The 72089-nt window shown below is 38.4% G+C and overlaps 1 protein-coding gene across 2 annotated transcripts; it reads left to right on the top strand.

Annotated features, from left to right (window-relative positions):
- The first annotated feature begins 13335 nt into the window (after positions 1 to 13335).
- On the top strand, positions 13336 to 37786 carry TMEM64 (transmembrane protein 64). 2 transcript variants are annotated; one of them, XM_024929862.5, is made up of 3 exons: positions 13336 to 14307; positions 28088 to 28243; positions 33922 to 37786. In XM_024929862.5, the coding sequence occupies exons 1-3, from the start codon at positions 13513 to 13515 to the stop codon at positions 34111 to 34113; spliced, it is 1143 nt and encodes a 380-aa protein (XP_024785630.2). In that variant the 5' UTR covers positions 13336 to 13512; the 3' UTR covers positions 34114 to 37786. The 2 variants fall into 2 exon arrangements, with proteins under 2 accessions (XP_024785630.2, XP_024785631.2); XM_024929863.3 differs by lacking the exon at positions 28088 to 28243 and having other exon boundaries at positions 13363 to 14307.
- The last annotated feature ends 34303 nt before the right edge of the window (positions 37787 to 72089 follow it).

The raw sequence follows: 72089 nt of genomic DNA, 5'->3' as shown, positions 1-72089 counted from the left end.
CTAGCTGCGAGTAAAACTAGACAGTTGTATTTCTAGCTGGGTGGCCATGGATCCAGCTTTAACTCTACCACTATGCAAACTGGAGGAACAGATGGAAGAAGAACTAGTGTGTGACGTTAGAAAATCTTAACTCTCCTAATTGTACCTTTTAAAAAATTAAACAGGCCTTTAGTGGAGTCAACACAAGATATGCATGTAGTTAATCATCATCTTCATTCATAGATTGAAAATAAATATTAACTTTCTTGAATTTTTAAAATTCCTTATTGTGTTTGACATTTATTACCTTTGAGGGAAGAAACTATTTTTCTATAGTTTAGAAGTCATTTTTAGACATGGTTAGCATTAGTCATTGTTATTTTCTTTTTTGAAAATGTATTTTGCAGAGATGGGGTCTCACTATGTTGTCCAGGGTGGTCTCAAATTCCAGGTCTCAAGCGATCCTCCTGCCTTAGCTGCCCAAAGTTCTGGGATTACAGGTGTTAGCCACTGCGCCTGGCCATTTTTTTTATTACTATCTTTAAAACTCTCTTATAAAATATACGTCTTACATAACTTATCCTTTGCTTTCCATGAGGAAGTATTTCTCGTGGCTTCTTGCTCTCTGTGGTGGTTGAATTAATTACCTGGTAAGTGGGTGACAGTGATTGGCCTAGGTTAGTCTGTCTGCTCTACACTCAAATCTTCCAGCTACTGGGCTATTCCAAGGTTCCTGCTGGCAGTAGAGAGCTATTATTTGGCTCTCACTCTAAGGTCCATTCTCCATCAACTCTATCAGGAATATTGTTAAAGTTTTGACCTTCAGTTGACTGACCTACATCTCTCTCAACAGTTCAAAACTTAGGTGGTGAGGAGGTCTAATTTATTAACCCCCCCTTACCCCAATACTGAGGAAATGTATTATGCAAGTTTTTGTTTCCCATATGATTTGTGAGCACAAAATGATGAATCAGAGAAGTTCCTGAAAGACTGCAGCCAAAGACTGTGTTTAATATTGCTATAAAGAAAGGGTAAAATTTCTGTCCAAGGGAGGAATTTTTTTTCAATTTATTTATTGTTGTGGGAAGTCAGGGACCCTGAATGGAGGGACTGGCTGGAGCCGAGGCAGAAGAACATAAATTGTGAAGATTTCATTTTAATATGGACATATATTAGTTCCCAAAGTTAATACTTTTATAATTTCTTATGCCTGTCTTTACTGAAATCTCTGAACATAAATTGTGAAGATTTCATTTTAATATGGACATTTATTACTTTCCCAATAATACTCTTATAATTTCTTATGCCTGTCTTACTTTAATCTCTTAATCCTAGTATCTTCATAAGCTGAGGATGTACGTCACCTCAGGACCACTATTGTGTTATCTGTACAAATTGATTGTGAAACATGTGTGTTTGAACAATATGAAATTAGTGCATCTAGAAAAAGAACAAAATAACAGTGATTTTCATGGAACAAGGGAAGACAAACATAAGGTCTGACTGCCTGCAGTGTGGGGCAGAATAGAGCCATATTTTTCTTCTTGCAGAGAGCCTATAAATGGATGTGCAAGTAGGGAAGATATCGCTGAATTCTTTTCCTAGCAAGGAATATTAATAATTAAGACGGTGGGAAAGGAATGCATTCCTGGGGGGAGGTCTATAAACGGCTGCTCTGGGAGTGTCTGTCATATGTGGTTGAGATAAGGACTGAAATACGCCCTGGTCTCCTGCAGTACCCTCAGGCTTATTAGGGTGGGGAAAACAACCCACCCTGGTGAATTTGAGGTCAGACTGGTTCTCTGCTCTCGAACCCTGTTTTCTGTTAAGATGTTTATCAAGAAATATGTGCACAGCTGAACATAGACCTTTATTGGGAGTTTTTTATTTCGCCCTTTGCCTTGTGATCTTTGCTTTGCCCTTTGCCTTGTGATCTTTATTGGCCCCAGAAGCATGTGATCTTTGTTCTCCTTTTTGCCTTTTGATGCATGTGATCTTTGTGACCTACTCCCTGTTCGTACACCCCCTCCCCTTTTAAAGTCCGTAATAAAAACCTGCTGGTTTTGTGGCTCAGGTGGGCATCATGGTCCTACCAATATGTGATGTCACCCCTGGAGGCCCAGCTGTAAAATTCCTCCCTTTGTACTCTTTCTCTTTATTTCTCAGCCGGCTGACACTTAGGGAAAATAGAAAGAACCTACATTGAAATATTGGGGGCGGGTTCTCCCAATAATTTATTATTATTATTTTTAGATGGAGTCTCACGCTGTCACCCAGGCTGGAGTGCAGTGGCGTGATCTTGGCTCACTGCAACCTCCACCTCCTGGGTTCAAGCAATTCTCCCTACCTCAGCCTCCCAAGTAGCTGGATTACAGGGCCCCCCCCCACTACACCTGGCTAATTTTTGTATTTTTAGTAGAGACTGGGTTTTGCCATGTTGGCCAGGCTGGTCTTGAACTCCTGACCTCAAGTGATCCACCCACCTCAGCCTCCCAAAGTGCTGGGATTACAGGCATGACCCACTGCGCCAGTCTTTTCTTCAGTTTAAACCCCATATGAAAGTTATCCTTCCAGTCAAAAGGAGCAAAATGTAACTCCTATCTTACTCCCACCCCACTCCATACTTTCCTTCCACCCCCTGTGTAGTCCTAACCAAGGACACACCACAAAGGCTGTAGTCCAATCCAAGAGACACAGAGGGTTCATGGGCTGCAAAAACAGAAAGGCTAATGAGTTATAAATATTTAGCAATGAGGATTAAGGAAAGCAACTACTTTGGATATACTACTGACAGAAATTATATTGATGGGAAAATTCAAAATCTGCAAAAAGATAAATAAGTGTTTGTACAAAGATTTGATTATTTCAACAGCCCCGCAAGAGATAAGAACGTCGTATAACTCAAGAAGAGTGTCATCAGAACCAAGGCACCTGAAAAAGAAAAACATTCAAAGGAGGATAGATCAGAATAGAGACTATTCCTTAAATATTCTTGGCTAAGGGCTCCATAGTTGCTAGACAGAGAAGCTGGAAGTTAATTTCAAAACTTCCCTCTAAGTGTTTAATATAATTGGTATCAACTTACTCAAATATATTAATGTTTCCATTTTGTGGCTTCCACCAGTCTCAATTTATCAATTTCTTATAGTTTTCATGAAGTCTCTTATGTACTGGGGGTCAGGGGACAGGGCTCCTACACTTGTTGAAGTATATTCAGGCTGGAAACACCACAATTTTATTTTAACTTTTATTTTAGGTTCAAGGGTACATGTGCAGATTTGTTATATGGGTAAACTGTGTGTCATGGGAGTTTGGTGTACAGATTATTTAGTCACCCAGATAATAATCATAGTACCCAACAGGTATTTTTTCTGAACCTCCCTCCTCCAACCCTCTACCATCAAGTAGGTACTAGTGTCTGCTTTCCCTTCTTTGTGTCCATGTGTTCTTATTGTTTAGCTCTCACTTATAAGTGAGAACATGAGATATTTTGGTTTTCTGTTCCTGCATTAGTTCCCTCAGGATAATGGCCTCCAGCTCCATCCATGTTCCTGCAAAGAACATCATCTCATTCTTTTTCATGGCTGTATAGTATTTCATGGTGCATATACACCACATTTATCAAGTCTACCATTGATGGGCATTCAGATTTATTTCCTGTCTTTGCTATTTGTGAATAGTGCTGCAATGAATATATGCATGCATGTGTCTTTATGGTAGAACAATTTATATTCCTTTGGATATATACTCAATAATGAGATTGCCAGGTTGAATGGTAATTCTGTTTTGAGTTCTTTGAAGAATTGCAACACTTATTTCTACAATGGCTGAACTAATTTATACTCCTCCCTCTCTTTTCTCCACAACCTTGCCAGTATCTGTTATTTTTTGACTTTTTAATAACAGCCACTCTAATTGATGTGAGATGGTATCCCATTGTGGTTTTGATTAGCATTTCTCTAGTGATTAATAATGTTGAGCATTTCTTCATATGCTTTTTGGCCACATGTATGTCTTTTTTGGAGAACTGTTCATGGCCTTTGCCTATTGTTTAATGGTGTTGTTTACTTTTTGCTCAAAAATTTGTTTAAGTTTCGTATAGATCCTGGATATTAGACATTTGTCAGATGCATAGTTTGCAAATATTTTCTCCTATTTTGTAGGTTGTCTGTCTACTCTGTTGAGTTTCTTTTGCTGAAACACCACGACTGATTTACAGCCAAGGTTCTGATACTAAGAGCGGGTGCAATGAGTTCTGCAACCACTAGAAGTGGGTTCAGCACCCCTAGAAGATTCCTTAGGAAGTTTTGCTCCTATCTGAGTGGGCTTCGGGTTACTCATTTTTGAGATATGACTGCTGAATGACCATGACTGGGCCATCTCTTTGTCTAGCTGTAAAGGCCCAGCTCATGATACTGGCAAGAACATGATCTAAAACTTTGTATGGTTTGTTGGTGGAATAAGATTCTTTGAATTCATAAACACTATAGAATTTCATTTATATTGTGGAACATAATTGTAACATCCTGGACTCCTTCCCTTTCTCTTATTCCCCATATTCCATCATTCCAAGTAATCTTGTTATGCTTTAGACATTCTCACGTTTATTTCATCTTTCCATAAATGGGTTGCAGTCTATTTACTCTGTCTCTTGGACATGTGACATAATCTACCAAGTGGTTTCCTTCCCTGGTTCTCCTCATAGCTTTTAGTAAATTTTCTATATCCAAATATGTTTATTTCTTTCTAAAGCTCTAACAATTCCAGGGACTCCCACTTGATTATAGGAAGAAGTCCAGAAAACCAGAAATGGTTCTTAAAGTATGGTCCCAAGACCAGCTGCACCAGTATCACCCGGGAATTTGTGAGAAATGCAAATTCTTGCTTTCCAAGGCCACACACCAGCAGAATTAAAAACTCTGGGGATGAGGCCCAGTAAACAGTTCTTTGAAAAGCTCTCCTGGGAATTCTGATGCATGCTCAAGTCTGCAAACCACTGTTAGAGGATGGCATATTTGTTGATATTATTTGCCTGGCTTCCCCCAGAGTACATAGAGGTGCATTCTATGCCTGTGTCCTCAGAACAGCTTGCCACTTCCCAAGCACATTGTACCTTTTCATACTTCTGTGCTTTGGCACTTTCTGTGCCTGAAAGGCTATTCTACTCTCCCACTGTCTGCTCAAATCCCAGAGACAGCTTAAATCCTTTTGAAATGAGTAAGATGTAAATAACTGTATACTTATACTTCAACACCCAGCTCAAATATCATTATGGCTGCAAAACTTTCTCTGACTCCCAGGCAGATTTAGTTATTCCTTCTGACAGTGCTGTCACTGTATTTAACACTTTGTGGTGCAGTTGTTTAGGCCGTCTCACACTGAAAGATGGATTCTTGAGGGCACACCTCCAATGTATCCTTTAAAATGCTGGGATCACAGTAGATGCCCAACAAGACATTTTTGAGTAAGATCTTATTTGGTGGCTTAGCAGGCAAGCCCCTCACTTCCTGTGCTTTGTTTTTCACTCCTTTCTTTTAACTGAAGATGAAGTTTCCCCTCTTCTTCCTCTTCAACTGAGAGCACAGGTTTGGGAGAGAAGGTTGTAAAGAGATGAGGTCAGTCACGTTAAGCCTAGAGTTCCACAGAGTATAGATCTTTCCTCCCTAATTCATATCTTATAAATGAAACAAATAATATTGATGCAAATCCAGATTCAAGTTCAAATTCTTAAAATTTTCTCCAATCATAGATTTTATTTAAGTCTTGATTAATGAGAAGAGTTAAAAAACCATAGTATTTAATAAATCTTGAAAGACATTATTCTGGGTGACTAAAAAGACATTATTAGTGTGACTAAAAAGTAATGAATTTATTCTGTGAAAGTAATCAATATAAGTTTCTAATCATATTTTCTATACTAGTAAACAAAGGTTCATTGGCAGTAGAATATTCTGAATTTTCCTTTTACTTACATTTTTAAACAAAAATTTAAGGTGGATAGTTTATATTACTTTTTCTCCTTAATATGCTATACGGTGTTAATTAGCGTAGTGGCTAGACTGAGAAGTACTTTGTGTGTATATCAACTTGTATGGTAACGTAAGTATAATAACAGTAAGATCTGGCATTTTTGCTCACCTTTATAAATGAACAACAGTTTTCTTTTTGGAATCCTGAAATACTATTTCCCATGAAATTGAAATTAATGGAAACTGGAAACACCAAATCTTCTGAGTCTTCTGGACTGGAAGTCACATCTGCAGAGTCAACCTATAATTTTTCATTTTCTGACTGGGAGTGGTAATTAGCTAAACAGTTACTTAGCTAATACGAGTTGGTGATTCCCCTTTCTCTGCTAATCCTTACATGTTGCCTCCACCAAGACTCATTTCTTTGGGTCAAATATGTAGTGAGGAGCAGTGTGAGAGGGAGACTGGAGAGACTCCTCAGGGCGGTGCGTACTTGGTGAAGCATGGGCGGGTGTGTAAACATGAGGATGGCAGATCAAGCATGGATGAGATTGCAGCATTTCCCACTACAACTGTAACCTTGCATGGGAGAGTTGTCCAAGATTGGTTATTTTCACCATTAGCTCAGAGTATCAAGGACACCTTCAGTTTCAAGTGTCTAGTTAACACATCCAAGGAACAGAACTAGGAGCACTATTTGGAAACGGCCACCCCATCTGGAGTCATTGTGCTTTCCCTTGCCATCCTAAACCTTTCAACACCACTCTGATGCACGCACCACACAGGCTTTGTAATGGAGTTATTGTTCTTTTCTTCACAATTGGATTGTACTCCCTGAAGGTAGGAAATGCCTTTAATTCATCTTTATATTCTCAAAAGAGTCTAGCAAAGTATATACCCTCAATATACTCTTCTTGAACAAATAAGCTGAATACTCCTCATTCAGGAAGAATTAGTTGTTAACAGTAAAGAGCAATTTCATACAGGGTCCAAATGTACTTATTTAAATTACAGATCTTAAGCAAGTCTGAAAAAAAGGCACTTGTCTTCTGTAAAATGCACCAAAAACGATCTACAAACTATTTGCCTTGCTAGCTGAGGAGCCTGTTGAAGAACAGCATTGTTCTCCTGAGGCCACCATTTGATGCAATGCACTTATAATTTCATTTCCTTTTGCTGAAGGAGTTATTCACTGAGGGATGCCTGGCTTATGTGTTTATGTGGTTCAGAATTTCATGAAGAATTCAAAGCTTCTGGTTAGCCACAGTTGCTCACACCTGTAAACTCAGCACTTTGGGAGGTCAAGGCAGGTGTATCACTTGAGCCCAGGAGTTCTAAAGAAGCCTGGGCAACATGGCAAAACACCATCTGTATAAAAAATACAAAGATTAGCCAGGCGGGGTGGCATATGCCTGTAGTCCCAGCCACTCAGGAGGCTGAGGTGGGAGGATAACTTAAGCCAGGAGGTGGAGGCTGCAGTGAGCCATGCACACTCCACTGCATTCCAGCCAGGATGACAGAGCAAGACCCTGTCTCAAAAATAAAAAATAAAATAAAATAAATAATTCAAGCCTTCTGGAGCCCTGTTATAAAATAAACCAAATTCTAATTTTGAGCCCAGAACTCTAAAATCTCCCTTAATTAAAGATTTTAATGGGAGTCAGAGAAAGGCAAAAACACAGCAGGCCACCGAACCCAGAAGAAAAGGGGACTCCAATTGCATTTGATAAACCATTTGTATGAATAACAATAAATCACAGCAAACTAATTTTAACAGTTAGCTTCAACAACCACATATCAAAACACATTTAATATTATGGGTGCACTTAAAATTAACTGAAGCTAATATTGTACAATACACAGAAATTCATAATTATAAAATAGCAAATTTAGAGTTTAGAGAGTGATGTACCATTGAATTCATTAATAGTATCTTCCCATTTTCCATTTAAATATGATTACTTAATGCTTGATTGGATTTTTCTCTTTGATCTCATTTTCAGTCCTCAACAGATACTAACAAAATACCACATCTCAGTCAGAAGTGTAGTGGCAAGTATGTAACAGGGAGCCTGGAAAAATTTGCTTATTGTATAATTGACACCTGAAGAGCTGAGAAGATAGATTGGTTCTCATTTTTGATCAGGAAAAGTCATAGAAATGAAGCCCCAGGCTATCAAAGGGGAGAGAAAAACTACCTGCCACTCCCCAACTACATTAAAATAAATCCTGAAATGACAGAATCTATTACGATTAGAAATAGGCAGTGGCAAATTTGCATTCATCTCTACATCTTTCCTTTGAATCTCAAAGGAAGCACTGTCTCCCCTGCATCTAATCCTTCCCCTAATATCTTAACCACATTCTCTTTCATCTCCTTTACAACCTGGCTTCATTATATTTCCTCTCTTCTGTGCCTTAATGCCCTCTTCTCTCCAGCCTTCTTTACCTCAATCTATAAACACACTGGAATCCTTCAGTTAGAATGTCCCCATCTTCCTCACCCTGTATTACCTTCTAGCTATCCCCTTTTTCTTCCTTTCCATCCAAAATTATTAAAAGTGCTATCTAAACTCACTCTTTCATAGTTACCTTTCATTCACTCTCAAACTGGTGCAATTTGTCTGTTCCTGAAAGTACTTTCCCTAAGGACCTAGTGGCTACCTTTAAAAGAAATATCTAAGGGACACTCACTGGTCCTTCTCTCATCTTGGGTCTTTATCTAGGTCAGTAGTGCCCAATCTTTTTCTTTTAGAAATAAATAGAGAATTAAAGGCTTCTGGAGCCGTATTACAAAATAAACCAAATTTTAATTTTGAGCCTAGGACTCTAAAATCTCCCTTATTTAACAATTTTAATGAGAGTCAGAGAAAGGCAAAGGTGCAGGAGGCCACCAAACCCAGAAGAAAAAGGGACTCCAACTGCACTTGACAAACCACCTTAACATTCCATCTTTCCATCTTAACATCTTAACATTCTCTCTTCCTTGGACTTCTAATATAACAGTTTCTGCAGATCTCCTCACACTCCCTGAGTTTAAATTTGAAATCTGCTTCCACCACTTTCTCTGTGTGGCTATGGGTGAGTTATATGAACTCAAGTGTTAGTTGTACCGAGCTTGTCAGCCTCTGACCTGCCCCTGCTGTGTCAGTGAGAGTTCCTGCAGGCAACAAAAGCAACTGTAAATAGCGTCTAATCAAGGAAGTATTAAAAAGGATGACAAAGCATCAGAAAATCATTACTAGAGCTGGGAAAGAGTTGGAAACTTGGTAAATAAGAACTTTGTTCACAAAATTCAACCACTGCCAAAACCATAGTGAAACTCAACCGGGAAGAGATAAATACCCTGACCACTTCTTACCTGTACTATCCTCCAATATTCTGCTGGTGCCTCTCACTGGTCAAGCCTAACTGGAAATCCAGAGCCCAGTGGAGGCTGAGTGACACCGTCTCTAGAGGCCAACCTCCTGAGACACACAGCAAGCCAGGGAAGGGTAGACACTGAACCTGGATAGAGGACACCAGAGAACAACCAGCACATGAGCACACTGCCCACCATCCCTTTCCTTCACTTAAAAAATATTTAGTGTGACAGGGACTATTCTAGGGAATCAGAGTACAGGGGTTCACAAGACAGGAAAGATACTCACTCTCATGGTATTTCATTCTGCTTATGGAAGACAGAAAGTAAAGGAATAAACAAGGCAATTTCAGGTGATGATAAGTGCTATGAAGAAAATAAGGGGTAGCAGTAACCCGATGTAGAGAGGGCAGTCCTTTAGATGAGGGTAATCAGGAAAGTCATCTCTGAGGAGATGACAGGAGAGCTTAAAATGAATAAGAATGAAGAAACCAGGCTTTCTCAGAGCCAAGGGCAGCGTGTTCAAACAAGAAAGATTAGCAAGGGCAGAATGCAAATGTCCTGAGGAGGAAACCAGCTTGACTCATCCAAGCGAGACACAGGAGGCCTGGGTGGCTGGAACGTGTGAGACGGAGGGTGGCAGGAGGTGAGGTAGGAATGTCAGGCAGAGGCTAGATCATAAAGGGCTTTGTAGGCCAGGCAGGGAGTTGGGTCTTTCCCTAATGCAATATAAGGGTTTTAGGCTGGTTGTGGTGGGCTGGTAGATATGGATTAAGACACATCTGATGTCCAATTGTAAAATATAATTTTCACAATTCTGTGAAAAATAAATTGTAGTGGGATGAGAATAGAAATATCCCACTACTGCTTGCATTGCTGTACCAGAGGTCCCATGCCCAGGAAAGTTAAATGATGTTTCAGGTAGGAGTGACACTGTTTAGAGCAGGATGGGCACCTGACCCAAGAGTAGCTCATTTCCAGGTTGGCTGGCAGCCCATGAAGCTACTTAGAGCTAAGAGCTCTGGAACTGGCTTATATTCTTCCGAAATGCAGACTAAAGGATAAGAAGTGGATTAATTAGCCAGTTGGTAGTGTGAGAATAGATTAAAGAGATAGAGAAGAGCAGAGACACAATGAGAAAGAAATAAGAGAGTAGCTTATGCCTGGGCTCCTAATAGCTACTCATATACCCATATAAACACTTGTTCCTTCTTTTCATTAGTCTCTTGAGTTTCTCTTTCTTACAAGCAAAGGAGTCTAACAAGCACATTGGTGTTCACAAGTTTTCTTCCTTAAACCTCTTCTTCTCAGGCACATTAGCCAGGATGACAAAGATCTGCTCTGGTAACAAAACTCAAATCTCAATGGCTTAAAACAACCAAGGTTTACTTCTCACTTTACATGTCCTTCATGATGTGACTGGGACTCTGTTCCGCATCATCTTCTCACCACTACCAAGGCTGATAGTGCATATGCTCTCTGGAACACTGATGATTGCCATGGCAAAGAGAAAAAGAGTTCTGGAAGGTCTTGCATCAACAATTAAATGCTATGCTCACAATTAATTCGGAGAACATGTCATGTAGTTCAACCCCATCACAGGGAGGCCAGGGCATACAATCCTCCTATATTCCTGTAAGAGAACAGGAAATATTTGGCACACCTATCACCACGCACTCATTCATAACCATGGTCTTAATTGCTGCCCATATACCAATGTCAAAATTTCTAGGAGAGATGCCCCACTTAATTCCATATCTATATTTTCAACCACCTACTGGAATACCACGTTTGGATGTTATCATAGGCACCTCAAGTCTCATGCATCAAGAGTGAAGGCTATCTTTCTTACAGACTTGCTGTAGTCGCTTTCTTGGTCAATGGTCCCATTATCTATTACTTTAAATAAGAAATCCAGGTGTTATCCTTGACCTCTCCCTCTCTTCTGAAAACAAATCAGTTGCCCAGCTCCTCTTTAAACTTAACCCCATTCAACTAACACCAGGACCATTATCCTACTTCACTGATCCTCACAGCTTCTTGCCTATGCAATTTTGTCCGGTTTTCCTGCTTTCATTTCCCCCTACAAATGGCAATCATTTGTGTATGCAACAAACATTTAAAGAGGGCTCATTGCTCCTTAGATTAAATAAGTAACAGGCCCATCTTGAAGGAACTCAAAGCTTAAAGAGGGAGACAGTGATGTAAACAAAAAATTACAATACAATGGGACAAATGTGATCATGGCCATACAGAAAGTAGCCTGGGAAAGGAAAGGAAATACCAAATTGAGGGTGATGGTGAAGGGAAGGTAGTGCAGGACTGATATGGTTTGGATTTGTGTCCCTGCCCAAATCTCATGTCAAACTGTATGTAATCCCCATTGTTGGAGGAGAGGCCTGGTGGGAGGTGATTGGATCATGGAAATGGAGTTCTCATGAATGGTTTAGCACCATCCCTCCTTGGTACTGTTTTACGGAAGTAAAACTTTAGGTAAATGCTGTGGCAGCAGTAAGAGCTGCTCCTCCGTGTGAGTCACAAGGCTTGGAAAAGGGAGTTGAAGGATGTAGAACTTGCCTGGCACCTAGTAGGGACTCTACCTGACTCAGCCCAACCAGGGTGGATAGGAGGGAATGGCATGGAGGAGCCTGATCAGCCAGCAAGCAGGAGCCTGATCAGCAACGACCTAAGGTGTCCTGGTCCGTTATCTGGCAGGCAACTGGGTGGAAGGTCATCCACTGAGATATGAAACCCAGAAGGAAGAGTCGGTCTATGGGGGATCACACTTTTAATGAGGGATACCATCACACAGTTGACATTTACTGACGACTGATTTCAGGCATAGTGCTAATCACCTTACTTTTCTATTTTGTTTAATCCTCACAACACTCTTACGAAGCTAAGTTGTACCATTATCTCCATTTTGCAATTTAAAAAGAAACAATGAGATTCAGGGACTGATTGTTTGACCAGTTACTAAACGTGATTTGCACCAGAGCCCAAGTTGATCATTTATCTACCAAGCTCTGCTGAGTTTGAGCTGCCTGCAGGAATTCCACCTGATTGTATCCACAGGCCGGACCACAAGCTGGGAAGTGTGGGCAGAGACATTCACTTAGGGGTCACCTCTTATGGGGGGCACGGCAGGATCAAAGCTGTTGGGCCTGGATGAGATGGCTCAGGAAACTCTGAAAAGGAAGAAGGCAAGAGGACCTGGGGAACACTAACCTTAAACAGGCGGAAAGAGGAAAAGAAACCAGCGAATGAGTTTGAGAAGCTGCCCTCTGAGAAAGCGAACTCTTAAAAATGTCCTTCAGTGAATCTTTTTCAAATGCCCCTAGACCAATGCCTGGCACTCGATAAAGGACCTCTGGAGTCAGAAGGGGTTCTGTCAAGGGGGTGGGGGGACTTTATGCCTAATTTTTCCAGCTCCTAAAGGACCAAGCCATATGAAACCCACGGGGAGACCTCGATACCTGGGAGGCAAGTCTGAGACAAGAATAGGGTCAAGGACCATAGCCAAACCCTCCTCAGAACACAAGAACTCTTTCCCCAATTCGACAGGGCAGCGGCGGATGTGAGCGCCACTCACAGCTGCCCGCTCTGATAAGAGGTTACTGCGGAAACGACCAGGAGGGAACGGGCGAGGATCCAAGCCGCTCCTGGACTGGGGTCGCCTCGGTCCGAGAGGGGGAGCGCGCGCCCTGACACGCAGGCATGCGCGCGCCTGTGGGAAGTCGGGGAGCGCGCCTGGGCCCCTGCCCGTCGCCCGGCTCTCCCCTCGTTGCAGCTTCGCTCTTCCTACAGCTCCTTCTCCCCTCCCAGCGGTTTCCCTCCGCAGCTGTGGGCCTCCACTGGCCCACGCGGACGCCCCGCGACCCCCGCAGCCTGGCGGGCAGCGCGTCACGGGAGCGGACCAGAACACAGCCCGCTCCGCCCCATCGCCCGCGGCCCCGCCCCCTCTGGCCGACAAGGGGCGGGCACCACCGGAGTGGGCTCCGTGGGTGCTGGGGCCGGAGTTTCCTCACTCCCCGCCTGGCCGTCGCTCCTCCGCTGACTCCGCGCCCTTCTACGGGCCGTCTCCCACCCCTGAGCGGACGCAGGGAGTCGAGGCCGGGCGAACCGGGCGCCATGAAGGGCAGCTGCCTAACGGGCGCCGCGGCGGAGGGGCTGGCCGGCTGAGGGTCCGCGCTGGGCCGAGGCATGCGGAGCCCGGGCGGGATCCTGCTCCAGGCGCTGCCCCGGCTGCTGCAGCACGCCGCCCTCCCGGGCCTCGCCGAGCCGCCGGCCCGCTGGGCCCTGCCGCGGGGTGCGGGCGGGGACGGCCCGGCGGACCGCCTTCCCCGCGGGGGCGGGGCGAGCGCGGCGGCGGCAGCAGCGGCGGCCTCGGGCGCCCTGCTCGGCGCCTATCTGGAGCGCCACGGTCCGCCCGAGGCTTCGGAGCTGCCGGAGCCGGGCGGGGCCTTGGCGGGCGGCCCCGGGAGTGGCGGCGGCGGCTTGGTGGTCGGCGTGGCCGAGGTGAGAAACTGGCGCTGCTGCTGCCTCGGCAGCACCTGTTGGTGCCGGAGCCTCGTGCTGGTCTGCGTGTTGGCCGCCCTGTGCTTCGCTTCCCTGGCCCTGGTCCGCCGCTACCTTCAGCACCTCCTGCTGTGGGTGGAGAGCCTTGACTCGCTGCTGGGGGTCCTGCTCTTCGTCGTGGGCTTCATCGTGGTCTCTTTCCCCTGCGGCTGGGGCTACATCGTACTCAACGTGGCCGCTGGCTACCTGTACGGCTTCGTGCTGGGCATGGGTCTGATGATGGTGGGCGTCCTCATCGGCACCTTCATCGCCCATGTGGTCTGCAAGCGGCTCCTCACCGCCTGGGTGGCCGCCAGGATCCAGAGCAGCGAGAAGCTGAGCGCGGTTATTCGCGTAGTGGAGGGAGGAAGCGGCCTGAAAGTGGTGGCGCTGGCCAGACTGACACCCATACCTTTTGGGCTTCAGAATGCAGTGTTTTCGGTAAGTGGGGTCCCGCTGGCCTATCCCTCTCCAAGTCTGTTGTTGAGCGGTCTTGTGGCGGCCCTAGGAGGGCGCTCTATCAGATAAATACCAGCAGAGAAGTGACATTGACGGCAGGAGTTACGATTACTTTCCATCGCAGCCTGGGAAATCTGTCATACACATAAAACATACCTAACGCGGAGCCTCGAAAGAGAGTTTGTTAGATAAAAAACTAATGTTTCTTTTCGGGATGGGAATGTAATTAAAAATGAAAAGCCCTCTTAACAATAGGCATGCAGGGACATGAATGGAAATGCCCATCTTTAATACTTGTCATCTTTTGTAGCAGCTTTGGCAACATTTAGGGAGGAAAGCTTTCTGTCTTGCTTGCATAAATACATCCAGGGTTTTGATTCAAGTTTTTAGCGACATGGACCAAAGGAAGTGTTTCAGTAAACAGTGGAGGAGCTAGTTGCAGACTCCGGATTTTGGAGTTTCCTAGATTTGAAATGGGCTTTTTCTTCTTCAAGTAATTGTGCTTTAATGCGATGTAAAGAAGAAAATCCTACTGTTTATCTTTCTTTCTTTGGAAGAACTTCATTTCGAAATCACGGGGTGGTGAATAAAACAGATAATCTTTTGCTCAGGTAGCATATATTTTTCTTCTGTATATGCACCATTATAGACTCTTTTCTGTCCTTGTATTCATATGTTTTGCTTACTCAAGTTTCTGTAGCTAGTGTGCATCTCCATGCAACTGATTTAGGATAGAAACACTGCTAGTGAAGAGATCATCTTATTGGAAGAAAGGAATCTGGTCTTTACAAACTTTGTGACTTTGGATCAAGTTACTGACCCTGTCTGGCTTCACTTTTCTCTTTTCTAAAGTGAAGGACTTAAAAAAGTAGATTACCACATTTTCTTATACACCATGGAATACTATGCAGCCATAAAAAATGATGAATTCATGTCCTTTGTAGGGACATGGATGAAACTGGAAACCATCATTCTCAGTAAACTATCGCAAGAACAAAAAACCAAACACCACATATTCACACTCATAGGTGGGAATTGAACAATGAGATCACATGGACACAGGAAGGGGAATATCACACTCTGGGGACTGTGGTGGGGAGGGGGGAGGGGGGAGGGACAGCATTGGGAGATATACCTAATGCTAGATGACGAGTTAGTGGGTGCAGCGCACCAGCATGGCACATGTATACATATGTAACTAACCTGCACAGTGTGCACATGTACCCTAAAACTTAAAGTATAAAAAAAAAAAAAAGTAGATTACCATGTTCCCCAAATTCAATGATTCTAAACTACCAAGAGTTTATGTAGATTCCCAGGAACTTAACCCTTCAGCTAGACTTAAAGAAAACTGTACTGAAATAAAGAGATAATTGCATTCAAAACCATAGGAATTGATGTATTTTAAGTGATTCTGATGCATTGTTTTGTTTCAAAAAGTAAATTATTGTTAGTTTCTGGAAACTCATTTTGTTTTGAATTAGGAATAATTCTAACCAATCTACCTCTTTGTGATGAAATTAAAATCTTTCTCTTTTTTCTTTTCTTTTAAATGCCTTTTGCAAACCTCTTGATTCCAAGCAACAGCAGCAATGACTATGGAATGGTATTTGGTAGAGGCAGTGGAACAGATAAGGGGTTTTCTGCAGAGATAAAGTTGAGTGTTAGCAGTAGTTTGATATAGTCTTAGTCTTAAATTTCTTTTTCATACCCTCCTATAGTATGAAATATAAACTTGAACTTTGACCCAGTCTTGGGTAATAATAAATAAACTGTCCCAGGACTTTGAAAGAAGGTTGGGCTAAGGAACCTAAGTAGATTGATTCTGTTAGTTTGTGTTTCAATATAGCATGTATCCTTGGGCCTTTTCTTGTCCATCTACTGTGTGCCAACTACTGTCCTAGGCTCTTTCCACATATTTCTGATCCTTAAACCAGCCCTGCAGAAGTTGATTATGCACATATTATAGACTAGTGTCTACTAGTTGGGAGCACAGGGCTGGTGTTGTGAAGTCCTGCTGTCTGCTTAGAATCTAGTGACCTTGGGCAAGTTGTTTATTCTCTCTAGGCTTCAGTTTCTTATTTGTAAAATGAGGAAAGTAATGATACCTACTTCCATAGGATTATTGAGAAGATTACATGAGATGAATACATGCAGCAGAGCCTGGCTTAACAAACACGTATTGGCTTTTGTCGTTTCTGTTGTTATGACCCAAGGTCACCAAGGTACTAAATTAATGGTAGAGTCAAACTTTGAACCATGGTCTGATGGCAGGGTCTCAACCAACCACCTCTTTATTTCTTCAATATATATTTAATGCCTGGTGTAGTCATGGGTAAATAGTAAGGGCTCATTATGTATTTATCGATTGACAATAAGGTAGGCTTTTCTTTTGATTTTGTCTCTTACATATTAAGTATGTAACTAAGAAGTTGTATTTTGTGCTTGGTAATAATTTAAGGTAATCTTGTAGTTGAAACTGAGCTTGACAAGGGACAACTCTCAATTTAGCATTGTGTGGTCAATAAAAAAGAAGGGAAAAAAAAGAAAAATGGCCTCTTGCAATAGGTATTATTGTCACCATTTCACTGAGAAAGAAACAGAGGCTCAACCATCCAGGAACTTCTTCAGTCACCCACCTACCAAGTGGCTGAGCTAGGGTTTGAACCCAGGATCAGCTGATATGGTGCATCTTACTGTAAAATTTTGACTCATAGCCATAGCGGGGTGGACTGTGAAGCCCCTGGATATGGTCTGTTACGTCCTGTTTATACCTATTGTTCTGAACTGCCTGCTTACAGAAGTAGTCCTTTCAACAAAAACAGTTTACTGAATTCACCCAAGATATGTGAAAGAAAAGAAAGCTTAGTTAAGGCTGATGTTGGTTTTAGTCTGACTTGACTTTCTGCCTTCTAGAACTCCATTCTGCCTCCTCATGTATCCTCTCCACCTCATACCCCTCCTGCTGACCATAGCTGCCCCCTTTTCTAGGCATATTTCTTGTGTTTTCCACATCCCTCCCTATCTTTGAAATCATCCTTTTTTTAAAAAAAAGAAAAAAATTCCAGTTAAAACTCATTTTTTTTGTGTGCCCATAATTAGAGAAATTCATCTGGGCGTACCTCAAAGAAGTTAGGTGTAGTGGTCATGTGAGGCCCAGGCTTTGGAAATAGATGATCCTGAATTAGTCTATGCCATCTGGCCTTCTCCATTTCCTCATCTGTAAAATAAAGTAGTTATGAGGCTTAAAAAAGCTGATACAGTGAAGGCATTAAGTATTTTGTCTGGCTCATAGTCACTTCCCAGTAATTGTTAAGTGTTATTATTGTTTGTAGTGGTGGAGGTAGTTGTATTCACATTTTAGAAGCAGGAGCTGATTGTAAAGGATAATATATGGAAGAAGGAAAGGTGCTTTCCCTTGCTTATCTCCTCTGAACCATTTTTTCCCCTTCTCACATGCATGGTAGAAACTTGAAATCAGATTGGTTCCAACATTTACAGTGTCATCTTGAAGTAGTTATAGTTACTCTTTTGAGCTATACTTTCTGTTGTGGGATGTGTTTAATAATACCTGCTGCAAAACTGTGATAAAATATATAGTTTGCTCATTATTTACTATTTCTTTCTCACCATCCTCTGCCTTCCAAAATAAGGACAGTGAAGTTGAGCTACTTTTTAAAAAAATTTAACAAATACCTACATTGTACTTAACTAATTCCCAGGCACTGTTTAATCATGCACACATAACTTATTTACTGTTCATTTCAGCCCTGATCCTCATCTTATAGCTGAAGCAGTTGAGGCACAGTGGTGAAATAACTTGCTCAAGATTACACAGTTAGTAAATGTTTAGAGCCATTAACTTATCCAGGAACTAGTGTTGGTCCAAGAAGAGCTGGATTTCCCAGACACATCCTGATTCCAGTTATAGAATACTTATCCTAGAGCACCTTAAAGATCAGACATTATGGAGGACTGGGTAAGGTTCTATACAGTTGACTTAGGTATCATCCCAGATGTTAGAGCAGGGGTCAGAAAACCACAGCCCAATTTTGTATGGCATACAAGCTAAGATTGATTCTTCCATTTTTAAATGGTTGGAAAAAATATCACAAGAATATTTCATATACATGAGAATTATATGAAATTCAAACTTCAGCATCCGTAAATAGTGTTACTGGAATACAGCTGTGCTCATTTATGTGTGTGCTATGTGTGTCTCCTTTTAAGCCAAAACAGCAAATTGAGTAGTTACTACAGACCCTACTGCCTACAGAGCCTGAACTGTTTACTACCTGGTGCTTCATGGAAAAAGTTTGCCAACTTCTGCCTTAGAGTCACACCAACAAAACAGCTACCAAGGCTGAGCCCCTGCAACTGTAGGAAGAGGCCCTTAATTTCTCACATATATCTTGTATTTTTATGTAACAGAAAAAAAATTTTAAACAAAAGCAATAAATGGGTACTGTGTGTAAAATGCAAACAAAATAGAAATGAGTAAATTTTAAAGTGCAAGACCTTACCCATCACCCTGGCTCACTTCTTAGGGAACTGCTTTATAGAATTGTGTGTTACCAAACTGCCAGTTACTTTGGTTATTTATATGAGCCCACCATAGGTTTGAAGCAACAAATAGATTCTTTGTTTTGGAGGGAGCCGGGGAGCTATGAAACTGGTACTGACTGAAATAATAATAGTGAAAGATGTCATCATAACTTTAAGCAGATATAACTGTTCTCAAGTTTTCTTAGAGTTTGCATTGAGCTATCAAGAAGGTAAATTACTTTTAGTAATTTAGTTTATATTTGAACTGAAATTTATTACAACTAAATTAAAGTTTTTGGCAAATGACTCTAAGACCACAAATACAGTATAGTCTTAGCTTATGCTATGGGGTCTTCTGGTTCTGTCTTAGCTCCTTTGTAGCCCTGGCGAAGTGATTTAATGATTCTGGCCTCCAGTTTTCCTTATTTGTAAAATGAGAGGGTACAGATGAGGTCAGAGTTTGCTTTTAAAAAGACAAATGTTCTGAGCAACAATGTAACATTACCTTTTATTTTTTAACAGTTTAGTGATAGTATGTGTTATAAAAATACACATTTTCTCATTTTCTTGAGTTCTTATTCTGTAATATGTTTTCTTATTTTCTTAATTCTTATTCTGTGCTGTAGATAGAGCCATAGATTCAGAAAAAGATATGATGGGTCATAATACTTGTCACTGTATCAGTGTATCTAATGATGATTTCTTCTTACTATTAAAGTGTAATGATTCGCTGCCAGTGGTACAGTTCAGGCAAAATAGAAAGGCAGACACGGTCTGTGTTTTGAAAGAGTTGGAGTCTGGCCCTTAAGGGTCAGATAGGATGAACAAGTTGTGTAATGTCATCTCAGTGCACATCCTGAGACCTCATAATACCACTGAATGCAGTTGACCTTTATTTCCTTGAAACTGTTTTCCCCTCTTTGTGTCTCTTTAGTTATCTCATCAGCTTCTGCAGTTTTTGTGTCATATGTAGGCTTACAATTCACTAATCTATATCTCTAGCCTGTTATATTAATGTATATACAGTATGTTTTATTAACCCTTCCTAGATTAAAAAAAATTTGTTTAAAAGCAAAGAGGTTATTAAAACATGTTTTAACAATATTTGTTTTTTCTGTCTGTATGTATTCATTGTAAAAACTTTGAAAAGTATAGCAAGTACAAAGAAAAACATCATTAACATTTTAGTGTTTATTTTTCTCTTTGCATTTTGTTGATATGTATTTTAATGTAATATTGAGTTAATGATTTTTGTGACCTTCTTTTACTTGAAGTAATGAACATCTTGTTATTACATGTATTACAACATGACTTCTAATGACTGCGCAGTCAGCTGTAGTTTTCTATCTTTGTATCTTTTTTATTCCTGCTTAGAACTGGGTCTTAGATATATATAGAAGGCATATGATACATGTTTTAGTACAAATAATAAACCTATAGTATGTCAGACTGTATGAAGAAAAGCTTTTCAACTTGTGTTCCAGAAATTATGTACAATAAGATATAAATTTTTCCCCCCTTGGGAGAAGATTCAAGGCCTCTGTGTGTATGTGGGTGGGAGGGTGGAAGGGGGGTTAAACCAGATTCTCAAATAAATTGGTGACACCTCCCTAAGATATTTGGGAACCATTAAAAGCAGTTCCTAATTTAGGGACAGTGAACTCATGAAAAAGCTTGCATATGTGAAGATGCTTCTGTGTTGTAGACAGACATTGACCTAACCATTTCTGTCAGTAGAAATCTCTTTACCCTGAAGCCCTCTCTAGCTGTTAGGGTAGGGTCTCAGCACGGCTGCGGCCTTCTTGTTCTTTTTTTTTTTTTTTCTCCAGTAGCAAGACTTTTTTCAGTACTCTCAGGTTTGCTTGAGAGACCCTAACCAGAGGGTCTTAGCCTTGACATTAGGTTCACCTTGGAGGTTTCTGGAAATATTTTTAGTATTCATTCAGTAAATAATTAGTAGGTGCCTAGTATGTGCCTGCTGCTGTTTTAAATGCTGGAGGTGTAGCCGTGAATAAAAGAAAGTCTCTCCCTTGAGGTGGTAGCATTCCAGTGGAGAAATAGCATTCTAGGTAAATCATGGTGTAAGTTTTGCTGATAATAAGTTAATTTTCATTTATAACATTTTTTCTGTGTGTTTGGCAAAGTGTTCTTAATTTCTGAAAATCCAATTAAAAATGGACATTGCATTCCAACTTGTTTATAAACTGGCAACTATTCTAGGTTTCCATATTTATAAATAAAACATTATTGGTGTTGATACATCCAACCTCCAATAAACATATATTAAGCAACTAATATATAGTAGGCATCTGTTAAGATCTAGGGACACAATGAGGACCAAGAATGACAGTCCCTTTCCTCACAGAATTTATAGTCTGGGAAAGGACTGAGGGGCAAACAAACGGTGAAACCTTCGGTTGTTCTCCAGTGCAAAGGGGACAGGGAAGTATAGTGTTCTGTCAGAGCACTTGAAAGCACTTAACAAAGATTTGGGGCATCTGGGAAGGTTTCCTAGAGTAATTGATGACTGAGTAGTGAAAGACAGTGTAGGAGTTTTCGGAGTAAATGCAGTGGGAAGAAGGATGTGCTTGTTGTACTCCCCAGAAGGAACAATGTAGAAAGGCCCAGAGGGAAAGGGGAGCAAGTAGTGTTCTAGGAACTGAGAAAATTTTGATGTGACTGGGACATAGTGTGACAGGATGCATGAAATGCTCAGAGGCCAGATCATGAAGCACTTTGCACTCTGAAGAACCTCATGGCAGTAGGAGGGAGTTTAAGTAGGATTAGGCTCACTTTTTAAAAAGATTTCTGCAGGGTTACCATAGGTAGTGAGTGGGGGTAGTCTGTGTAGTCAGGACCAAAGAGGAGACTGAATTAGAAATAGGCCCAGACGGTGGATAGATTTCCCCAGAGAAGGTGCGGTTGACAAGATGTAGTAGATATTGAATGTGGGAAATGAGGAATTAGCTATGTGCCTGACTGATGAGGTCTCCAGCTAGGGCCGCTGAGATTGGGAACACAGAAAAGATGAAGAGGTATTTTGGGGAGTAAAGGAAAGAGAATAGGTAGTTAATGTTTTTCTTGAAACTGATTTTTAAAGTTTTGATTTTCTGAGAGTGAAAAATAGTTGCCGCTTCTGAATTCTTTTTCTCTGTTCCCCAAGTTTTCTGAAATATTAATAGGAAGTATTTTGGGGATATGTACAGTAAAATAATTTATCAGTAAATATTAATTAGATGAAAAGACCAAACTGGTCATTTTAATTTCTCTTGACCAATCCTTTCTTAACAGTCATAGGGATTCATGATTTTTTTCTATAGGGATTCATGATTTTTTCGTATATAATATAATGTATTTTAATTGGAATTTATAATATTTTAACAGTAACTTTGTTAATAAGCAGCATCTCAAATACCAAGCAACAAGTCTATACAGGAAGGTATAATTTGCCAAAATTAATGCTAGATTCACAGAGCTGCACATAAAATTTGAGGTCTTCTGAATACTGGTCACCTTTATATTTTTTATTACATCCATGCCAAGATATTCTATGTAAAAACAAAGTTTCTTCGTGGGTTAAATTAAAGTGGTAAAGCCATTGTGTAAAAAGCTATAATCTTAGAAAGCAGAAGAGCTGGGTCAGGTTTCCTGAGAGCTGTGCTTGGTGCTGTGCCTAAGAGGACCGACCACAACCCCAGCTTCAGTGAATGATCTGAAGACAGAGGTTCTCTGTTGTCAGCTCCAAAAATGCTGTGTTCAGAGGTGAATCAGCTCTTGCTCTTCAGAATTAGTTTTTTTCCTCTCATTTTTTTTTTCCCTCCCAGATGGAGTACTTCTTTGTTTTCAGGATCTATTTGGTATAGTGGTGAAGTGATGTTCTACGTGTTAACCCCTGCTGACCCAGTTAAGTGAATCACATCTCCAAGTATATCACTGTACCTCTGGGAATAAGAGGATATATAATTTTATAGTGCTTCTAGAGTTTTTAAAACATGAGATGACAGCAGTCAGGTGGTGTTTGCCATCCCTTAAACTCTTGCTGTGGTATCTCATCATAGAAACTAACTAGCAAGATAGCATCGATATCCTAGGTTGAGAAATGTAGGGGTTCTTTGATTTGGAATACAACTCCTGAGCCAAAATGCTGGGTACTGCAGGCAGGAATTGCAATGGTATTGATCTAGGCTCATGTTTAATGTCTTTCTACAAAGTAGAACAAGGAGACAGAATTTTATAACTTTGGTGCTTGAAGACTTACTGGGGAGAGAAGGCTGGATGCATCTCCTTGTGGGAACAAGTATTCCAAATATGTTTGTCAAACACTGAGCTAGATGGAGATTCTGAGTAAAATTTTTGCTTATAGAAAATGCCATATTAAAATAGACCGGGTGCAGTGGCTCACGCGCGTAATCCCAGCAGTTTGGGAGGCCGACGTGGGCAGATCATGAGGTCAGGAGTTCGAGACCAGCCTGACCAACATGGTGAAACCCGGCCTCTACTAAAAATACAAAAAATTAGCCAGATGTGGTGGTGTGCACCTGTAATCCCAGCTACTCAGGAGGCTGAGGCAGGAGAATCGCTTGAACCTGGGAGGCCGAGGTTGCAGTGAGCCGAGATCGTGCCATTGCACTCTAGCCTGGGCAACAGAGTGAGACTCTGTCTCAAAAAAATATATATAAAACAAAAATAAAATAATTTAGAGGAAGCTGTTCATCTTTAATAAAGTTATTAATAGTTTAAAACCTGTGTATATGTATGTTACTGTGTTGCTCCATTGGTTAAAGCATTGAGCCCTCCAGCAAAAATATTTATGATTATTAACTAAAATTATATGTATGCATAGTAACACTGTTTCCCAAGGGTAAGGTTTGGTCATGAAAGGTTTGATAAACTTCAGTTTATGCAGTTTATGCATGGGCAACGGTCTTGTTGAGTTGAGTGGTGGAGTTGTTTCACATTTAGGAAATCTGTTCTTAAATTACCAATTTGAATATTATTGATGTCATCTATGAATGTCAATTATGTGTTCTATTTAGAGAAACTTCATTACATTTAAAGGTAAAGGTTGTGGCCAGAAGTGTTGCATTCTGAAATTTTTGAACTGAGATATTTATTTTAAAGATAACTTCCACGATATGTAATGTTTTGTTATTAACTGCAATATAATTTTATAACATTCATTTTTGTCATATGTTCTCATGTTCTTTATTTGACATGTTTATTCTAAAGAAATTTCTCTGCTCCTGTAAGTGCTCTAAATTGAAGAAGGAACCTTGCTCAGCTTAGCTCCATTCACATCATTCTTTGACTAGACTCCCTGGTACCTTTCCTCTGAGTATAGGCTCCTTCCTCTTTTATCCAAGGCCCCAACAAGTATCACCCCATGTAGTTTTCCTGTCTTTATTTTACGGGATTTGTGTGTGTCCTATAAACAATCCTAGCTGTACTGCCAACTTTATGAATATATTCTGTACTTTCCCTGCCATTGCACTCTAGCCTGGGCGACACAGCGAGAGTCCGTCTCAAAAAAAAAAAATAAATAAATAAAATAAAATGATTTGGAAGCTGTTCATCTTTTGTTCATTCTCTTCTTGAAACACCTGCCTTCCTCATCCTATCTATCTTTGCTTGCTAAACTCATACTAGGCTTTCAGTGAATCCCTTGAATCCCTCTCTTCCCAAAAAGTTACGCTTTGGTTTCCACTTCTACAACTAATTTTCATCCTTTATTCTTTAATGCTCAGCATGTAGTCCTTCTCAATGCTCCCCATTCTGTCTGTTTCTGAAGTAGTTTATGTGTATTTGTCAGTGTGTAAATCCATCAGTGGTAGGCATTGTGTCTTTTTATCTCTTCCAAGCACTTCTTGGAGCATCTCGCATGAGCAGTTATTGAGTCAGTGATCGATAAGGTGGATTGTTAACAACCAGTCACTGTAATATTCTTTCCAAATCAGCAGTGATGCATCTCCAGTTCATTAGCTATTAATAGAGTTGAATGTAGTTTTATTGAAAATGTGAAATGATTTTTAGATTTGGTTGTATTAATAGTTATAGATTCACCTATAGCTGATTAAAATGTCAGATTTTAAAATTTGTAAAAAAGTTTAATATAGTGGCCAGTAGCTTTCTTATATACCAGTAATACTCAGATGGGGATGTGGAAAAGTTACTTTCAAAATCGGTAGTAGTGGCAACAATAATTAACATGAAGTGCTTAGAAATAAACTAATAAGAAATACATGAGATATGTGAATAAAGTGACCAAACTTTAGTAAGAGGTATAAAAGAAGATTTTGAGTAATTATAGAAAAATTTCTGGATAAGAATACCTAATATTGTAGAGATTTCAGGTCTATCCAGATTAATTTGCAGATTTGCCTTAATCCCAATATGAAATTTACTGATTTTTTTTGAGTGACAGAATGATCTGCAAGAATAAATATGGCCAAGAACAGTTATGGCCATTTTTTAAAGAAGCGTAAAGAAGGAGTTTGAATAGAATGGGAAATTCCTTGCCACGTATTAACTGGTAGTCTTTATTACAATTTGGTTTCAGTACGAGATTTGAGATACCCATGTTTTAGTTCTAGTACAAGATTTAAAAGATACATGGACAGTATTAGAGCTCCAAATAAGCCCTTTTTATATAAAGTAACTTTTATTTCTACTGAAGTATACATAATAAGTCCATGGAGAAGTTATTGATTATTTAGTATCTAATGCTGGGAAAATTGGCTACTGGGAAAGGGGAGGGATCAGGCTATATCCTCACCTTTAATTTGAATAAATTTCAGAAGGAATAAGTGGTGAATGCTAAAAAGGAAAACATAATCAGAAGAAATATATAAGTAGAAACCAACAATAGACTCTTAAAACACTTTCTAAAGCTAAATGCAGTGGAAAAATAAGAGGAAAAAATAGATAATATTTGATTATATAAAAATTTAAAAACATTTGTATGTCAAAACATAAAATTAAGAGATAAAGGACACTTTAGCAAAAACTATATGCTACATATAATAAACAACAGGTTGCCCTCACTATATAAATAGTTCTTACAAATAAACAAGAAAAACACTTAACATCTCAATAAAAAAAGAGCAAATGTGAACAAATGAAGCCATAAGGAAATGTGAATAAAAAACATATGTAGAAAATGTGTCAATATAAAATAGTACAGATTAATGATGAAACATCATTTTTACTCCTATCAAAATAAGAAAGATTAAAATTTAATACCTACAGTTGGTAACAGTATGACACAATGGACACATTCATGTATCACATACTGACAGGTGTGTTAAATCATTGTGAACATTTTGGAAAATAAGTTTTTTACTATTTGAACCAATAATTCTACTCCTAATGATCTATCCTATCAGAGTTAAGATACGTGTGTCATGTATTGCTGTATACCAGATCACTTCAAAACTTAGTAGCTTAAAACAATCATTTATTGTCTCACAATTTCTCTGGGTCAGGAATTCCTGTGCAACTAGCTGGGTACCTCTGACTCAGGCTCCCTCACAATGCTGCAATCAAGGTTTTGGCCAGGGCTGCATCATCTTAAGGCTTGACTGGGGCAGGATTCACTTCCAGGCTATTGACTGGCTATTTTTCCAGACTATTTTTGCTAGCTATTGACTGAAGACATCGGTTCCTTGCCACATTGCGTCTCTCCATGGGAGCTACTTAGAGCATGGCAGCTTACTTGCTTGAGGAAGAAGTGGAAGTCCTATTCATTTTGTAACCTAATTTTGGAAGTGGCATCTCCTCACTTCTGCTCTTGCCTGTTTGCTAGAAGTAAGCACGAAGTCCAGCCCACACTCTAGGGGAAGGGATCACACAAGGGCATGAATACCAGGAGATGAAGTCATTAGGAATATTTTAGATGTTGCTTACCACAGAGGTTAATATCCAAAAGATGTCATTGTAATTTTAGAATTTTTTGATAATAGCCAAAAATAAATGTGTAATTACATATATACAAAAAATAAAGCAATGTAAATATTCTACAGCAGGAGTGGTTAAATTGTGCTGCATCCACACAATAGTAGTATAATTGCATAATAATGATAATTTTCACCTTTTTTGAGTGTCAGTCATATGCCAGGTATTTCCTAGATACTTTAGAAATATTTTTGGTCCTAACAACAGCCATCTAAGCTGGTGATGATTTTCATTTTACAGATGAAAAACTGATAGCACTTTGGGAGACTGAGGTGGGCGGATTGCCTGAGCTCAGGAATTCAAGAGCAACCTGGGCAACACAGTGAAACTCTGTCTGTACTAAAATACAAAAAAGTAGGGCCGGGCATGCTGGCTCACGCCTATAATCCCAGTACTTTGGGAGGCTGAGGCGGGCAGATCACAAGGTCAGGAGATCGAGACCATCCTGGCTAACACGGTGAAACCCCATCTCTACTAAAAATACAAAAAATTAGCCGGGCATGGTGGCGGGCGCCTGTAGTCCCAGCTACTTGGGAGACTGAGGCAGGAGAATGGCATGAACCCGGGAGGCGGAGCTTGCAGTGAGCTGAGATGGGGCCACTGCACTCCAACCTGGGCGACAGAGCAAGACTCGGTCTCAAAAATAACAACTACAACAAAAAGTAGCGGTGTGGTGGCATGTGCCTGTAGTCCTAGCTACTTGGGAGGCTGAGGCAGAAAAATTGCTTGAACCCAGGTGGCGGAGGTTGCAGTGAGGCCAGATCGCACCACTCCACTCCACTCTGGGTGACAGAGCGAGACTCTGTCTCCAGACAAAACAAAACAGATATTTAGAGACAGAGTAGCATATTGAATTATCAGCACCAGAATGCCATTCTAGGGTTATCTGGCTTCAAAGCTCAGCGACCACACTGCTATTTAAGAATGCTTATGAAGAATCTTTAATGATATGAGGAAGACTTACAAAACTGTTTTTACAGAGTTATCAATGTGTGGATTTTATTTACATGAAAGAAAAAATAGTCACAAATGTTACCTTTCAATGGTAGTATAATAGAATATTAAAATTTACTTTTATTTCATTCTAAATTTTCTACATTCTGCATGTATTCTCTTTATAATCATTTTGTAAACTCAGGATACTGTTGTAAAGATGTCAGCTCCTTCCCAAGGAAATACCACTAGTTAGACTTAATACACACATTTTTTTATGTTGAATTGAAATTTTACTTGGTAATGAATCATTCCCTTTAATCTACTCTTCTAGATTACTGATCTCTCATTACCCAACTATCTGATGGCATCTTCGGTTGGACTGCTCCCTACCCAGCTTCTGAATTCTTACTTGGGTACCACCCTGCGGACAATGGAAGATGTCATTGCAGAACAGAGTGTTAGTGGATATTTTGTTTTTTGTTTACAGGTGAGTTTAAGGCCAAGGGTTGTCTCTTTTTTTCTCTCTGTTTCTTTTTGTATGGCGTTGCTGATTTGACAGATTTCATTGAAAATAATCAGAGGGTTTTTCCATTTTAGATTTTTTCTTTGTTCTTTCATTACTACTACATATTTTGACAACATTAAAATTTTTTAATTGTGTGGATATATGCAAGTGTGTAGAACTGAATTGATACAGAAAAATCCTCTTAAAGAGGCAAAAAAGAATGACAAAAATAGGGTTATTTTTGCAGTGATTATTTTCAGAGTCATCACAAATCAAATACTGTATTTTGATTTTGTGTGAAGTGTATCTGAAAATAATTTCAGTAAGATCGGGCAGAGTTGAGTGCTTATCTTATTTATATTCAAATTATTGAAACTCACCTATTTGTATTTTTTAGTAGTATGTTGAGAGTGTAAATTTCTTTCTAGTACAATTTGATGTGAAACAAAAGATTTGTTTTAAAAAGTATTACCTCATAAAAATATCTAAGGTTTTCTATTACAAGTCCAAATAAGACTTGTATAATGGATTATTATTACCATGCAGATTGTAATATAGTTTGGGGCACATAAAATTTTACATAAGAAGTTGATGAAAGAGGAAAACACTGCCACATAGGCAAATTTCTTTAGAGCCTTTAAATTTGCATGCAGAAATAGTTAACATTTGTGATTGATTTTATTCCTGAGATTTAACAAAATAGAAAATCATAATTTTTCATGAACTAGTAAGATGATGATGATAGTTCACCTTTATTCCATGCTTTATATGCCACATATTTAAGCTCATTTAGTCCCTACCAACTAGGATGTACAGATTTTTTTTTCAGATGTTTATTATCTTGAGCTGGTTATGTATTATACATCTCTTCCCAACTCAGCATTCAGTGACATCACATTGATAGCTTGAATTGCCCATGATGGGAACATTTACACCATGGGAAATGGCAAGTGCTGTAAATCAAGCCCCCTATCTCTGATCCACAAGAACTGGTTCACAAAGACACCATTAGATAGTAACTTGTTTAAAGTCCCGACTAATAAGTGGTAGAGCCAGGATTTGAACCAAGGTGGTTGGTTCTAGAGATTATGCTCAAAACCAGTAGAATATAGTCAGCCCTCTGTATCCATTGGTTCCACATTCATGGATTCAACCAACTACAGATCAAAAATATTTGGGAAAAAAATTAAAAATAACAATACAACAATAAAAAATAGCACAAAAAAGTATTACAATAACTACATAGCATTTACATCATATTAGGTATTATAAGTAATATAGAAATCATTTAAAGCATGGAAGGATATGCAAAAGTTATATGCAACTATCATGCCATTTTATGTAAGGGACTTGAGTATACACAGATTTTGAAATCTGGGGGGCTCCAGGAACCAATACCCCACAGATACAGGGGACAACACTATACTCCTCTAAGCAAATAATACTAATGAAATGGTCCTCCAGACTTACTGGTCTTTTAACTTGTTAGTTTTAACTTAACTGTTATTGAGTATATGGTACCGTATTACAAATTTAATTTTGGTGGCATTATTCTCAAGTTTTTGAGGCCCTATCTTATTTAAAATACTATGATAAAATAAAGCCAGAGTTAATTTTCTTTGCGCTTATGAGGTACAAGTTTAGTACATAAAGTAAAACCATGAATATTTACATTGAAATATTGCCTAAATAAAGCTTATCAATAAGAGTACTTGCTTTAAGAAAAATTTTGTAATATTTTTGACATGCAAAGAGTCAGTTTTTATTTTTCTTTACTTTTTTTCCCCAGAGCTATATTTTCTTCAGATAATCTGAATCTAAGTTAAATGTTTTTGTTACAGTTGGTTTATTTATATAATACAGCATCCTAATCATATAAAGTTAAACTTTCTATGCATTATATCTATAGCACAGTATATAAATTAACATTTATGATTGTCCCAAAGAACTGTAAAATTATCTAATATGTATTGCATTCTCAGATTTTTTTAGTATGAAGTTAAGCATTTTTTGTAGTTTCCTGAAAATAAGTAATCTATTTGTAACATTTTTTTCCCTTTGACTTTACATTTGAGTAATTAGAATCCCTCATTGTTAGTAGCTTAGAGAGAACTTTTACTATTTGAAACTTTATATTTTTATGCATCTTAGTAAATTACTCAACTATAGTCAATGAAGTTCATGATGCTTTTTAAACTATAGAATCTTCTTTTATTCAGTGATTTCTCACCCTTTGGCTAAGCTGGAAAATTTAAGCTTATAATACAAGACAGTGGGGAAAGCACATATTTCTTAGCCTAGGGATTTATGAAAAGAAGTGAAGACATGTTTACGCTTGTTTGATTTAATTGATATTAGTTACAGCTTAATTTGTATCAGGAGGCATTTAATGCAGCTTACAAAATATATACAAAAGAAAAAAAAGAGAGCTTAGGTTAAAGCTAGCAGAATAAGTATATTCATGAGATTCCTCTTATTTTCTAGAAACGAGCCACAAATTTGCCTCTGAGTTTTATGGCTGCCAGCCTAAAATAAAGCAATACAAAATAACTGTTCATAGGAAGCCACAACCATTTCTTGTACAGTTTGATTATCCCTTATCTGAAATGCTTGCAGCCAGAAATGTTTTAGATTTTGAATTTCCTCAGATTTCAGTATATTTACATTGTGCTTACCTGTTGAGTATCCCTAATCCAAATGTCTGGAATCTAAAGTGTTCGAATGAGCATTTTCTTTGAGTGTCTTGTTAGTGCTCAAAAACTTCGGGTTGGAGCCTTTGAGGTTTGGAATTTCTGGGTTAGGAATGCTCAAACTGTACTGAAATCCAGCTTAGATTCTGTGGTCTATTTAGTTACTCTTCCATGCCTGTTATTTTTCTATGTATCTACTAACCAAAACCCCAAACCTGAATACATCCAAGTTTTATCTGCTTTGCCCCTATTCTTTTGGGGAAGTCATGTAACCAGACACATTGATATTTAACTCATGGTTGCAAATCTTCACCTAGTTTCTCGACACTGCCCCACATCCCATCTCTCTCCTTTGTCTTCTCACTCCCCTGCTGTTGTCTTGAAATAGTTAATTATTTTAAACTATCTTCACTTCTCCTCACAATTTTGACTCCTTCATCTGTTTCCATCTTTATTGTCAGCAGATTACCTCTCTTGCTTAACAGAAAAATCAGAAGCCTTCAACTGAGAAACCCCTGAATTTTCATATAAGAAATCTGTTAACTTCTTATGTTCCTGCCCCTGCTTAGCTTGCTTTCCAGTTAGCATTAAGAGATGCCTGTCTTTCTGTATGAGGCTTGACCTTCTGCCTGTGTTTGATTCTTTGATTTCATTTTAATAAGGAAACTTTTAAAACAATTGTCTGTACTATCTATTTCCATTTTCTAAACCCTTTTTAACACTTCACTTAGCTAAGGAAGATGGGGAAGGTGTGTTGGGGGACAGTACAAATCGTCAGGCCCTGGGATCAGAAGTGCAGCTGGGAAAGTCCCACTTAAAGATGTAACCATTTCACCCTTGCTATCTGTGGCCCTGCCACTTCCTTCCCTCAAACTGCTCTTCTTAGGGCTGTCAGTAAGCTTGTCTAAATGAGATGTACTTTCCATTTCTCATCTAGCTTGACCTGTTAGTAGTCGTAAGACTCCTGACAGTGCCTTCATTATTAAAACACTCTTTCCTTAGTTTCTTTGATACCACTGTCTTAACTTTTTTTTTCCACTTGCCTAGCTTATGCTTAACTTCTTCCTTTCACCCCTTATATCTGTGTTTTTGAAGATCCTAGCTTAAGTTTTCTAGTCCTACTCTGAAAACTTTTTTACAGCAAATCCAGTTACTCTGATGGTTGCTAATATGTGTATTTGGGTCAAGACCCTCCCCCTGCCCTCATCCTACTCCTCAGCACTTGTCTTTAGCTCAGCCCTCTTTCCATAGCTTCAGACCCCTTCACTGTCATCCATGAACTTTTTTGGATATCTAAGAGGCACCTCGAATTCAGCATGTCTTAAACAGAAGGTAGCATCTAATTCACAAAGCACCCGCCCCCGCCCCCATATTTTTTTCATCTCTTTACATGGTGTTTCCATTTGTTGATACATAGCAAACTTAGGAGTTTTCGGTAAATATATCTTGTTTCTTTTAAGAGAAGTAACAGAAAACAATTACAGAATTTAAAGACCCAGCTTTAAGATGCCTAACTTATTTACAATTTTACTGAGTGATGGGTACTCAGTTAATGGCACCCCCTTGTGCAAGTTCCAAGTTCCTCCCCTCTCACACTTACCATACCCCCAGTATGCTCTGCTTCTGTTATCTCCTCCCCCAACCACCCTCAGCACTTGGATTTAGAATACTTTCCCTTTAAAGCTTATGTTATAATTATGGGTAGATTTTATTGAAATTGTATTATATTTCCGTATCACTTTTGGTTACAGCAGCCTTTGTAAACTTGCTGGGACATTAAATAACACCTGCTGTGTTTGCTCCAAATCCTAAAGAACTGATTTACAAATGAACTTTGGAATAAAACTCATTTAGAAAATGTATACTGCTTAGACATTCTGAGGAACTGTACATAGAATGCTAAAGTGGGCCAGGCGCTGTGGCTCATGCCTGTAATCCCAGCACTTTGGGAGGCTGAGGCAGGCAGATCATGAGGTCAGGAGTTTGAGACCAGCCTGGCCAACATGGTAAAATCCCGTCTCTACTAAAAATACAAAAATTAGCCAGGCATGGGGTGCATGCATGTAATCCCAGCTACTCAGGAGGCTGAGGCAGGAGAATCACTTGAACCCGGGAGGCATAAGTTGCAGTGAGCCGAGATTGTGCCACTGCACTGCAGCCTGGGCGACAGAGCGAGACTCCATCTCAAAAAAAAAGAAAAAAGAAAAAAAAAGTACAGAGGGACCACAGTTTCCTATAGGACAATGAGAAACTGAAGCTTCCCTAAATCACACATCACTAGTGAATAGCTAAGCTAAGACTAGAAACCTGACTTTCAATTTGATCAGTGTGATGATTTTTCTAGTATCCCTTTGACTAACATTTTTAAATAATCATCATGTTTTCCTCTGATTTTGTTTTTTCCTAAGTACAGGCAATTACTTGTTCACAATCTCTTGTTAATTCTTTGGAAGTTTATTGGCATTTCATTTTTTTAAGTGGTCTGTAATACTTTTAATTTTGTCTTCACCAGGTAGTTCATTGCAAATAGTAGTGCTTCTCACTAAGTGGGCTTAGAAATACCTATGGACATTTATAGTCATGCAAAGGTATAATACTACATTAATTATACCAACAAAGTTTAGCCAGCTGTTACCTCTATTGTAGACATTTTTTATTCCTTGAAGAAAGCCTTTTGGTACAAAGAGACAGGTTTGGCTTGTATCAAGTGAACCAAAAGGAATGTGTGTTTTCCTAATACCATGTCATGGTTACCTGTAGACTTTGGTCCTCCACTACCAGGAGAAGCAGCAAAGGAAAGAATAAACAATAACTGTGTGTAAACTATTTAAAAATGTATAACCCTTTACCTACCATCTTTGAGAAGCACCCTGTTTGAAGCATTTCTAAGCCAAATATTTATTGGATTTATTTCTCTCTTTTTTTTTGTATAAAATATTGATAACTGTAATGTTTTATTTTTATTCACAGATTATTATAAGTATAGGCCTCATGTTTTATGTAGTTCATCGAGCTCAAGTGGAATTGAATGCAGCTATTGTAGCTTGTGAAATGGAACTGAAATCTTCTCTGGTTAAAGGCAATCAACCAAATACCAGTGGCTCTTCATTCTACAACAAGAGGACCCTAACATTTTCTGGAGGTGGAATCAATGTTGTATGATTCTAATGAGATACGTGATTGTCAAGAGCCTAGTGTGCTATCTAAGGTCTAGCAGTCACTTCACTAGTGGGCAGAGACAAGTTCTAATTGTATTACAGCACAAACAAAACTGACTAGTTTTTAAATTGCACAATTTTTTTTTTTTAAAGCAAGAATCATTTTCTGGGTATGTAAGTGTAAATGTAGATGCAAATTTGGCTGCACCTCTTTATCATGCCTGTATTGGCCTATAGGTCTGCACTTTAGTGTTTTTTAATTGTTTTATTTCTGGGTATTTACGAACAGAGAAATAACCCAAATATTATTTCTGCTTAGTGTCTTTATTTATAAAGCCCATGAGTAGTTTGTATGCATCTTTCCTACTTGTAAAGATGAGTAAAAGTATGCAGTTTTAAATTTATAATATTATTGGATGTTCTTTGCTTTGGTAGTCTTTCCAGAAAGGATAAACAGTGGTTTTTGTTTTGTTTTGTTTTATTGTTTAAGTGGGACCACTTAGCTTCCCGTTTCCTTACTAGTTAAAGAACAGACATTAATTTTCAGTTGAATGTATTTTTGCAGGCATCATATTGTTACAGGGCCATTTACACCTATTCACAAAGCTTAAATCCTACCTTGTGGGACTGAAGTGCTCTTAATATAACTGTTTATTTTCACTGTGTAATATGCAAAGCAAAAGGGAAATTATTTGGTGGATGGTAGCTCAAAATTGGAACTCTTGTTCTAATTCAGTTACTTTGGCTTTACCCTCCTTAGATTTTTCATCAAAGGGCTGTCCCATTGCAATCTTACTAAAACATTGTGTTAAAATAAACTTTTTTCCTTTTTATATTAATAATTAGGCTTTTAAATAAAGATGTTATTCCTTTAAAATGGTGGGCTTACCATCATTGAAGATGTCACTCAGGTGGCCTTGTTTGATCAAAACGCCTTTTTTAAAAACCAAGCTTTAAAAACATGTTTATAATTTCATGAAGTACATATATATTGTTCCCACAGTCTTCAGCTTTAAAACTATAAATATGCCCAAATTTGTGTTATTTGCCCTACTTTAAGTAGGTTTATTGTGTTTGTTTTTTCAGTACTTGTTTTTCTCTGATAAGACTCAGGAATTCTGAAATGTGAAATTGTCTCAATTCTTTCTCTTGTAGCATGAATCAAATGTATTTATTAATAGCACTTATGACTATAGAATATAATTTGGCATATGATTCATATTACATATGTATTCATTTTATTTTTAAAATAGTTTATAAACTTAATGAATTTTTTTTACAAATGAGGTTATAGATATTAATGCAAATTTTCTGGTAGGTATCTCTTTTTTTTGCTATGATGATTCCAACTTATCAGAGACCTCCCATTTGCCTTTTCATTACGGTGAAAGCTTTGCCCTCATCTACTAAAGTACAAAGGAATTCTTTGGAAGCAGATTATTCTAGTCTTATGCTAGAGATGAATTTGATCATTTTAATGTGTGATCTTTTTGCTCTATCAGGTATAATTGTTTTCCTTTCCTTTATAATGCGTAAGTTTTCTCACCTTTGAGTAACAGTAAAGTTCATTTATATGTCCATACCTAGAAGACCAGTGCAAATACTTTGAGAGCACCTGGGTCTACAGGACATAATTGGCATCTAAATCCTCATTTCTTGCTATTAGTAGGAAAATAGATATAGTATTGTAATACCCTTATTCTTTTTGAATCCTAATTACTCATTTCGGTTTTTTTTCTCTCTTTTGAATCTAGTTGCTGGTTTTCGTTTAATGATTTTAGTTTAACAATCCCAACCAACAATACATTTGATTTATTTTTTTCTGTCTAACCTGACAACCTTTTTCTTGTGCTTCTTGTTTGTTGGTTAGTTTTTGTGAAAGGAATCATTATTTAAGATCACTGTTTTCATACTTGTTTTACACTTCACGTATTTTGAAGTACATTTATTTACTAAGCATTTGTGACTTGAATAATTTCACCAAATTAATACATTTTGGTAGTTTGTAATGAGTTCTTCTAATTGTTACAGTTTGCTTGGTACTTAACAATAAATATGTAAAGGTAAAAGAAATAATTTTCTGTATTCTGCCAATCTTAATTTTATATAATAAATCATCCTTTTTTTCTTAAAATAGTATGGATTGACTGTTTCTAAAATACCAATCTATGGCTGTGGTTTTTCTTTTCTTCAGCATTTCCAGCATCCAAGTAAACAATAGTCCCTTATAGTCCTGCTACTTGATGGGTAAATTTGGTTGCTGGGTTTTTAAGTTGCACTCACAATAAATCGTGCAAAGCATTGTCATGCCTTATTTACTCCATTTTTAATCCTGCATCCCAGATTTATGGCAGCAACACATATCTACAGGATACTTTTATGTTGTCCAAATATTGCTGTCAGTCATATGTACTTATAAAATGTCTCCAGTCATGTATATTTATAGAAATGAAATGTCAAATTTCTCAGACTGTTAAAGTGCAGTATAAAGTTGCTTAATGCACACTTAAAAATGATATATAATTTCTGAATCCTATGAAATATGTGTTCTTTTTTAATTCTTTGGGAGTTTTCTTAAGTTTTACATGTTTTTTGGTTTATTGTTAATGATTTTGTTTACTCTTTGCCAAATTTTGTCATGTAGGTTATTTTACAATAGCACCTTTAAAAAAAATGTATATGCTAATTTACTAAGCATATTCATGTCCATTTTTATTTGATCATCTGATTTGTGAAATAACTTGAAATTTGTACTGTTTGGTTTGTGAAAATAATATTACCAAATCTCTGTCATTAGAATGTGTACTTTATGTTCAGAAGTGACTGTGGGTTTATTCAGAGCCAGCCATTCTCTCCCTTGATGCACTTTGTAACCAGCTACACATGCTTTTAGGTGGCTTTTCCCTGATAGGGTCAAGTATATGACTATAAAACATTTTTCTTGTGAAGCTATTAAGTTCATTAGTTACTCTTATTTCCCCTTGTTGTAACTAAGTGGTGCAGGTATAAGCATATCCCCAGCATTCCTGTGTGTGTGATTGTGCACTGCTGATTTGGACTGTTCTTGAGAAAGGTGCTGTGACTTACATATGTCAATATTTGTTAGCTCTGGGGATATCTTTAGAATGCTTGAGAAAGTTGCTAGGTGTGTGCCACATTGGTGCAGGTAAATCCATGCTGTTCACAGCAAAGCAGCATTTGCAGAGAAAAGAGTTTTACATAGACCCCAGGAAAAACAGTACTAACCTGGTTGATGGCCTTGGTGGTGGAATTTTGTTTCAGCCAGAGGCTACTCATTATATCAGAATGATGTTCAGTATAACACTATCTGATTTTTAGATTGGTCGATTTCTGTTGTAATCAAGTATTTAGGATGTAATCTTTTTAAAGTCATTGCTTTAATCTGAAAAGCCATTAGAAGGGAGAGGAATCACTGTTCCACAGGATATTTAAAACTCAGGAGTTCAAATAACCTCACATATTGAACATAAACTGTTAACTTATTCCACAACTAAATTCTAACGTGATACTTATGAATTGCAAAGTGATTACTGCAAACTTTTTCTAAGGTGGCTGAAGATTTAAAATAGATCATTCTAAAGGGAAATCAGTAAAATGTCTTGATAATTGGTATCCAAATCACTTGTGTGCCTGAGAAAATAAAAGGTAATATTTTACTTTCTTCTCGCTTTTCTTTCTTTGTCTTTATACTTTAATGCATGTAGAGAAAAGACCCTACATGTCATGTAGGGTGGATTCAGGGGATATCCTGAATCCCCTGAATCACTCCTTGATTGAGGGGTTAGGGAGGATGTACTCCTAAAAATGAGAATGTTGATGATTGACCCTCCATGGGGTGCTTATGGTTCTTGAAGAAGCTTTAAGGAGAAGTTATTCTGACGTCTTAAATTGGCACTCACTCCAGTTTTTTTCTATATCTTTAAGTCACGAAATGCCAACTGCCAAACAGTTGTTAGTCATTTGTCCCAGCCAGTGGCAATATTTATGATGCTTTTCATAATGTCAGAGGACTTTAACTAATCTAATTTTCTGTTGATCTCTACCCTATTTCCATGACTGTTTCCTAAAAGGCACATTCCATTTGCCATAACATTTTCATCTTAGCACCAAGAACAATATTTGTCCTTGTTTATTTGTAGAAGCTTCAATACTGTTGTACACCTTTTGTTAGCCATTTTGGACCACAATTATTTGCTAGTTTATAAAATGGGCCACAAGACATAGCCACATGTTGCAGACTACTTTCACTAAGGTGGTGTAGAGGAGCATTCATCAGATAAGCGTTTTGACATTGTGGTATGCTTGTTATCCAAGGTTGTACGATACTGTCTGCCGTGCTTGCTCTTCTTGGTTGACAGTGCCTATTAGCATCCTGAGTGTGGGGAAAGTGTATATTAGTGGTATACTGTATTTTAAGTTAAATATTTAACATTTGTAGGGGTAGCATTATATGCATGGTGATATTAAACAAGATATGTGTATATAGTAAATTTACATTTAAGCACTCTGCCAAGTTGATTATCCAAATTACTAACTGATATCACTGTCTTAAAAGTGACTTAGTGTTCTATAAGATAGCCTGCTGGATGAAAGACTTGAAAATCTTAAAATATGCAGTGAAGTTCAGTAAGGAAGAGTGATTAGAATATGTATTGGACAAAAAATAATAATTCCAAAATTACAAAAATTTTAGAGTGCAATTTGGGTGGTATGCTTCAATGTAAGTACATTTATCCTAGGAGACATAAAATTCATGACCACCAGAAAGTAGGAGAAGCCAAGAGGGAACTCTTTGGTTCTGTCTTTGTTGATTATCAAGCCATTTTCAGTAAAGTGATTTGAAACATGGCCTGTTTCATACTCTAACTCTTACAGTCCTGTCCTAAGTTGACCTTGGCAGGCAAGGCAGGAACTGAGTTATTTTCCACTAGTTTTTGTTTTTCAGTTAATTACTCTGATTTTTAAGTAAATTAGCTGGTTTTGTATAATCACATTTCTACTTTAAATATACAATAGAACAGCTTTGTTTGGAATGAGCATTTCAAGTAGGTTTCATAGCAGAGCATTAAATTATTAGATGGACTTGGAATAGGTTCTGGGAACATAGAACCTGGGCTTTTCCTTCCCTCCCTTGCTGCCGAGTGCATATAAGGCCTTGCTCTCTGGTGGGGGTCTTGGCAGAGAAAACCAGGACAGGATATTTTCATACATGGTGCAGCAAGTGTCAGGGGAAAAGACTGGAGAGCAGATCTTGAAGATCTCTTTGGCTTTCAAATTTGAGCTTCTGAAGAGAAGTTTGATATTGGCCCCACCAAAATATGTCACTTCTCCCTTCCTGACCCCCAACAAATGGCTGAGAAGGGGGGAGTGTTCCCTGCTGCGTGAGAAGAGAATTCAGGAAGACCAGAGACAGAGAAGCTTCCTCCAAGGAACTCAGCCTGCCTGCTTCATGTTCCACCACTGGCATTTGTGATGTCTTATATTAATTGCAGCTTTGTTCTTAGTGTCAAACAACTGGAAACAAAGTGAACTTTGTTTTCAGCCACTCTCTTATGAATAAATTGTGATAGATCCACACAAGGAAGATTGAGTAGCCATCAGAAAGGAGGAACTAGATGTATTCCAGTGAGAGACGTTACCAGGAGGTATTGTTCTGTGAAAGAAGATGCACAAAGTTGTAAAAATATTGCATTTTTAAGAAAACGCCCTTTCTTCCTTGGTATATGTATGTATATGTGGGTTTGTATGCATGTGAATATCTGCATCTCCTCATATAGGATTAAATTAGTATGGATAAAAATATGGAAGGGAAACTACTTTAAGATGGATTACTCTGGTGGGGGTGGAAAGCTGGGTTCAGGGGTTTGATGGGGATAGAATGAAGAGGAGGGAGGGGGAAGATAATAAAGCCAAAAAGGAAGGGAAAAAAGCAATTATTTTTAAGGTCAAAATGGGCCTGTATTTCTTTCATTGACATGTTAGAAGTCATTCTCTTCTTAAAACATCCCAGTTGATAGTTGTTCTGCGCAAGTACTTGAGGTGATGTAGTAGAGAATTGAAGAATGTCCTTTCTTAAGGCCAGCTACTAGTATTCAAACACCAGGGCCATTGCTTCTTGGATACATGATCTTGAGAAGTTAAGAAGTTACTTCTGTGTTTCAGTTTCCTCACTTGGATGATGATAGCCTAGCTTAGCTCATTGGGGTGATTGTCAAAATTAAAGAGTTTAATACAGTTATGTGTTGAGAGTAACACTTGGTAGGTAATAAGTACACAATAAGCATTAGCTATTATTACCTGGCACCAACTTGTTCTTAGGCATTGAGAAGCTCTTTCAGTATTTGAGTATTTGGCAGACTACATTGAGTTGGTCATTTATGGGCTAGAGTAGAACAGAGTATTAAAAGTTACCTAGCTCCTGTCTTTACAGAGCACACAATGAAGGTAGAGAGACAACAAATACAACAAAAATGACAACCATACAATACTTACAGGGTAAAATATCAATGTAAAAATTACTATAGCACAAACTGAGTGGTGAAAGGAGTACTTAAAGAAATCATTGCATGTGGGGATGGTTGGGGAAATTTTCTAAAAAAGATATGTTTTTTTACCTTGTTTTTGGTTTTTGCAGGAAGAAACTATAAAGTTCATGGTACTCAAGGGGGTCTCTGACCAAAAAAGGATTAAGAAGAATTGAGGCAAAAGGTAAAAGTCATGCAAATAGGAACTTTTTTCAGGGTGGTGTAAACAAATGAGTTTTCAGTCTAGTGAGTTTTTTTCCTCAGTTGACTACTACCTCCACCAGCAGCTTTAAAAAATTATTCAGCTAACACATAACTTAGACTCATTTGATTCATATCTTTTGAGTTATCCAAGTTCTTTCCTTCATAAACAGTTAAGGTTAAGTTTATTGAATTCTTGTGATTTTGTTTACGTCAATGTTTCTGTTATCCATATAATCCCTTATATCATTAGTGAGAAAGTAAGATTTAAATTTTCTGAATTTCTGTGTAGTCATTTTTTGAGCAAATAGAGAAAATAGGCTAGATATCAAGCATTTGTTAGGCTTTGGGGTTACAGAGATAGAAATAACATTAGAGGGATTCTCAGTGGGGAAGGTAGAAAAGTGAAGACACAATTACAATAAAATGTGGCCAACCAGGTCTATAATAAAGGTTTCTACTGTAAAAGCAGAAAGATAAGGTAGAAATAGAAGCTGTGGTGTAACTGTTCAGTGTATTTTTCTTGCCCACTGCCCAGATAAAGCTGATTATTAAGACAGGAGAATTAAAGAGTTCAATACACATAGAGCTGGCTAAATGGGAGACTGGAGTTTTATTACTCAAATTAGCCTCCCTGAAAATTTGGACACTAGGGTTTTTAAAAGATAGTTTGGTAGGCAGGGGCTAGGAAGTGAGTGCTGCTGACTGGTTGGGGATGCTATCATAGGGGTATGGAAAATGGCCCTGTGCACTGAGTCCACTTTCGGGTAGGGGCCAGAGAACCAGTTAAGTCAAGAGTCAGGCTCAGGTGGGGCCATTCTGTTGTAAGAAGTGCAAAAGCCTAAAAAGACACCTCAAAAGGCCAGTCTTCAGTTTATAATAGTGATGTTATTTACAGAAGTAACTGAGGAAGTTGTGAATCTTGTCACCTCCAGAATAATGGTGGACAATTGTTTATGCCTGTGTTTTAGCAGAATTTAGGCCCCTAACTTGGTGGACATTTATTAGTTTTATAAAGGTGGTTTAGTTTTGGGAAGGGCTATTATTATTTGAACTATAAGCTATATTTTTTTCCAAAGTTAGCCTTGGCCTATACCAGGAATGACCAAGGGCAATTTGGAGGTTAAAGGCAAGTTGGAGTTGGTTAGATTGGATATCTTTTACTGTTATAAAAGTTGACACAAGTTGTTATAATTTTTGCAAAGATAGTTTCAATCCTCCCTTTTGGGTTTTACCACACCTTATTCTTAAGGTGTGAGCTTTGGAGATTGTATTAGTCAATTCTCATGCTAATAAAGATATACCCAAGACTGGATAATTTATAAAGGAAAGAGGTTTAACTGACTCTCAGTTCCACATGGCTGGGGAGGCCTCACAATAGTGGTGGAAGGCAAATAAGGAGCAAAGTTATGTCTTACATAGTGGCAGGCAAGAGAGTGTGTGCAGGGGAACTCCCTTTTATAAAACCATCAAATCTTGTGAGACTTATTTACTATCACGAGTACAGCACAGGAAAGACCCGTCCCCATGATTCAATTACCCCCATCCCACAGCACGTGGGAATTACGGGAGCTACAATTCAAGATGAGATTTGGGTGGAGACATAGCCAAACCATATAATTCCACCTCTGGCCACTCCCAAATCTCACATCCTCACATAAAAACCAATCATGCCTTCCCAACAGTCCCTCAAAGTCTTAACTCATTTCAGCATTAACTCAAAAGCCCACAGTCCAAAATCTCATCTGAGACAAGTCCCTTCTGGCTATGAGCCTGTAAAATCAAAAGCAAGTTAGTTACATCCTAAATACTATGGGGTACAGGCATTGGATAAATACATCCATTCCAAATGGGAGAAATTGGCCAGAACGAAGGGTCTACAGGCCCCATACAAGTTCAAAATTCAGTGGGCCAGTCAAATCTTAAAGCTCCCCAATGATTTCCTTTGACTCCATGTCTTACATCCAGGTCATACTGATGCAAGTGGGTTCCTGTGGTCTTGGGAAGCTCTACCCCCATGGCTTTGCAGGGTACAGCCCCACCTCCTGGCTGTTTTCACAGGCTGGCATTGAGTATCTGTGGATTTTCCAGACACACGGTACAAGCTTTCAGTGGATCTACCCTTCTGGGGTCTGGAAGACAATGGCCCTCTCCTCACAGCTCCACTAGGCAGTGCCCCAGTGGGGACTCTGTGTGGCAGTTTCCACCCCACATTTCCCTTCTGCAGTCCCCTAGCAGAGTTCTCCATCAGGGCTCCACCCCTGCAATGCACCTCTGCCTGGACATCCAGGCATTTCCATACATCCTCTGAAATCTTAAGTGGAGATTCCCAAACCTCAGTTCTTGACTTTTGTGCATCTTCATGCTCAACACCATGTGGAAGCTGCCAAGACTTGGGGCTTTCACCCTCTGAAGCCACAGCCAGAGCTGTATGTTGCCCTCTTTTAGCCATAGCTGGGATGCAGGGCACTAAGTGCTGAGACTGCACAAAGCAGCAAGGTCCTGGGTCCAGCCCACAAAACCATTTTTTTCCTCCTAGGCCTCCAGGCCTGTGATGGGAGGGGCTGCTGTGAAGACCTCTGACATGCCCTGGAGACATTTTCCCCATTCTCTTGGCAATTAACATTTAGCTTCTTGGTACTTATGCACATTTCTTCAACTGGCTTGAATTTTTTAAAAGAAAATGGGTTTTTATTTCTATTGCATCATCAGGATGCACATTTTTCAGACTTTTATGCTCTGCTTCTCTTTTAAGCATAAGTTCCAGTTCCAAACCAGATCTTTGTGAATACAAAAAACTGAATGTCTTTAATAGCATCCAAGTCACCTCTTGAATGCTTTGCTGCTTAGAAATTTCTTCTGTCAGATGCCCTAAATCATCTCTCTCAAGTTCAAAGCTCCACAAATCTCTAGGGCAGGGGCAAAATGCCACCAGTCTGTTTGCTAAAACATAGCAAGAGTCACCTTTGTTCCAGTTCCCAACAAGTTCCTCATCTCCATCTGACACCGCCTCACCCTGGACCTTATTGTCCATATCACTATCAGCATTTTGGTCAAAGCCGTTCAGCAAGTCTCTAGGAAGTTCCAAACTTTCCCACATCTTCCTGTCTTCTTCTGAGCCTTCTAAATTGTTTCAAGCTCTGCCTGTTAGTTCCAAAGTTGCTTCCACATTTTTGAGTATCTTGACGTCAGTGCACCACTCTCGGTACCAATTTACTGTATTAGTCTGTTTTCACACTGCTAATAAAAACATACCTGAAACTGGGTAATTTATAAAAGAGATTTAATTGACTCTCAGTTCCACATGACTGAAGAGACCTCAAAATCATGGTGGTAGGCAAATGAGGAGCAGTCATGTCTTACATGGTGGCAGGCAAGAAAGCGTGTGCAGGGGGACTCCCCTTTATAAAACCATCAGATTTTGTGAGACTTATTCACTATCAGGAGAACAGCGTGGGAAAGACCTGCCCCCATGATTCAGTTACCTCCCGTGAGGTCCCTCCCACGACATGTGGGAATTATGGGAGCTACAATTCAAGATGAGATTTGGGTGAGGACACAGCCAAACCAGTCAGAGATGGAAAAAAGTCAGTGACTGCTCCAACTTCCTGCTGACAGGGGCTTAGTTGAGATTGGGGTTAGTCCCAGGGTAAGAGAAATAAAACTGCTTTGCAGCTGTCTGCATGCCTAATATAACAAGCACAAGTTCTGGCTGCAGGAGTTCTTGTAGAATTCATCTGAGGCCCTGAGAGATCCTGGTGAATAGCCCTGAGAGCCAATCAGAGATGAGTTTGCTAGTAGAGAGAGATTTGGGTCAGAGGTTGTTAGAAAGACAAATTGGGATAAACAGGAAAGAGTACATTTAAATATACCATATCTTTTATAGTCAGTTTTAGTTCTGTGACTAGATCAGTTAAACAATTGTGTCTCATTTCAGGAGGTTAGGCCTCTATATATGATGAAGGCAGAAGTTTTTAATAAAAGGCATTTTTATAGAAATAAAAGCCAAGGTTAATGTTGGGCACAATTTATCCAGATATTAGACTCAAAACATTTTTAGTTACAGAGGAAAAAGGTGGTGGCAGTCTGATCTGACATGATTTTCTTGCCTGTATTACAAGGAATAAGTTCTAGCTTTCAAGATCTTTGGGAAAAGGTAGTCGCAATGTCATTGTCAGAAAAATGGAAGAAAAATTTGAAAACGTTAAGTTTAGGGACCTGTAGCCTGGAAAGAATTCAAGATTCGGTCCAAATTGCAGAAAATAATAAAAACCCCAAAACAGTGGACAAGACTAGAACCTAAAAACAGACGTATTATAGGTTTTTTTATTTGAAACATAATTTTTTTCTCTCTCCAGTTTCTATTTTATTAACGACAAATCATAGTAGGACAAATTTATTTGCAAAATGAGTCGAGTTTTTTTATACTTGGCTTGATTATTTGCATAAAGTGCAGCAAGAACAATTATTTGCCATACAGGGTTTCTAAACATTGGCTTTGCTGGAACTTTTTAAAATAAGGAATTGCAGATTTGAATTTTTAAAGCCTTGAGCCAGCCATGGATTTATCTGTGCCTGCAAATAGTTGTATGAATTGGATAATTTTTCTTTTCTCCAGGTCCCAAGATAACTTGAGGCTCCCAGGCCTATCAGAAAGTGATTTTCTTTTTTTAAATCATAGGTCGGAACCCTGTATTAGGGACTAGATAGACAAGGTATGAAGTTGATTTTTTCAAGGGGCTTTTATCAACTCTAGTAAGTCAATTTGATTCCTTAAAGCAGTCTCTTTATATTTGAAAGCATGCCATTCTAGTCAAAGCCTTGGTAAAATAACCAGTGGTGTCTTGTCATAAAAGAAAACAGATTTTTATTGAACGTATGCATGTAACTATACTGTTATAAATTAAGTATATGCTTACAAATAGTTTTTAAATTCTGGAGAAATAAGATAGAGAGAAATGTGTTTTTGGGTATACTCTGTAAATAGCTTAAAAGAAAAAAGTTTTCTAGACTCTGCAAAACAAAAGAATTAGCAATATTTTAAACAAAATGTCATAAATATTATTTCAGTGTTCTTTTTTTTTTTTTCTTTAAGAGACAGAGTCTCCCAAAGTTGCCCAGGCTAGTCTCAAACTCTCGGGCTCAAGCAGTCCTCCTGCCTCAGTCTCTCAAAGTGCTGTGATTACAGATGTGAGCCACTGCACCTGATATTGGTCTTTTATTAATTCAGTCCATGCAATTCCTGTTTTGCCCAGTATTGGACCAGCAGTCCTCATGAACACACTAGCTCTCTATGACAGTCCTGGAAGTTTATTTTTTTTTTCTTTTTCATTTTAATGGCACAGTCTCTACAATTATCAGACACCTGCATCCAAGAGCACCCATTAGCATCTTATAGCTGCTTATAAACCGCCTTTTGAAAAGGATCAAAACAAGACAGTTATCTGTGGAAGACAAAAGTCAGGACAGCCACAGTTAAAGATGCAACTGAAAAGGAAACCTGGTCATTTTTATGGCACATAACCATATAGTAATTATTATTATTTATAACATATACTCAGTCATATCAGAATTATAGGAAAAGTATATAATGTTGGAACACATATTAATAACACATTTATTGACTGCAGCCAAAAAAAAGTTGAATACCATTTTATATTTGACAATGCTGTCTGTATGATTTTAGTATACCAAATAAGTCAAATATGTCTCTTTTGGATTTCAGGAGACCTAATACTTAAAAGTTAATGAGGTCAAAAATATACTTAAATCAGAATTTGATTTTGGAATGTCTGTCAAATATCTAACGTTTAACACTTGATATCACAAAATAGAATTCTAGTCATTGTAAGTCATTTATTTAGCCAAAATAATAATTTAAAATTTCAAAAAGGCAAAAATCTTTACTTGTTAATAGAGAGGAGTCTCAACTTGTTAAGACCAATACAGATAGCATGAAGCCAGCTGAATCTGTCTTTTCTCTCTCCCCTGTATTTAAATGACAAATAAATTTTTTTATTTCTCAATGTTATGAAAATCTTATTTAAAAGAGAAAGCCAAATTTTAATTTTGCATTAGTGTATTCTTAATGTTATACTCAATTTTTAATATTTTGTAAATAAATCTGTCCAATTTTAATTAGTTTGACTATGAGGTATAATTTTTATGTCTATTTTTATAATCCTTTCTAATTTTTTATTAAAGGGCAGATCAGTGTTCTAAGGAAACTGTTATTTAGACAGATGGACCTAGATTCTGGCCCTGCATCAGTGTACTCTTATTTTAATATTTTAATTTATGGAAAAACTAAGTAATATCCTTTTAATTTTGGCCAACTTGCTTATATACAGAATTTTGTTAAAGCCAATTAATTACAGTTCTTTTATGTATTTTGGTAACAAAATATGTTCCCAGCATATATAAATAGACAGAAGCAGATCTGGTGGGGGGATAAGATGATGATGATGATGATGATTGTTATTATTATTATTATTAATTAAGACAGTGTCTCTGTTGTCCAGGCTGGAGTGCACTAACATAATCATGGCTCACTGCAGCCTTGACCTTCTGAGCTCAAGCAATCCTCCCACCTCAGCCTCCCAAGTAGCTGGGACTACAGGTGCACACCACCCTGCCTGGCTAATTGTGATAAGATTCTTTGTCAGTTTTTAAGTTTTCCTTTTTGACCTCAGACCATTAGTCTCTTGATTATCTGTTCTCTGATCTTAATAATTGTCAGCCAGGCAATTCTAAATTTGTGTTTTTAAATGGATACTTTTTAGGTGAAACAAAATAGAGAATTTATATTTTATTTAAACCAAGGGAAAATGGTGTGGATAAAAGTTTAGTCAAGATGACCAGGAAAAATGGACACGCTTACACGGGGAGATTTTTTTTTTTTTGGTGGGGGGACGGAGTCTTGCTCTGTTGCCCAGGCTGGAGTGCAGTGGCGTGATCTCAGCTCACTGCAACCTCCACCTTACACAGAGAGACTTTTTAAAGATGTTTCTTGATTGGATTATTGGCTTCAGGTTGGAGTCTTTTAGGGCACAGGGTCAGGAAAGCATGCAGTTTTTAGGGTCCAATAAGCAGGCACAGCTGGAAGGCAAAACAGATCCCCAAGATCAAGGATCTCATTTTTACACCAAATCCTGGGGTCCCCAAAAGAGGGAAATACTATAAGACAAGACAGTGCAATCATTCCACAGTGTATCTCATTGAAAGGACATTTCTCCTAGGCCGCTTGGCAACCCAGTGCCAATCAGCCTACGCTATAATCACCCCATCTTCCATTCTGTACCTTCTAGGTGTTTACAAGCATGCTTTCCTTATTTAAACATAGAAAGAAAGACGTACAACCCTGTGGTGATCATCATTCACTGTAAGCAACTGACATCAGCCATTTAAAAAAGTATATCTCTTATCTAGCTATTATACATAAAGGTTAAATTTTCTCATAATGCAAATTAATCCTGGTGCCCCCAAAAGTCAGAGATTAGATACAGTGGAAGGAGGGACAAACAGGAGTAAATGAGAAACAGAATTCAGTTGACTAAGTAGTTTTTACAGAGGGAGAGCAAGAGCCTTAAAACAATATCTGTACCCATATAGTTCAAATTAAATCAATTTTAACTACAGAGCTTTCAAAAAAAATCCTTTAAAAAATTTCTTATTACCAGATTTCAGCAGGAACAAACAGTGGATATTTTCAGCTTTTGAATTTTTTACCAAAGTTAACCTCCCACATAAAATTAATAGTCCTTAACTCAGGCTATGACTTAACCACAGACACATGAGGTGTCTCCAAAGAGATGGCAGGTGAGCTTTACAAGATCTAAAATCACCCTAAAGGTAGCTCAGGGAAAGAAAAATTTAAGACAGGATATCAGAAGCTGTACATGGAGGAAAAAATAATAAATGGCAAAAGTCCCACAATTTTTAAACCAGAAAGGACTTGTTCCCTAATCTGGGAATTGAGCCCAGGCCACCATTGTGAAAGGGCAGTGCCTTAGCTACTGAACTACAGCATGGGACAATTGTCATTGCTCTCCCAGAAGGAGTCTAGACTGGTCATTTTTAAGCTTGTAAAGGATTTTAACTGCTCAAGAGAATTCTTAAGGCTAGCAATGACATGAACCTGAAAATTCTTTCCCGCCAAATGGCAGAGACCAAGAGAGAGTGCCTCCATGTGGTCACAAAGTCAAGTTTTTAAGGACATAAGACAAGAGGGAAACCTCATCATTTTGTTTCAGGGATGTGCAGCAAAGTTTGTATCCGATCAGTCTTCAGGGTGGGCTTGAACAATGGGTGTATAGGGGTCCTAGGCCTACATTCTATTCTGTGGTACCCCTCTCCACAATAGAACAACACAGAAAGACAAATTTTGGTACAAAATACACCAGATTTGCTACAGCCTAAGTCTAGTCTCACAAATCTTTTTTCCTATTAATCAAAACCTTGCAGAGGAGACTTCTTTGTTACCATTCATTCAACCAACTGGTTTGCTCAGATAGAGGCCAGAAGCCTGCCTGGTAAGAAATTCTTACCCTTTTGCCAGTTTGACAGGTTTCCAGGTTCCCTTTCTCTGAGTGACTTTGGTGACTATGTTTGCTGTGCCATAGATAGAGGGGCCAAGCTGCATTACAAAAGGAAGTCATCCTTCTCCACTTCATGGAACCATAGGCAAAAGCCTCTCAATTTTCATGGGGGAGCTGAATTAACATATCTTATTCTGACTGGAACAAAATACACATAACAAAACACACACCAGTCACCCCACTCAGCACTTGAGTATCAACCTGGCAAGCCTCAAAGTTGCTCCTATTGGACCTTGACATCTTTGATCTACTCAAAGTGGAGTCAGATGATTTCTGACCAGGAATTTCAACAGGTGGTCTCTGGGCAAGATGGAAGAGCAGACGATCACCCTGATCTAGACCTGTTGAACTCCTGCTAACAGTTCCTTCAGGGCTCACCAAATGTGACCCACCAGACAAACTAGGAGAGGCTGCTAGACTTCAACCAGCAATTCCTTCAGCGATCTCCTTTACATAAACACACGCAACAAATTAAAGACATAAGACCTTCCAAACCAGATTCCAAACCAGAAGAATATTCCTCCAAACAGGTCCCCTATTCTCCATACATTTGGGGAGAAATATCCCCACAGCAAAACTCTTCCTACAATCTACGGAGAGCCAAACAGTCCCCATGATAGACTACACAGCCAGACAGTCTCTGTGATGGGAAAAATGGAGGAAAAAATAATAAAGGCCTCTAGAGAGGCCAACAGATCAAGAGAAGTAAGGGGGTGTTGACAGTGCCTGGAATACTCACCAATATTTCTCCATTGCAATTAGATCCATCCACTATAGGTCAACAGCACCCCGCTGGTAGCTGCAGTGCCAGAAATAGCCCTTAGTCCAATAGACTGAGGTGGCCACTTGGGCTGGCCTCCAGACCCATCACCAGTGAGGGGCTGCCAAACTGCAGGCAGGTGCCCGCAACAACTATCCCAGATGAGCTCCCAAATATGTAACTACCCAATGGGTTCCTCTTGCCCTCTGCTGAGATGAAGCCAATTTATCAAGACAGGAGAACTGCAATAGAGAAAGAGCTCAATGCACATAGACCCAGCTAAACAGGAAACTGGAGTTATGTTATTACTCAAATCAGCCTGCCTGAAAATGTGGAGGCTAGGGTTTTTCAAAGATAGTTTGCTGGGCAGGAGCTAGAGAATGGAGAATGCTGATTGGTTAGGGATGCAATCATAGAGGTATGGAAAATTGGCTTTGTGCATTGAGTTCACTTCTGGGCAGGATTCACAGGACCAACTGAGTCAGAATCACAGATTCAGGTAGGGACATCTGGTCATCAGAAATGCAAAAGCCTGAAAAGACATTTCAAAGGGTCAGTCTTCAGTTTTATAATAGTGATGTTATTTACAGAAGTAATTGAGGAAGTTGTAAATCTTGTGACTTTTAGAATAATGATGGGTAATTGTTTAACTGTGCCTATATTTTAGCAGAATTTAGGCCCTTCTCATTTTTTTAATCTAGTAAATGTTTATTAGTTTTATAAAGGTGATTTAGTTTTGGGAGGGGCTATTATTATTTAAACTATAATCTAAATTTTTCTCCTAGCTAGCTTGGCCCACACCCGGGAATGACCCAGTTTGGAGGTCAAAGACAGGACGGAGCTGGTTAGATTGTCATAATTTTACTGTCATAATTTTTTCACTGTTATAATTTTTGCAAAGGCCGTTTCGGAGGTAGGGACAGAGGGCACTGGGGGTGGGAGGGGTTGAACCAGAGTTGGAAGGTATGCTACAGCTAGTGGTTGCTGAATTGAATTTGGAAGAATAAACACAAATAGTCCAAGGGGAAAAGAGGAGGAAGGGTGTTTTAAAGACAAAAGCACAGGAGAGAATGGCAAGTAGTTCAGTATAGCTAGAGCATAGAGGGCTAGAGGGGGTTATTGAACTGAGGCTGGAGATTTGCATATAGGGGTGTGTGTGTGTATGTCTGCGTGTTACAACATGTATATAAATAGAGTAATGTAAAATATTAAGAATTAACAAGTGTGGGTTTTTATTTTTATTTTATTTATTTGAGATGGAGTCTCGCTCTGTTGCCCAGGCTGGAGGGCAGTGGCGCAATCTCGGCTCACTGCAAGCTCTACCTCCCAGGTTCACGCCATTCTCCTGCCTCAGCCTCTCGTGTAGCTGGGACTACAGGCGCCCACCACCACACCTGGCTAATTTTTTCTTTTGTATTTTAGTAGAGACGGGGTTTCACCATGTTAGCCAGGATGGTCTTGATTTCCTGACCTTGTGATCCACCCACCTCAGCCTCCCAAAGTGCTGGGATTACAGGCATGAGCCACCGCACGTGGACAAGTGTGGGTTTTATATGTATGGATGAGGTGATATTAAAGTGACAATTGCGTCTACATTTTAAATCACACTCATAGAAGTTTGGAGAAATTGAAGAGGGTCAAAAGTACTGACTGAAGACTGAAGACTGACTACAGAAGAAATAATGAAGGCCAGAAATAGGACATGACAAAAGTACTGAAGACTGAAGACTGACTACAGAAGAAATAATGAAGGCCAGAAATAGGACATGACAACAAATATAGGGAGTGGTTATATTTGAGAGCCATTAGCATAAAGAAAATAAATTTGGCAAGGATAGGACGAATGGTGTCAAAAGAGGGAAGAAGCTGTGATGGCTCCTCAGTTTTTGGAATGGATGGTGTCTTAGTCTGTTTTGTGCTGCCATATCAGAATACCTGAGACTGGGTAATTTATAAAGATCAGAAATTTATTGGCTCATGGTTCTGAAGGTTGGGGTCTAAGGTCAAGGCTGGCAGATTTGGTGTCTGGTGAGGCCATTCTCTTCTTCCAAAACTATGCTTTGCACACTCTGGAGTGGAGAAAGGCTGGTTACTCAGCAAAAGGCAGAAGAACCAAGAGACAAAAAGGGGTTGAACCTGTCCTTTTATAACAGCATTAATTCTACCCAATCACATGTTAAATGTCCCACCTCTTAATACTGTTACAATGGCAATGAAATTTCAACATGAGTTTTGGATGGGACACACATTTAAACTATAGCAGATGGGATGTAAGTATGAGCAATTTGGAGGCAGAGGAGACAATATTTTATTTGAAATGCCTATGTGCCATGGAAATCAAGAGACACTGGGTAAGTGGACCTACGGAGCTGAAACTCAAGAAGAGATAGAGGCTGGAGATAGAGGTTTGAAAATGTATCAACATCCATAGGTGATATATCAAGCGTTTGGTGTGGATTTGGTACCAAGTGAGAAGAAATGGTGACCAAGACTAGGGCCAGGCATGAGAGTCCCACAAAGGAGTCAGATAAAAAAACAGCTAAGAGAAAGGAGAAAGTGTTGAGAAACAGGACGCTGTTAAATACTACAGAGAGGCCAAATGTGTTAACTTAAAAACACTGATTGAGTTTGACAATTTAAGCAGTCATTGGTAGCTTGCCGGCAGTAATTACACACAACTTGGGAACACAGAAGCCTTGCCACAGTGCTGAGTTGCGAATGGGAGATGGGAAAATGTAGACCACTCTAGATAAGCTTAGCAGCGGCAGTGGAAAAATACAATATAAACATTGAGGCTTGTTAGAAAAGGGCCTGCTTTTCAGAGACTTGAATTTCTTTACCCTTTACTGTAAATTTCACCTCTTTTGAAGTTTTTAATATAGTTATTATGTCATTGTAAGTGTTAGAAAGTCAGACTGAGTTAACGAGGAGAAAGCAGTAGCTGAGGAATGGGAAAAGATGAAAGAGGTAATGAGAGGTGACAACGTGCCAGCAGCCCTCCCTCGCTCTCGGAGCCTCCTCGGCCTCGGCGTCCGCTCTGTCCGCGCTCGAGGAGTCCTTCAGCCCGCCGCTGCGCTGTGGGGGACCTCTCTCTGTGGCTGGCCTAGGCCGGAGCCGGCTCCCTCTGCTCCCTCTGCTCCCTCTGCTCCCTCTGCTCCCTCTGCTCCCTCTGCTCCCTCTGCCCCCTCTGCTCCCTCTGCTCCCTCTGCTCAGGGAGGTGTGGAGCGGGAGGCGCGGCGGTAGCCGGGGCTGCGGCAGGCGCTGGCGAGCCAGCGCGGGTTCCAGGTGGGCGCGGGCTCAGCGGGCCTGCACTCCGCACGGCTGGCTGGCGCCTGCTGAGCTTGATCAGTGGTCAAGCTCCCTCTGGGCTGCCAGAGTGCCTGGGCTAGGTGCCGCAAAGTCCCCATGGCAAGTGCCAGTGAGAGGTGAAGCCGGCCAGGCTTCTGGGACGGGTGGAGACTTGGAGAACTTTTGTGTCTAGCTAAAGGATTGTAAACGCACCAATCCGTACTCTGTCAAAACGGACCAATCCGCTCTCTGTAAAGTGGACCAATCAACTCTCTGTAAAATGGACCAATCAGCAGGATGTGGGTGGGGCCAGATAAGGGAATAAATCAGGCCGCCCCAGTCAACAGCTGCAACCCGGTAGGTTATCTTACTCAGCTGTGGAAGCTTTGTTCTCTCAGTCTTCTCAGTAAATCTTGCTGCTGCTGACGTTTGGGGTCCGTGCTGCGTATGAGAGCTGTAACACTCACTGCGAAGGTCTGCAGCTTCACTCGTGAAGTCAGTGAGACCACAAACCCACCAGAAGGAAGAAACTCCGGGCACGTCCAACTGCGGACACACCATCTTTAAGAACTGTAACACTCGCCGCGAGGGTTTGTGGCTTCATTCTTGAAGTCAGCGAGACCAAAAACCCAGCAATTCCAGACACGGTAAGACTGTAGTTCTCTCATATTAAAGTCACCTGGAGAATTAAAAAAAAAAAATAGCCCATACCTGGCCATTACCATCAATTAATCATAATCTTTCCAGGTAAGGCTTGGGCGTTGACTTCTATGTAAGAGCTCCAGCTAATTCTGATGCCTAGTAAGAGGGTGAGACTGGAAAACCTCAGAGGAAGGGCTTTTCAGTTAAGATAGGAGTGAGTGAAGCCTACTTAAATACTGAGAGAGATAAACCTTCTATAATTTATATTAGTGTGTTGTAACTCATTGATTAGAGATACCTTTAGCCTATATCACAAGATACTGGTATTATACAAGTAAATGCAGCATTGGTCTGGGAGTTAAGATACATAATGCATGTTAATTCTCACTCTTGCCAGTTAGCTACATAATTTTGTGCAAGTAAATGATTTCCACATGGGCCAGGGGCGGTGGCTCACACCTGTAATCCCAGCATTTTAGGAGGCCGAGGTGGGTGGATCACGAGATCAGGAAACCGAGACCATCCTGGCTAACATGGTGAAACTCCATCTCTACTAAAAATACAAAAAATTAGCTGGGCGTGGTGGCGGGTGCCTGTAGTCCCAGCTACTTGGAAGGCTGAGGCAGGAGAATGGCGTGAACCCGGGAGACGGAGCTTGCAGTGAGCCGAGACTGTGCCACTGCACTCCAGCCTGGGCGACAGAGCGAGACTCCATCTCAAAAAAAAAAAAAAAAAAAAAAAAAAAAATTCCACATGTATACAGTGTGGAGGCTGAGATCCTTTACCTAAGGTCCATTTCAGTCTAAATTTGTTTTAGTTTTCAACCACCTTTTTAGCAGAATCATGGCTCTCTAGAACAAGTAACTAATTTGTCCCCGGGGTTAAATATAATTCCAACTCTAATCAATCTTAGGATGCTTTAACATTTTTTCTTTAATTTCCTAAAAAAAACAAAAGATTCATATGATGAAACACATCTGATACTCTCCTTGGAGAACTGCAGGGCTTAGAGAAAACTCATTCTGTGTTCTCTACCGTCAACATTTTTATTCCAGTGAAATTTATTTTAAATTTAGTTTAATTTTAGAAAAACATGTTTTAAACCTGAAAGTAATGAAGATTATCTAGTTCAGATTTTTCATGTTGAAAAAAGAGGATATTTCCTAAGGTGAGAGAAAGTTAGTGGCAAAGCATTTCAGTATTTCCTTGTCCCATTTTGTGCTTTCCATGGTAGTCAACTCAATGGCAACAGGAGGCCAGCAGAAGCAGTGACAGAACAGCATCCAGCCTGTGTTGCCTTGGTGATACGGGAGGCTCCAGAGCACCTTTAGAATTTCCTAATTTATTGAAAGTTTTACTCCACAACTACTTAAACTACGTATAATTTGATTAAAGCTGAATTCTTTAAAAGTATTAAGCTGGGCTGGGCACAGTAGCTCACGCCTGTAATCCCAGCACTTTGGGAGGCCTAGGTGGGCAGATCACGAGGTCAGGAGATCAAGATTATTCTGGCTAACACGGAGAAACTCCATCTCTACTATAAATACAAAAAATAAGTCGGGTGTGGTGTCACGCGCCTGTAGTCCCAGCTACTCGGGAGGCTGAGGCAGGAGAATCACTTGAACCCGGGAGGCGGAGGTTGCAGTGAACCAAGATCGCGCCACTGCACTCCAGCCTGGGTGACAGAGCGAGACTCCGTCTCAAACAACAACAACAACAAAAATATTAAGTTCTGGAAAATTGCATATCTAATAATAACAAATAGTTTGAGACTCATGGTATATATATGGGGTGTGTGTGTGTGCGCGCGCGCGTGGGCCACAATCCCTTAGTTTTAAATCTTTGCCATTGAAATAAAGAAAAATGAATTTTAGGGTATTTAGTTAGTGATACACAGAAAAGTTTGTTACATGTCAAAGTAGATATACTTTCTACTCAGCAAAAAAAGCAAAATCTTTAAAAATACAGAGACATGTATAAGAAGTAATTGAAAAGAAAGGAAAATTATTCCTAAGGAATAGTTGCAAGCCTTATCATATCTCCTGGCTGTATATATAGGACATTAGGTCAGATATAAGATAATTTTTGCTCTAGCATTAGTTTCAAGCTTAAGAAATGATAAAGTTCTGGAGATGCATGTATTCATAATATGCTTTCAGGGTTAAAATGTGTGCTAAACACTTAGGAGCAGATGTTATCAATGGAATTCTTCGAATTTAGCTTACAAACCTTTTGTACTTATTAATTTGATAGACACAATTAGAAACAACATAGGATTTATTCAAACAGATCAAAAGAAACAATTTTATTTGTAATACTATGGAAAGATTGAAGTGTATATAGGAACTACTTTCACGAGTCTTTTAACCTAAGGTTCTGAATTACAGTGCTCAATGAGTTAACTCTGATGTCAGAGAAGTGAAACTTGATTTGGCTTTGGATCACAATTTTTGTGCTACATTCCCCCCCACCACCAAAAGTTATGAAATGATAACATACGCAGAAGACCTAAGCCATCCATTATAGACACTTGAGAAACGTGAATTTCTTTCCTCACTGCTTTGCTTTCTTTAAGTGACAGAATTAATGACCATTTCTGCAGGACACACTGTATGGAGGAACATCCAGTGACAAAAGAGGCTCAAATATTTTCACTAAGGTGTAAGAGACCAAATAATTTACAATTACGTGGCCAGGCACGGTGGCTTACGCCTGTAATCCCAGCACTTTGGGAGCCGAGGCGGGTGGATCACCTGTCAGGAGTTTGAGACCGGCCTGGCCAACATGGTGAGACCCGGTCTCTACTAAAAATACAAAAATTATCTGGATGCAGTGGCGCGCATCTGTGGTCCCAACTACTTGGGAGGCTGAGGCTGGAGAATTGCTTGAAGCCGGGAGGCAGAGGTTGCAGTGCGCCGAGATCGCGCCACTGTACTCCAGCCTCGGTGACAGAGCAAGACTCCGTCTCAAAACAAACAACAACAAAACAATTACAATTAGTCTTTTTTGGGTGTCAGTTACTCTTGACTAATAAGTTAAGAATTAGCTTGTTTAGGTGCAGCTGTTACCATTTAGTAACACTTGAGTACATTGAATTTCTTGGCTTCATACTTCTGACAAATGAGCTGATTTAATTCGAGGTCTTTTAACCTCTGGATTGATAAAGCATTTTTTTTTAATTTTACTTTAAGTTCTGGAATACATATGCAGAACATGCAGGTTTGTTACATAGGTATACATGTGCCATGGTGGTTTGCTGCACCTATCAACCCTTGATAAAGCATTTTTAAATTTTGTAATCAAATTAGAACTACCTTTCTTATTATGATTTACTGTGTTTCATATCACCCCTTTAGAATAAAAAAGAAAAAAAATGCCCTATTGCTTTTCTTACAGGGCTTATTATATATTTGTTTTGTATTTAAATGTCTAACTTTTAGCTGGGAATGAGTAGCCAGGACTGTGCCTTTATTGTGAGATGAGAGAGGCCAGTTGAGTCACATCACGTATTGATTTCTTTCAACTTATCCTATCAATGTAGTTTCCTTACAATAAATATTCCAAAGCATTGTTCTTGTTTTTTAATTAACAAAATGATGCAAGGATCATCTGCAATAAAATTTTGTGAAAATGGCCAGGAAAGCTTTAAAATTATAAAGAAGGACTTCCTGTACCAAAATTTAATATGTAAAGTCACGGAAATCAGAAGAAATAGACTAATGGAACGGAAGAGAAAGTCTAGAATGAGACCTAGGTGTACATAGAATATATTATATTTAAAAGGTAATATCAATAAATAGCATTTAGAAAACAAATAATCTTTTGAAAAGTTTAAAGAAAAATCAGAGTTTTAAAACGGGAAACATTAAATATAACATGCTACTACCAGAATGAAGGGACATGGATAAATTTAGAATTTTTAACTTGAAAATCCAAGCCTTAATTCCACCTCCATAAAATACTTAATTTATTCTCATCTGTTATTCTATACATACTGTCTAATGCAGAAACACGTGTTTATTACATTTTATATTCCATTGTATTTAGTATTATGCTCTTTCTTAGGTCAGTGTAGTATTTTAAATTACCATTTTAATGGGTATTTTAACAGTCATCTTTTTTTGCAGGTATAGGTAATTCACAGCTAACAGTTTGCGTAAAATACTTTGGAGTTTTTTCTTTTTGTGTACAAGTATATAAAAGTATGTTTGTATGCATTTGCTTCACTGACTATAATGGGATTGTGCTATATACATTATTATTATCTTTAGTTTTTTTTCAGTGCACAACATATTTTGGAAACAAGATGACCTTTAAAATCACATTATTTACTGTCAACTTCAAAGAAACAAGGTCTGCTGTGATTTTATTTGGATATCAAATTGTAAAGAAGTCTTTTGTTCTAAATTAATGTCTAGGCTATATTTATAAACCTTCCTACTTTATCTGTTTTGAAGAATGTACTGTTGCATATTATTCTAATTTCTAAAATTCAAAACCTTAACAGTGAAATCAGTAGTAGTACATTATTTACCATTTCACAGAGCAAAACAAGCCAATCTCTTTTCATTTCTTTTCCTTTCTCTGTGTAGCCTATGCACAATTGCTTTCTTTCTCTTTTTCTGGAGTAGACCAGGGACTCCAATTAGGGTTCAGCTGAGGCAGATATATGGAAATAGAATGTTTTATGGAGCTTTAGCGATGCCTACTAAGGTACACTCAAGTTCTCTTGCTTCAACATCCTTGCCTTCTCAGAAGCATTTGTCTTGTTCTCTGTCTTGGTCATTACCATATGGCAGTACCTAGTACATACAGTGCCTGGTACCTAGTAGATATATTATACATTTGTTGACTTGTGAAATAGTAAAATTATTATTACTTTTTACAGTTCAAACGTTAATATTATTTGCTTACTTTATTGGATTTAATAAACATTTAAAAGTGTTGATATTAATCATTTTTCACTTTTAACGTGTTATGTAAATGCCAGGGTATATAATTTAATACTCACACTTATGCTATACTAAGGATCTTGCTTTTTCTGGGTTACTGAAAACAAAAACATTTAATTTCTTGTGAATTTGATAGAAACTTTCTGAATTTTTAAAGTAAATTTATTAAGGAGTGTTATTATAGAATTCAATGTAATAAATATGGTCATTAGGATTTTAGAAATTAATTTTCTTGCTTGTACTTTCAGTAGTTCCAGTGTTTATGTTTAAAAATCTACTTTTATGTTAGACAATTTTATATTTCACAAAAAGGAGAGGAGTTTATTTTAGATGTATAGACACAGATTTTTAGAAATGAGGAGAAAATACATCAATTACCCTGAAAATATCTCCCCTAAAACAGTATTTTAAAACTGCAAGCATTCTTTGTGGAACTAAAAATTCATATTAATTAAATGGGTTCCAAAGAGTCATTATATTTATCAAGATGATTTCTAAGTATGTTTAAATGACACATAGTAATAATTCATATAGATTATATAAATGAATATTGTCCCTTTGCCTTTGTAATAAGAGATATTTTTGTCCTCTGATGATAGAAATAATTTAGTAGAAAGAACATTATGTGATTGGCTTGACACTACTCAATTAAAAATAAATGCTTGATTTTCCTAAACTTAAAAATACCTTTTTCTAATTAGCATGGCTTGTTGCCTCTAAATTTTTATTAAAATTACAAAAAACTGGGTTGGGCATGGTGGCTCATGCCTGCAATCCCAGCACTTTGGAAGGCCAAGGTGGGTGGATCACCTGAGATCAGGAGTTCAAGACCAGCCTGGCTAACATGGTGAAACCCCTGTCTCTACTAAAAATACAAACATTAGCCAGGTATCATGGCGGGCAACTACAATTCCAGCTGTTCAGGAGGCTGAGGCTTGCTTGAACCCATGAGGCAGAGGTTGCAGTGAGCCAAGATCATGCCACTGCATTCCAGCCTGGGCGACAGAGCAAGACTAAGTCTCAAAAAAACAAAAACAAAAAAATAAAAATTACAAAAAATGCACTTATGTTTCCAGGGGAAATTGCTGCATAAATGAGCTGAATATTATTACCGTCATTATATATGTAACTGGGAAGGTATACTGACAATCCAGCCAATATAAAACAAAAAGTCACTGAAATGTTTGGGACTCAGTCAAAGCATATTTGGATAAATTCTATTGAGCATGTCATGTGATATCTCTTGCTTCGGATATATGAACTTATTCCTGTCACTAGAAATAATGACAATAAATGTATTCTAGTATTTTTGCCCAGGTACCTTGATAAATTGATATTGAAAATGTGTCCATCTTGAGTTTTCTTCTTAGGAAAATGCATAAAAATGCTTCTTGAGATTTATATTATTCTAGAGTAGAATTATTTTTTAATTTTATAAAGAAATTTCTTTGCAGCAAATTATCTACGTGAAAACACAGAAAACTCAAAATAATTCTCAGCAGATTTCAGATACTGATTTTATGTTCTAATTTTATCTAGTGGGAAGTAAAGTACTAATTAAATATCCTTCCATCACAGAACATACGAATTCACTAAATGATGCTAATTACACATAAAAGGTAGAGATGGAAACTTTGAGAATTAAACTCTATCTAATATTTAAGTATTAACATTCCTTCCATATTAACAACTACTCTGTTTATTTCATATGTTATGGCCCCTTTCATAAGTAAAATTACCTCTTGACTTCATTAAATTTACATTCAATCTTATAAAATTTTCATATTAAGTTGTATTGCAAAGCCCATGTTATTTTAGGTTTACATGCTGGTATGGTCAAAATAAAAAAAAAATTTAAATGATTTTTTAAAATGTAGAACATAGAGTTATTTCTGAAATAAGGATCTATGTTGTGAATCCTGTAAGTTGATTGTTTGCCCATTGAGTTATACTTAATGTCTGGAGTTATTCTTTGGAAAAATAAATGCCACAATCTAGTTTAGTTGTGACTTTGCTCTCAGGAGAAGAGCACTGAGATTTCCACAGTAACTATGTAGCATTTTCTCTCCTGATCCACCCACTCATCTCCTGGGAAGCTGTGTGCCTTTCTGTTCCACTGCAGCTGATCTGGCTTAACCATAGTCTTTTGGGATAATCCCAGGGTTTGGAACAATGCAACAGGTCATGTTTTTTAAGCTCCAACTCTCCAGGCACTTAAGAGGAATAACCTTAACCATATGAGGTAGACTTTATTAGACCTTTATGGATGAAGCAACTGAAGGGCAGTGAGCTCTAGTGACTGAGAAGTCCTTTAGTTTGATTCTAGAACTGATCTTAGGACCACTATGCAATATGCCTTCCCATTTTCTAGACTAGAGCTTCTCAGCCATGAATGTGCTACAGGTATACCCAGCTACTGATCCCCTCAGCCTTTGACGTTGCTGGACAGGACCTGGAGCCCAGCATTCCAGGTCTCTTCTTCTATCTGTGAGAAGCTTCATCCACTTAGACCAGTGTGCTATACAAAGATGATGGTTTTCTCATGTGCTGTGAAGCAAAAATGTTTGACAAGCACACACCCTAGAGCAAAGAAAACATTTAGAAATATATTAAATATGTTTTCTAATTTTTAGCTAACATTAAAATAAAATTTCAGATTCAGCAATCCTCTGACAAGGGATAACTCTTATACCTTGTATAATTCTACTTTATTTTGGTTTTTGTCTAAGTATTACATATGAAAAATGGTTTGAGTACAAAGACTTAATTTTTTCCGTTGATATTTTGTTATGCTGCATGTCAGTTATTCTTAACTGCTAATTAGGCAACATTTATCCTAGTTAGAGTTAAAATGAAGTCTTTACATCATTAAAATTGAATTCATTTAATTATTATTGATACTTTTTTTTTTTTACTGTTCTTATGAACTGTCTACTTCCCAATTATCAGAATTGGCAAATGTTTAGGCTTAAATGTTGAAGTACCTAAGGGTGAATGAGGTTAATAAGGGAACACTTTGTAAAGAAATGATACTTGCAAGTTTAAAAAAATATGATGGAAAGAATGTGTGTACTGTCTTGATAAGGAATGATTTGTGTTGTTCAGGAGCCCTTGAGTAGCACTGAAGTGGTGTTGGAGACTTTATATCACTTAGTACCATTAATGAAGAAAGATAAAATAGTTCAGAATTTCTGACACCAAAGGAACAGCTCAGGAGAACCCAATTGGTAATCCGGATTGGCTTAAATGAGATTGTAGTGACGCATGAACACTTACACTCAAATGTTTTCATTGTGTTTAAAATGATTTTTTTTTTCACAATGCATTAATCATGGAAGCTCATCTGAAAGTGTGTGGTTTGTGGTTTTCCAGATGTCTTCTCAATAGAAGTTTCCAGGTAAAGATAAAACATGTTGCAGATAAATCAAAGAGGAAAAATTCATTTCCTCTTGATTGCAATAGCCAGAGAATGTCCACTTACATACATCTGATCTAGTTTAGTGACTTGCTAGGGACTGTTTAGGGAGCTTTGACTATTGGTGATCTGGTCTGAATACCCGATGACATATGAAATACAAGGCAGGGGGAAGCAAAGAAGGTGACTCAGAGCTTGTAAACCTCATAGACCTAATAAAATGGGCCATTATCAGGGAAAATATTACCAGGAAGACGAGGTGAATGAATGTGCTGTGAGGTGGAGAGGATGTTGAATTCATTGGGGAGCATGGAGATCTGGAGAAACTAGGGAGAGACCCAAGAGGAGAGTTAATGAAAGCAATCGGAAATTCTTGCTTGGAGTCGTGTGCGGAGATTAGGACTGGAGGTTTAGAGTTAGGGTACTCTACTCATAGGTACTCATAGCAGGAGGGGTGAAAGAGACCTACAAGGAAGAAAGGATAAAGATAAGCTTGATAAAAATAGGCCTCATCACATTACCTGGTTAACCACCTTAACAGGAGGAGAAAGTCAAAAGTTGGGCAGCGAAGGAGACAGGCCAGCTGGCCTCCTTGGTGTTCCTAAACCACCAAGCACAACCCTACTGGGGCCTGCACCTTCCATCCTCAGCCTGCAATGCTCCTCCCACAGGGGTTGAGGTGCTTCCTTTGTGCTCCCGTAATACTCTATGTTTCTGACACTGCATTTACCAGAATATCATACTTATCTGTTTATGTTCTTGTGTCATAAGAACAAAATTCAGTGATATAAAATATTCATTGAATAAATAAACGGAAGAAATGAAATGAGAAAAGATTGTACTTAAGGCCTCATTTCAGAAATCAAGATCTTGGAGTTCTGATAAAGTGGTCTGATGAAATGTTATTTCAAATAAAATATAATTGGATACCCATTTTGTGCCAACCATTCCTGGAATACAGGTCAGACATTGTTAGACAATGTCAGCAGGACTCTCTGCATCTCTCAGCTCTGGTGATCTAGGTACTGGCTTCTTTTCAAGCAAGCTCTCTCTAAGTGGCAGCAGATCAACATCTACTTCTTCAAAATGATTCTGTCTCTTGGGGTCACTTGCCTGTCAAGGAGGTAGAGCCCCTGGTGGGACTACCCATGGGAGAGGAAGTGAGTTTGTGAAGCAGGGTGTGATATGGGGCAAAAACAAACTTAACAGAAGTCCATTCTAGAAATCATACAAGAGGCCCTCAGGAAGTGGAGGTGAGAGGATGGCTTAAGCCAGAAGTTCTTGGCTGTAGTGTGCTATGCCAATCCGGGGTCCACATTAAGGTTGGCATCAATATGGTGATTTTCTGGGAGCAGAGTCCCATAAGATTGTCTAAGGAGGAGTGAACTGGCCCAGGTTGAAAAAGAGGCAATCAGGTGCTCATAAGTGGCAGCATGATCTGAAACCAATAGTGGAGGACAGCTAGGGAAACGGAGTGAATTCGCTTTTCTCTTCTTCCCTCTTATTGTCAGAATTACAACTGACTATCAGAGAAAAGGATGCTAGGCCTGGAATTGCCTTTGTTGTATGTTTGAGGTTCCACAGATGAAGGAGAGTTTAAGAAGAGAAAAAGATCAGCTGACAGTAAGGCCACTTGTTGGCATTAGAACATTGAGGCTTGGTGATTTTATTTATTTAAACATTGTTCTTCATTTGATATGAAAAAAATGAGAGTTTCATCTAAACTTTAAAAAGTTCTATAAAGTCCTAAACATATAATGATAACGATATAGTGTGGGCTTTGCAAATAAACTTAGGTCCAAAGCCTACTCTGCCATTTTCTACGTGTGTAAAGCTTAAGCAGGTAACTTAAGCTTTTGTATCATATTCTCTGCAGTGCTTAACTTAGGGGTTAAATAACAAAATTCATGAAAAGCACTTAGCATATCATATAGCAGGGCATTCAAGGCTAGTGAATACTATTGGTGGTGTTATTGCTTAAAAATTTTTTATTGTGGGAAAATATACATAACATGAAACTTACAATTTTAACTATTTTAAATGTACAGCTAAGAGACAGTAAGTACATTTACATTGTTGTGCCATCATCACCATCATCCATCTTCAGAACATTTTTGCATCCCAAATTGAAACCATATACTCGTTAAACAAATCTTTATTTCTCTCTTCCCTGTACCCTGGTAATCACTATACTAACTCTGTCTCTGTGAATTTGCCTATTCTAAGTACCTCATGTAAATGGAATCATACAATATTTGTCCTTTTGTGTCTAGCTTACTAAGATTTTTTTTGGTAGCAAAGGCTGAGTGAATCTGGACTGGTTAGTCATTGGTTGCCGGGCTTTCTGTACTGCATGGGTCCCAATCCATAAACTTAAATTCTATCATCTTCGTGATAATATCTACTAATTACAGGCATAATGTTCCTAGGAGAAAAGCAGTCTTTATGGCACACACTTTAGGTGTCCAAATATATTTCAACAACATTACAGGAGCAGAACTTTTTTTAAAGAAGACTGTATAAAATCTGAAAACACTTCTGAAAGGTAGCTTTGAAAAATTCTTGGGTACTTTAATGGCAGGTGAGGGTAAAAAATTTCAGCTTGTGGATAGCACCCTTTTATTTATCAGCCTCTTGATTCCTCTCCCAAAGTGACTGTATATTGTGCAGTTGGTAAGCAATTAAATAGTTGGCAACACGGTATAAATATTTAAAATTTATTAAAAACTACCAAGGCCTAAATCAAGAGATGTGATTAATTATTCAGGAAAAGCTCTATTAAAAAAAAATGTGCTCACAGATGTGTAGTAATTACACAATCTGTTTCTTTTTATCATGTATATGAGCTAAATGTAATGTTTCCCTGCCTTGAAAGTCTGCATTCCCTCAGTTCTCCATAATGATGCCAATTCATTCATGGAAACAAAGCAAGAGTCATTAAGCTTATAACCATCAGATACCAAGGAAGTTGTTTCTGTAGCAATGAATCAGCCACGTGAAATCTCTTAGGATTTTTACCTCTTTACTCCAGTGACTTATCAATGCAAATAGGCCTCTGTCCATCAACTGGTATGTTTTAAACCTACAACTTAAAAATCAGTTTCTAGTTGGTTCAGCTCCTTCACACTTGGCCTTTCTGATATCCATGGCACAGATTATGATAACTGTTACTACAACCAACAAATGCCACTTCTAACTGCAATTTTTGCTTTCTTTATATAATCTTGGGTGAGCGGTTTATTGTCTCCAAACCTTGGTTGATTCATCTGTAAGACAGGAGGAGAAAGATAGCTTGTGAGAATGAGTAGCACAGTATGTGTACAGGTAAATACTAGATTTAGGAAAGAAATACGTGAACATGTACGTTGTACTTTTCCAGCCTTCTTCCTCCTGGAAACTGTTTCTCTGTCTCCTAATAACTATATTGTAGCTGCTGGCTCCCATATTTGGGAACTGAAGTTTCCACCTCATTTATCCATCCACTCTCAAGTCTTTTTCAACCTTGGGCACTCTTCCTGGTATAAGCAAAGACTGCCGCTAGAAACCACTACATTTGGTAATTTAATTACTTTTATCTCAGCCATCCATCCCCTTGGCCCTCAGGACTCTGCTCATTTGCAGAGCAAGTTTGACAGCCTCCTATCTGTACCTTTTAATCTAAAAAAAAATGGCATTGATTCAGACAGACATCTGAAAGGACACCGTGATCACCAAGGGAGACGAAAATTCTGTAAGAACAAGAGCAAAAAAAAGTGTTTATAATTTACATTAACCCTGGGCTCTTTATCAGAAAAGGCAATGTTTTGTTTCACATATCCTTTTACTTCTTTGAACAATTATGCTGGTTTATTGAGTACTTACAGTAGCCCAGACACCGTGCTAAGCACCTCACATTATATTATTTAATGTAATACACCCAGGAATCCTAGGAGGTGTAGGTGCTGCTATAACCCATTTTATAAATAAAGAATCAAAGACTTGGGTTAGGTAACTTGCCTAACATCACACAGTAAGTGGCAGAGCTGGATCCAAACCGGACAGACCTGACCCATGGTCTGGCCACTACAGCAGAATATTCAGTGGTATGTTTAAAGGCAGTTACTCAATAAGGGAAAGATAATACTGAACTATTTATTTTATTTAGGAAGCTTATGGAGAGGTTTAAATGATGGTCCTTTTTACTACACATTTTTTTCTTCTTTCCGTCTTTATTTTTCTTTTATTGAGGCCTTTAGTGTTAATTTTTAAATACTATATCTATTCTTCTTTGTTCCTTGCAGTAAGAAACATAAGGCTTCGAGAAGGCCATACAACTGTACATGTTTGAAATTCCTTGTCCAGGATATGGTGACATAACACACTGAATCCATTCAAGAGTCAATGGTGATCTCAGTGATGCTTGTGGTTGGAATATTTTTTGTAATGAAAATAGTTAGAATCTGTTGATGAAGTACCTGTTAAGGTGTGCCTATAAATTAAGAATTAGGAATGCTGCATGCATAATATTATATTTCTTCAAATCAGAAATAAAATATCCCATATGTAGAACTTGTCTATATGAAAAAAAAAATCAGGAATCACTTATTAAAATATTTCATGTGGTTTCCAGAGTGGTCCACAAGATTGCCTCTTGGGAGGGTTCTATTTCCTCTATTAGTTTCTGGTTTTTTTTTTTTTTTTTTCTTATTGTTTTTTATTTTCTATTTTTGTATATATTTTAAAATATACATAAATCTTTTATAATGTGCATAATAGTAATAATTTGTACTTGAAATTATGTACTATTACTATGATGTATGTATCAGGTACAGCTCAAAAACAATTTGTTGATGAAATACATGATCAAAAATGCTCTGGAGTGCACTAGTTTATAGATTTGGAATTATAAAGTATTAGGAATTCTTATAAATTTGATAGTTACACTTCTAACTTTTCTAAAATATAACAAGCATTTATTTATTCGTGATCCAACCAACCAGTAGTCCAAATAACCAAAACTTAAAAAAAAAAAAAAAAAAGACTTCTGTAAGAAACAGCTAAATCATAGTACATATATCAGGTGATAAAGCTAAAAGGTCGTTTGTAGGACGTGCTAGGTTCATCTCCAGTAAAGTATAATGATGACTGAAAGCCATAACAATGTCCTTGGGGCCTTGCAAAACTCTTAATTACCCTCTAGTCTAAATTTTCTTAATTGCCTCTAGTTTAAAAGTAAAATTATATATAGTGCCAGTCATTAAGTGATTTTTATTTTTTCAAGTTATTTGCTTGCACTCTCTGTGGCTCCCATTGTCCCTGATAGGACCTCCAAGCCCTTCCAGTATCCCGATGGTCCAATCGTACCTGGTTGGTCTCCAGTACTCTCCTCCAAGACTACTTTCACTCCATCTTTAACACATTTCTTGCCTTTGGGCATTTACAGATTCCATTTCCCTTTTCTCAAAGAAAACACCCTTTCCTTGCTTTGCCTGTCTAACTCCTTCCCACGCTTTCAGTCTCAGCTAAAATATTTTCCTTCCCCCAAGTTTAAATGAGTTGCCTCTGCTATGTGTTCCGTGGCATCCTGTAATCTCTTCTCCTTTAACATTTATCACATCACATGTTCAGATGTCTGTCTTCCAGTCCTACATTTGTAACACTCACCTCACATTTTTGCAGATGGGCCTGTCTGGACTCAATTCCCTGGACCCACATTTAGGTGGAGAAATAATGGTGCATGACTGAAGCCTACCTACTCAGGAATTGGGGAAGCTTCTCTGGCCCTTACGTGGTACCGCACACTCTCCCTCATCAGCTGATTTAAGCTTTGTAGACTGTTAATTACATGCTTTGATATCTTCACTTAAATCAATGATTTTGAAGCGGCCTCGTTTGGGGTAAATACTGTAGGTTCGTCCTCTCACGCCAAAGAAATCAAGTACGCAGATACACCAAGAAGTGGGTTCAGGAGGGGAGGTTTAATAGGCAAAAGAAAGAGAAAGGAAAATAGCTGTCTCTCCTGCGAGAGAGAGAGAGAGCGTGCGCAAAGGTTTTATAGACAGGCTTGAGAAGGTGGTGTCTGAGTGACATGGGGCCCATAGATTGGTTGGACCAGGTGTGACATTTACACAGCACACAGGGAAGCTGGCAGCCCCACCCTAATCATGATGCAAATGGAGTCCTTGCCTGACCTGCAGCCATGTTGTCTGCTCCCTACTGCACACGTGGTTGGCAAGGAAAAGGAAAGATGGAGCTGCCATTTTGAACATGCCTAGTTCCCGGGTAGCCCCGTTTCCTATTGGCACAACTGCCAGCATTCGCCTGTGCAAGCTTCCAGCTTACTCATCTGTCTGCAGCTCGATTTTGTGGGCTGTTCTTTGTGAGAAAAGAAATAAGTTTGGAACTGCTTTTCATTAAAAGGGAAACCTTACCAAGGACTTCCTTACCCTATCTGCCCGAATAATTTCTTTTTAATTCCCATCTCAATTTCTTCATTCTTCCTTTTTCTTTTTCCCTTCTCTTTTTCTGGCTTTTCTGTGTATTAGAATGACAGACTAGTCCTGTGAATCCTTCTGGTTTTTCTCCATCTACCTACACTTTATAGAAAATTAATCTTGGTTCTTTAAGCAGTGTCAGCAAAGCATGTGTAGACCCAGCGGCCAGCTGAGAAGTGCTGCTGAGCAGAGAGCCCGCAAGAGAAAGCACTTGGAGCCTGAGAAGAGATGGCGAAGTGGATTTTAGATGGGACAAGATTCTGTAGGATTTTTGACCCTTGAGCTACATTCAGTCTTTTAATACAAATTTCCTCTAATTTGGGAAAGCACTAGGTTTTTTTTTCCCATAAATTTCGAATCTATTTTTTCCTAAACAAGAAAATGCATTTTCTCTATCTTTATATTCACTTGACTCCAGTGCACGGATGATAGAAATTATGCTGTCAGCAGAATTGTATTTGACTATGAAGGCAAAAACATTGCTGAATTACTTGAAATTCTGTTTTGTTTATGTCCTAATTCAAATATGACTTTGACTTTCTTTAATTGCAAGAGATTGTATATTATAGCCACTCTTCAGCCATTTTTCTGGATCGTGAATTCAGATTTATGTTTTATTCCTGTTAGTTGATTTGGAAAGTATTTCATTTAAATTTTTGTTGTGTTGAATATTTCTTTTGTGGATCTGGATTACAGATTTGCTCTGCCCCTCTTTCCCCAGTGCTAACTTAAACAAAATAGATCGTTTAAAAATAGGCACCATCTTCAAGATTTATTTTTACAATAATTTTCTGTTGTTTGTAGGGCTATTGTTGGCTTTAATGTCTTTGCAAGATTGTGCCTTAAATTGTTTGTCAATTTCTTAGTGTACAAAGCTTTGTTTGAAATACTTTAATAAGTAGGAAAAACTCTTTTAACTAGCTGTAAGTGTAACTGTGAATTTTTTTTTTTTTTTTTTTTTGGTTAAGAGAGAGTCTCTCTCTGTAACCCAGGCTGGAGTGCATTGGTGTGATCTCAGCTCATTGCAGCCTCCGCCTCAGCCTCCCCAATAGCTGGGATTACAGGCATGCACCACCATGCTCGGCTAATTTTTGTATTTTTAGTAGAGACCAGGTTTCACCATGTTGCCCAGGCTGCTCTTGAACTCCTGACCTCAGGTGATCTACCCACCTTGGCCTCCCAAAGTGCTGGAATTATGGGCATGAGCCACCATGCCCAGCCTTAACTGTGAAATTCTGACTTAAATATATCTTCACTTGCGTTTAAATGGTTTTTACATGATGAAGTAAACATCCTAAGGCTTTTGTTATTAGAATTATCATAGTAAATGTCAATAATTTATTTCAATTAAATATACAAATGATTGATTGGAGGACCATGTATATGTGAATCATGTTGCATTTATGAATTAGTGAGTTCATCTTTTCACCAATATAGTGACTTAGTTATCTGATTTGTTTAAAGACTGATGTCTCATGAGTAATTTTTTAAAGAATAGTTGAAGTAATTCATTTTTTTCAAGTTATACCCTTAAAATCTTTTTTAATGCAAAATATAAGGAATCTAGAAAATACAGATAAACAAAAAGAAAATAATCATCCATAATCCAACTGTCTACAGACAGCCACTAATTTCCTAATATATATTCTGTTTTTCACTTTCTTTTAATCTAAAATTGTGTGTTGTGTCTATAAAATGAAGTGAAAAAAGCAATAGTGTATAAATAGAATATCTATTTGTGAAAAATGAGAGAAAAAGACTACACAAGCAAATTCTTACCAGTTCTTTTTTTTTGATAGAACACTTCCTGATTTTTAATAGTCAAACTTTAAAATACATATTTTTCAAAACTTCTGGAACAATTTTTTAGAGAAAAATACATATTTACATTCTCAAAACTCAATACAAACAATTTTAATAAAACATTGTCAATTGGCCATTGGTATTCTTCAATAAATTGTTTGCTGATAACTTTCGCTCATTTTTCTATTAGGTTTTTTGCCTTAGTTCTTGATTTGTAGGAGGAGCTCAATATTTTCTGCCAACTTTTGGCTGTGATTCATGTAGTTCAGCTTTGAACTGCCTTTTACTGCATGGAAATTTACATTATTGTATGTAAACAAATCACCAAACCAAATATTTCCTATGTGGCTTCTGAGTTCTGGGTCATACTTGGAAAGGCCATTTTCTCTTCAAGATTATACAAGTATTCACCTCTATTTTCTGGTATATTATACGTGTGTTTATATCTACATATATTATCTATTATATTAAATTTAGATACTTCATACATATGAAATTTGTTTTTTAAATGATTGGGGTTTTTCCCTATATGGCCTAGTTGTCCAAACTTTGCTTTGAAGTCCCACCTTTTTTATAGATGACTTCCCATATACATCTGAGTTTATTTTTGGCCTCTCTGTTCTGTTCCATTGATACATTTATCTATTCTAATATACCAGGGCCAGATTTTTAAATGTCCGTAGCATTATTTTACATTTTTAAATCCAGGAGGACAGCTCCTGTTTTATTATTATTTTATTATTATTTAAAAAATTTCTTAAGGATACTGGAGTATTTACTCTCTAGCTAAAGTTTTGAATCAATTTGACATTTACTATAGTGAGCTTTCTGATTCAGGAATATGTTATGTTACACCAGTAATCTGAGATTTTTACAGTGTTACTTGAAAAAGTTTTAGAGTTTATTCCTGGATTTTTTTTTTTATAAAGAGGATTTCTGGTAAGTGAGGTTTTTTTTTTCTTTTTACAATAAATGTTATTATTTTGATATGTTTGTCATATAGGAAAGTTATTATTTATACTACTTTTTGGGGGACTATCTTATCTAACATACTGTTACTAAGCAGATGACTTTTGTTACCTGTCCTGTAGATGATTGAGGAGAAAATGATCGGTGAGTGAGCTAAGAAAGGATGCTGAGGTTTTCGCAACCTTGTGTGTCTCTGAAAGTTTACTCAGTAGGCTGTGATTTTGTGTGACCTATTAATGGTTCACAAAAGGAAAATGAGTTGGGTTCCCAATACTCTTGTCCTATCCAGGAAACTCTCAGGACTAGGAAGTGTTGATAACATACCTTTTAAAGCA

This window comes from Pan paniscus, chromosome 7, assembly GCF_029289425.2.
Source record: "Pan paniscus chromosome 7, NHGRI_mPanPan1-v2.0_pri, whole genome shotgun sequence".
Lineage (NCBI taxonomy): Eukaryota > Metazoa > Chordata > Mammalia > Primates > Hominidae > Pan > Pan paniscus.
This window is presented reverse-complemented; position numbering and strand designations above follow the sequence as displayed.

What these genes read in the sequence shown, in the direction of transcription:
- TMEM64 (XM_024929862.5), top strand. Translation starts at nt 13,513, where the DNA reads ATGCGGAGCCCGGGCGGGATCCTGCTCCAGGCGCTGCCCCGGCTGCTG. An exon ending in TTCAGAATGCAGTGTTTTCG is followed by an intron (nt 14,308 to 28,087) that starts GTAAGTGGGGTC and finishes CTACTCTTCTAG; the next exon opens with ATTACTGATCTCTCATTACC. An exon ending in ATTTTGTTTTTTGTTTACAG is followed by an intron (nt 28,244 to 33,921) that starts GTGAGTTTAAGG and finishes TTTTATTCACAG; the next exon opens with ATTATTATAAGTATAGGCCT.